Source organism: Strix aluco, chromosome 14 (genome assembly GCF_031877795.1).
Source record: "Strix aluco isolate bStrAlu1 chromosome 14, bStrAlu1.hap1, whole genome shotgun sequence".
NCBI lineage: Eukaryota > Metazoa > Chordata > Aves > Strigiformes > Strigidae > Strix > Strix aluco.
The window spans coordinates 23,758,582-23,827,141 of NC_133944.1; the positions used below are offsets into that span (position 1 = coordinate 23,758,582).

At 56.1% G+C, this 68,560-nt stretch overlaps 3 protein-coding genes and 1 long non-coding RNA gene across 11 annotated transcripts in view; all 4 read left to right on the forward strand.

The window, feature by feature from the left end:
* The window catches only part of GINS3 (GINS complex subunit 3), a 6,636-nt gene extending 5,167 nt beyond the window's left edge, over positions 1-1,469 (forward strand). The window contains exons 3-4 of one of the 2 annotated variants that reach the window (XR_012625085.1): positions 1-422; positions 1,174-1,469. The exon at positions 1-422 is cut by the window's left edge and continues 1,622 nt beyond it. The gene's annotated coding sequence lies outside the window, so the exon portion shown is untranslated. The other variant, XM_074839479.1, reaches the window with a different exon arrangement.
* Positions 1,470-10,988: 9,519 nt separating this feature from the next.
* Positions 10,989-13,932, forward strand: LOC141929691 (uncharacterized). Its single transcript, XR_012625086.1, has 2 exons — positions 10,989-11,184; positions 13,816-13,932. It is a non-coding gene; the product is annotated as an uncharacterized LOC141929691 (long non-coding RNA).
* A 5,681-nt stretch (positions 13,933-19,613) lies between these two features.
* On the forward strand, positions 19,614-39,841 carry NDRG4 (NDRG family member 4). Of its 7 annotated transcripts, none has more exons than XM_074840262.1 (17): positions 19,620-19,819; positions 23,628-23,719; positions 24,160-24,204; positions 30,860-30,965; positions 32,195-32,315; positions 32,585-32,647; positions 32,838-32,898; positions 33,214-33,300; positions 33,397-33,453; positions 33,827-33,930; positions 34,749-34,805; positions 34,894-34,945; positions 35,652-35,699; positions 35,914-35,949; positions 36,144-36,195; positions 36,800-36,838; positions 37,492-39,841. In XM_074840262.1, the coding sequence occupies exons 1-17, from the start codon at positions 19,783-19,785 to the stop codon at positions 37,644-37,646; spliced, it is 1,212 nt and encodes a 403-aa protein (XP_074696363.1). In that variant the 5' UTR covers positions 19,620-19,782; the 3' UTR covers positions 37,647-39,841. The 7 variants fall into 7 exon arrangements, with proteins under 7 accessions (XP_074696368.1, XP_074696363.1, XP_074696364.1 ...); XM_074840266.1 differs by lacking the exon at positions 19,620-19,819 and adding an exon at positions 19,965-20,004; XM_074840265.1 differs by lacking the exon at positions 19,620-19,819 and adding an exon at positions 21,845-21,934.
* A 19,640-nt stretch (positions 39,842-59,481) lies between these two features.
* LOC141929627 (uncharacterized) lies at positions 59,482-63,690 on the forward strand. The gene is made up of 9 exons (XM_074839360.1): positions 59,482-59,599; positions 59,875-59,984; positions 60,419-60,568; positions 60,985-61,161; positions 61,370-61,525; positions 62,424-62,525; positions 62,919-63,017; positions 63,276-63,335; positions 63,625-63,690. The coding sequence occupies exons 1-8, from the start codon at positions 59,482-59,484 to the stop codon at positions 63,294-63,296; spliced, it is 933 nt and encodes a 310-aa protein (XP_074695461.1). The 3' UTR covers positions 63,297-63,335; positions 63,625-63,690.
* The last annotated feature ends 4,870 nt before the right edge of the window (positions 63,691-68,560 follow it).

The following is a 68,560-nucleotide window of genomic DNA, read 5'->3' on the forward strand; positions in this document are numbered from 1 at the left end:
TGCCTCTGGAGGTGGTGAGAGGGGGCAGCGTGCTGGCTTCGCAAGCACCTTGGCATCTTCGCCTCAACTGCACAGGGCACAGGAGACCAATTGGAAGCTGTGCCTGGCAAAGTATTTCAAGTACATGCAAGATCAAATGCTGCTGCACTTCATGAGTTAATGGCACACAATAGCCTATGCATTTTGGTGGAGCTTTTGTCTATTGTCTGTTTCTGGATTTTTATATTGAATAAATATTTTGTAAGGGGACGCTTGTAATGTAAAATGTGTGTTGTGAATTGCTCTGCAGCAGTAAAATTAGTCACAGATTGGAAAGTGCAGGTCTCTACAAAACTGTGGCTGTGATAGATAATTCATTCCTGCTTATATCATTCCTCTTCTCTTACAGGTAATGTGGTCAGGAGCTACATTCGAGCAGTCATGTGAGTGTAGAAGTAGTTCCTGTCTGACTTACCCACGTGGGTAATAGCTGGTTGCTCAAGTTGTGGGAGAGACACTACCAACCAATCAATAAGCTATTGATTTTATAAATTGCATTTTTATGAAACACAAGATGGATGGAGGTGATTCCATGTTACCTCAGCTTTGTTGTAGAGGGGTGGGTAGTGGGTGGAAGCTGGCTGTCTCTACTCGTACCCTCCTGCTCCAAGTGCTGTAGCATAGACTCATGTAGCGTGTCAGAGCTGCAAGGGATGCAGGTCTAAGTCATCTCTGATAAGAACCATTTTTGAGTTGGAAGGATTATTTTGATGAGATGGTGGCTTTCAGATCCAGTTGGGTTATAACCAAAATCACTAGTTCCATCAATTTCTGGACTGATTTTGGTGACTATCTCAACTCATTTTCCTACATTTGTAAGACCGTTTTTCTTCTCTACTGCTGGGTGCAAAGTCCAAGCAGACGGCTGCTCATTTGCCAACATTTTGTGCAGCTACTTTCAGAGTGGGGAGAAAAAAAATCCCTGAAGTAGTCCTCAATGTCACTGGCTTTTTGTAAGTAGGCAACGTCACTTTTAGTAACCCTGAGTATTTAGGAATAAACACCAGTAAGACCCTTAAAAAATCTAATCCTGTGATTTTAATTTACAGTGTTTGGTTAGTAGATTTGATATTCTGTTGATATTTTTTTGTTTGTTTTTTCTTTGCTGGCTGGAATGCCTTTTTTTCTGTCCAGAAATACAACAAAAGAGTGCTCTGTACTTTTTATGAAGACAAACTATGATTGCACCACAGAAAGCTGTAAGTTAGAAGAGTTTGAACTTGTGTATTTTCAGCATGGCACAATAAATCTTCATTACAGAACTACAAAAGAGGTCTGAAAAGGACTTTGAAGTGTAATTTCTCCCCATGTCCCTCAGCTTTTAAACTGGAGGACTACTGATATTTATGAGAAATCAGTCCATCGACACATTTTACAGTATTGCCACAGTGGTTTTCATTGCAATCAAATAAAAAATATGCGAAACTTCAGATGCTGATTAGTTATGTGTTTACATCAGAATATTTGTTTGGGTTTTAATGGCCTGGTTTTGAATAGAGGTATGTGCTGACCTAGCCCAGTCCTTCCCCTAGAGCAAGGAGTTGGACTTGATCCTTATGGGTCCCTTTCCACTTGAGATATTCCGTGATTCGCCCTGTCTAACCCATCTCAGGATGGTGTTTGGCAGCCAGGCCTTTAGAAGCTGCCTCTGCAGCAGGACCCACAGCCTCCCTAGGCAGTCTGTTCGCCTGCCCAATGACGAACCTGCATGTTAACTGATACAGCAGAAAACATGGTCAGTCAGGGTTCCTGGTGGTGAATTCCTGTTGGAATGGATAGTGAAACTGAAGAATCTCCTCACCTGAATTTTACATTAACTTTTTGTAAAACTCAGTTCCTCTTGTTTATCTCTTCTATGTATTTTTTTTCAAGCAGGTGAGGCAGCTGTGGAGGTTTGACCCCCAGTTAAATACAAAGAGCACACACACACTTTCTCACCTACCTAAATTACCTGTTCACAAAACATTAATGTTTCTTCCTTGGTCTCCTTTGCTCTAAACAATGTCTTAGTTTGTCCTCTGGCATTGATTTATTTTTGGTCAGCAGAATGAAGTAGTTGATTGCTTCTGCAAGCCTGGAAGCAATAGGTGGTGTCATTCAGACCAACGGCAACCAGGAGCAGGAGCAGCAAGAAATTTTTCAGAACTGACGTACTGTAACACCACATATTATTTTTATGAGAGAAACACTGGCACCTAACTGAGTTAGGAGCACAAGCCTTTCTGATCAGTGATTTTCTAGCCATTTTTTGGTGACCAGCTATTACAAGAGCTTCATTCAAGATTTTAATTGAACCAGTTTCTTAACAGAGATGTGATGTAATTCAGTAAAGGCACAGTGTGAATGCTTTCTTCACACAGAGCTGCTTCTGTCCCCAGATGTGCTTTTTATAAAGCATATTGTCTGGTAGCACAGCATATGGCTCTGGAGTTCATGTTTTTTTTAAAAGAAATAAGCTATTCATCTGGCACTGCCTCTGCTTGGCGGGAGGCAACTCAAAGCTGTTCCTTGCCTCAGTTTCCTTTTCTGACAAACGAAGGTAATGCTCTCTTATTAAGAGTGTCTTTTGTCCTCTGGGCTGTAGGCAGTGTCTCTGTCACAGCAGATGCACCAGCCAGGTTTTCCCAGCTCTACTGCATCTGCCAGAGCACAGATACTTACTTGGTAAGTGCTTGTCAGAGCTAAAAGATTCCCCTTTTTGGAAGTCACTGTGGTTTCCTTGATAAGTTCCATTAAAACCTTACTGCTAAGCTTCTTCAAGACTGCCACATATGTGATAACTTATAAAGATAAAAGAAGTGCTTTTCCCACTCTCTGACCTTCTCTCCTACCTGAACAGCCACTTGACCCTGCAGAGAGTAGCCAAGCGTGCAGTGCTAAGCCCATGTTTCTCCTGTTTCCCTGATCTTACCTGCTCAGAAGTGCTTTTGCTAGAGTTGACAGCAGCCTGAGCACTAAATGCTGAGCAGAACTGTCAGTGGGACTTTGTGCAAAAACTGGTGGAAGGGTGACTGATTGCCCTGGTTTCATCATCTCACACAAGTGAGTAACGGGGGAAGACCATGCACACTTTCAACTTAGGTCTGATGGTTCTGCTTTGCGAGACTGGCTTTGGGAGCTGAACTCTAGCGGGTGTAACATGCTTTTCTGTGCTTTGTGCTGGTGGGGCAATGTGATTCAAGTCTGGGCCAGGCAGATGCTGCTTTGAAAGAAGCTATTCCAGTTTGGGCTTCCCTTGAATGTGTCTCCTGGGTGAAGACCATCTGAGTACTTGCCTTGAGTTCTATCTTCTACTGTAGTGTTGCTGACTCAGAGTTGCTTCTTACATCTAGACCCAGGAGGCTTTTGGGTGTGGGAACATCCTGATGGACTTTGTTTTGGAACTAAACCTGACATGGTGTCAGCAGGACAATGGGGATGTCATGTGCATGTCGCTGTGGAGAGGATGCCAACCTACTGCCTCTGGGCTGGAGCTGAACATACATGTTACTAGTGTATTGAGTTTTTATCTAGTTTATCGTGCACAAACCCAATGTGCACAAACCAATGTGATCTCTTCAGCACTAAGATACTTCTGCAATGAATTGGGGTCAGTGAAGCTGGAAGCTTCATGTTCCACTCTCTGCTCAAACAGTATCGTCGTCTCAGCCTACCTTAGATACAGAGTCACGTTGCAGCTTTATACCCTGCTGGTGTTATGCAGTTTTAGAGACACTGTCTTGCTCCTTTTCTGCCCAAGTCTGCAGTAACCTCTGCTGTGGGCTGAAGTGCACGTTCGGTTTTCCCAGTAGTTCCTAGGAGGGTTTGAAACGATGTCCACAGGAAGGCCGTGGCCTGGGAGGGCCTGTGTGTGCACTGCTTGTCAGCAGCCAGGAGAGGGGGCACTGAGCTCAAGACATTGTTTTTGTGCAGGTCCTACAGTAACTGCTTTAAGGTTGTAGATAGCCAGAATCCTATTTGGCCTGTGAGATCAAACGAGGTGTCTCAGTGACTTTCTGTTGTATCTGCCAGGCGAAAACACAAGTCAAGTGAGATTCAAGGCAGAGTTTAGGTTGCGCTGCCTTGTCCTAGATCTGAGCAGACAAGAAGAGTGGATATGGTTGGCAGAGGCAATGAAAACGAAGTATTGCTGATTGCTGTGTAAGGAGGGAAGTGGTGAGAAAGCTGCCAAGAAAGAGTAGCAGAGGAGGAGATGGACTGACACTTGGCTGTGCCACTTCAGTCGATGTGAGATGTGCTGGGTACGCCCCGAGCGGGTGCGGACGCGCCTGGTGCTGCAGCGGTCAGTGCCCTGCGGGGTCCTGGGGCACTGCGGGGGGCTGCGGGAGTCAGCGCCCTGGGTCCTGCTGCCTTCTCCTTCACAAAGTGTTACTTGCTTATTCCTCAGCTGAAACGCCAGAGAAATGGAGTTAGGATGGAGTGTGTATGTGTTTAAAGGCTGTGATGCACAGAGATCAGAGAGACAGGAGACCAGCAGGTCGTCCGCAGCTCTGTTCTCTGTCTGCCAGCCTGAGTTCAGTGCTCAACATGTACCATCTAGAAATTCAGAGCCCTTCTGCAAGGGACAAATTTGCCATCCTGGCTGTGGTGGATGGAGCTGTGGCTGGTCCCATTTCTACAATACATCCTCATGAATTTGTTGGGCCAATGAGAGACAGGGAGAAGTAAAGTTGCATCTCTCCTCCCCACCACTTGTCCGAGGGAGCTCTGTCGGAAGGAGCTGCCAAGGAGCAAGAAAAACAGCCATGGAGAAGTTGCCACCCACAGTAGCCCTGGAAGCATCTGGCCATGGGAACAGTGTGCCAGGGAAGGCAGCCAGCTGCAGGGAGCAAGGCAGGGGGTGGCAGCCGCTGTGGTCCCTTTGGGTCTGCTCGGGCAGGAGACAAGAGGTGGGAAGAGACGATGGGAAACAGAGCAGGAAGGGAGAGGGGGCATATCTGGAGGCTCTCAGGAAGCAGGTCAGCATTCAATATGGTTCTCCCTCATTTGAAGGGGTCCTGAAGTGCCTCCACTTACCGTTGTAAACAGTGTAACATCTCAGGAAATAAACTGCAGGACCACTTCCAGGCTGCGCATCATGGCATGGTTTGAGACCAAAGGTTGGGGTGAAGAGAGCTGGAGGTGTGTGGGGAGGTAAAGGAGAGGAGGAGGAGGAGACGGGAGCTAGAGAGGGACCTCAGGGAGTGAGAAAGAACCCAGACAGGGCTTGAGACAAGGCTTGATGACAAGAGGGAAGAGGAAGACCATGAGCTTCCACCTTCCCTGGACACTGTTTCCATTGAGTATGCTTAACGGGTTTTGTTTCACAGCAGAAATTGCTCGTGGGAACCTCTTCTTCCTTGGGTGCTGAGGGCTGGCCAGGCTTTCCTGTGCAGGTGCCAGGCTTGCTGGGAGCCCAGCAGAGCTGACCCCGCGACACTGCTCTTGGGGGGGCTGAGTGGCACAAACTGCAGCACACTGCTGCTGCCGGACCACTCCTCGGCTGTTGCGGAAAATTACAAGGGGCGGCACAGCCCCAAAAAGCCGAGGCATTTGTTCTGGTTTTCAAAACACTTCATTAATGTCATTGACAATATCAGCAGGTTCCTGAGATTAGCATGCTTCTATTTTTGAAGAGTTATTTCTCATGGCAGGCTGCCGAGCAGTGCCAGCAGCCTTAGTATCCTTTCTATCTGGATTGGCAGGACACACTGTGGTCTTTTGCCTTTCGTTACCCTTTGTGAAGCCACATAGCTGCAGCTTTTCACAATGCTCCCCCACACCCTGGGGGAAACGTACCTTCTTCACATTTTCCAGCTAGCCCTGTGGCAAGGCAGAAATCCCTTGTGTTTTAGGACAGAAGCCACTTTTGCTCCAGGTGCTGGGTTGCAGGCAAGGCACGGGCAGCATCTGGGCTGAGCAGGGTTTGGGGTGCGAGGAGCACGTGGGGACATGGGAGAATCTTGTGGAGTGCAGCGTGTGCTGCCTCAGGGTGCTCCCTGTCTGGGCGTAGGTCTAGATGTGGAGTTTCAGGCACTGCTTCTCAGGGGAACAGTGCATCGTACTGATGGAACAGGTGAGGGATGTGGCTGTCTCAGTGCTTGTTCCTGGGCAGGGCTGCAGCTGCAGCATTGCATCCCGCTGTCAGGATGTGGCATGGCTGGAGTCATGGAGAAAGCAGCCGGCATTCGCTGGGGGAAGGTGAGATTCCCCTGCTCATCAGCTCAGCCCCCTTGGAAACACAAACCATGGGGCCTGCTTCTCCCCAGCTCCAGCTGGAAGGTGTGGGAGCACAGCAGCACCCCAGGACCAAACCCCCATCATAATGATATTCTCTCCTAAGTGTGTCTTTAATGCCTGGTGTTGTGATATCAGGGCTGTGCTTGAGTCATGGCACTCAAATGCATTATGAACTGCTCTTGCCCCTGTTTCAGGCTCAGGTTCTCGTTGACAACTCTGCATTAAAAGCATTTTACTTTCAATTAGCCTGTGAAATGGAGGGGGGACCGCAAGGGTGAAGATTGCTTTAAAGCTTGGAAGCCATCTTCTGTTTATGGTGGGATACTGTAAGATCAGAGAAAAATAGCTCTCCGTAAGAAATCGCAGTTTGCCTGCAGGTGAGCTTAAGAAACTGCAACACTAAAGACAGTCCCAGCCTTACCCCCCTCCAGATTTCTCTGTGCTTAGAAACAGGCAGTGGTAAGGAGATGCCTCCTGAGGGTCGTGATGGTACTGTTCCATCTCCGTTGTGATGCTGCAATACAAAGAAAACGTGGCAAAAAGCAAATGGAGATTGCAAAAGCCCAACCTATGCTCTCAGCTTGGGTGGCTTATTAAAGCTGGGCCTGTCTCTAGCTGTCCTGTTGGTCCCTTGAGGGCTCTGGGTTCTCCCCAGATAAAGCAGAAGCATGAGGAGGATTATGACAAATCCTCACAAACAGAAGGTTTTTGCTGGGCATAAAAGGAAAAATTTTTCCCGGACTTCAGACCAAGAAGCTGCCAAATGCTTAGGATGCAGTGTGACTTTTTTTCTCAGGCATTAGAGCAAAAGGGGGGTGAGGAGATGACCACATGACAACATAGTCCTGTAGCTGGGGGCTTGGCAGTGATGCACTTGAGAGGAAGCAGTAAAATGGATACAGAAGTCAAGGCATCATCAAAAAATCCTCAAATGTGCCTGTTTCTCTTGCTGTGGGACTGTCTGCAGGGCGGGTGTATCTTGGCAAGCAGGCTCCCATCACAGCAATGAATTAAGATGAGTTTCATGCCTTCGCCTCGCTTACAAATACAAGATTTGTGTTTGGGTGTTTAATTGACCCCTGGGGGAGTGGGAGCTGATAGATCCTGCAGCCCCTTTCCTAAGTGCTTTTTGTGCCCATGAGTGGCTGAACGGCCACTGTCACTGCTGGCGAGCAGCTCTGTGGCTGGGGTTAGGGAGCGGGGGCCTCGTGGGCTTGTGGGGGGAGCCATGCGCAGGCCCTGGTCGTTGGACTCACACCCTTTGCAAAAGCTTTCAGAGTCCCTCCTCAGCTGTGCTGATGGAGACCTGAGGGGCGCTGGGGGAGCGGAGCTGAGCCGAGCCAGGAGCAGCCGTTTCCCTGGGCCGGACTGTGCTCTTGTACAGCCCCTGGGAACTGGGCGGGCTCCAGTGAAACCAGCAGGATTACTCCCAAGTTTGCACCAAATCAGCAGGGTTTATTGCAGTCGTGGTGGATTTACCAGGCTCTGCCTGGAGGCTGAGCTGTGATTTTTCCTTTCAGTTTGGGCTCTCAGGTGCACAAATGCAGCTCTAGCTGCCTGGGTGTGAGTCCGTCCCGTGCTGACGCAGGCAGAACGGGCTGGACAGATTATTGCCTCCCTGGGTGGCCAGGCCTTGTTGCAGCCATGCTGCTCCCCTGATGAACACTGCTCTGGATTTACACCAGCCTCCTCCAGGTGCGGCCCTCCCTGTGCATGCAGTGGCATTTAACCCCTGAGCATCTCTGCGCAGCGATCCCACCCTCACCCCCGGAGACACCCTGAGTCCCAGCTGACCAGGCTGTGCCCAGCACCCTGGGGCTTCAGCTGAGTCAGCAGGTCAGGATGGCCCAGGGAGAGGAAAATCACTGCGAATCAGGCCTTGGGAACAGCATCTGCTTTGTGGCAGTGACCGATTTAATCTCCTTAGCAATTGCCTCAATTGTAGAATCAGCAGGATGCTAATTAATTGAGAGGCACTCAACGGCAGACACTGCGATCCCTCCTGGCTTTAAGTGGAACCCTTTTGGGTTTGGCAGTTGTAGCTGGCTGCTCTCCTAATGAGTGGGCCTGCCTTGGGGCAAAAGCCCTGCATGGGGTGTCTGGACACCAGTTACCCTGTGGCTGCTCCTGCCTCCCTGCTGGCTCTGGCTGGGTCTGGTGTGTCCACACACCAGTGAGATGGTGCCACATCTGTGCACCGCTGGAGAACCACCCACATTGGCCTCCTGCTCCTGGCTCTTGGCTAAGGGAGCCAGCACAGGGGTGGCTGTGACCCACCAGACCCCTCACCCTGCCTCTCCCCAGCCCCTCTGGCCTGGGGCCAGCCCCTCACCTCCACCCCGAAAGCCCACAAGCTGATTAAGCCCAGCATGTTAATTGACTGTGACAGCTCACTTTGTTATCTTGCGTTTAGTTATCGATGGGGTGCATGTGACTGGATTCACAGTGAAGGTCAGTGCCAGGCTGGGCCAGAGCCCCTTGTTTGGTCCACCCCAGGCTGTGGGATGGGGCTCCAGAAGGTCTGCCAGGGCCAGCTGTAAACTGGCAGTACAGTCACACAGCCAGCAGCACCACCACCCCAGGGCTGTGCAGCACCCTGCCGCAGGAGGACAGAGGCTGGGAGAAAAGTGGGTTTGAATGGGTATTTGGCACCCACTGGGGAAAACCACTCTTCCCAGGGCTGTTTGACTCAAGGGTTGGATTTAAGGCTGGGAGGATGCACAGGCCAGGACAGCACCTGGTATCTGGCCCTCCCCAAACCAATTTGGTGGCTTCATCTTAGTTTTGGCTCGCACTTCTGTAAAGGACAGGGCTATAAAGGGCAGGAGAGGGGGAGCAGGCAGGGAGGTGTGTGCTGCTCCCACCTGTGCACCCCAGCAGTGCTCCTGGTGCTGGGGGGGGTCCAGGCTGCTCTTAACCAGAAGCTGCTGAAATTCAGTGCCCCCAGCTTGGGCAGGCATGGCAGGGGCTGGAGGGCCAGCAGGCTGGCCACCTGGAGGGGCTGGACCTGCCGGTGGGTGGGTGACTGTGTGCAGGGCAGGGGGGCACATTCAACTCCCCACCATCACCCAAGTGCCTGCACTTTCATCCTGGCTGAAAGTTGGGTGCTTTGAGAAAAGAACTCTAGAAATGTTGGCTCCTGCTTCCCATCATTGGTGGGCCAGGGTGTCCTCGAGTCCCCCCATCTCCAGACAGGCACAGGGAGATGCTCTCTGGAGAGGAGCAGTTGCTGAGTGAAGAGGCAATGAGGGATCGTGAGGACACACAGGTGGCTTTTGGTTAAAAGCTCCAAAATCCTGGCTGAGGCACTCAAACATACTGAATGCGCTTTTCCAAGGAGCTGGAGAGCTGGAGGGGAAGGTTTATGGTGAAGTGAGCCATGAGCTGTGGGAGGAAGGGCTAAAGATCTGCCTCTGTGGTGGAAAGGGTTGTGTTGCAAAGGGGTGATGCTAAGAGTTAATCTGGGACGGCGTGTGATGGTGCCAGCTCGCTGCCTCTCTCGGCCCAAATGCAGTGTGAGAGTGCATTAGCGAGAAGCGGGATGAAATCATTAGGATCGATGGATCCCCCCAGAGCTAGAGGTAGTGATCAGCTATGGGCCAAGGAGAAGGTCAGGGGCAGAGCTGATGGGGTGCAGGCAAGCGGAGTTGGGTGTTTGGCTGCTCCTGTGAAGGCTTTTGGGATGAGCAAGGAGGAAGGGCAAGGTGGCTGCTTGGACCCCTCCAGATGACTTCTCCTGCCTGGGCCAGGACTGGCGGTGCTGTAGCCCTTCCTACATGTGCTGCTCTGCCCTGCTGCATCCCCCTCCTGTCCCAGGCACCCAGGCAGGGAAGCTGATGCCTGGAACACCCCAGATGCACTCCCTGTGCTCCAGGCTCCTCTCTTTTCATGACTGTGACCCTAAGGAGCCCCCAGCCCCGGGGGCAGAGCTGGCTTCACTCCTGCCAGCCCCTACCCCCTGCCCAAGCACAGGGAATTGACTCCCCAGCTGGTTTTGCCCAAGGCTTTGCTGTCCATCCTGTATGACAGCCCCTCCTTGGCTTTGCCACTCACACAGGAGCCTGGGCCAAGGCCCCAGTCTGGCTCCATCTCAGATGTGCTGATGAGGTTCTGGGAGTTTGGGCAGCACAAACGGAGCAGGCTTGGCTTGCCTGGATCAATCTCTGCCTGCACAAGCAAAGGAGCACCACGGTCACCCAGGGCTGCTGTGGCCATCTGCGAGACTCCCAGAGAGCCCCCGCTGGGGACATCTGTATCAGGCCAGGCTTAGGTTTGAGCTAGAGCAGCTTATTTTCATGGACAGCCTGCTGATGTGTCCACTGCAGGCGATGGGCGTCTGCCACCTTCCAGGGAGAGGTGGTGGGTGCCCGTCCCACCAGGGCTCCCTGCAGTTTGAGCACAGAGGGGAGAACCCAGGTCCAGCATTGTGCAAGGATCAGCAGCATCTTGCTGTCTCAGTGGGAGGGTTGCCAGGCTCACCTGAGCTTGCTTCTTACCTTTCCAACATTAGAAGCCAAATCTGCTTTAAAAAAAATCTGTCCTGCCAGCCCCAGGGACTCCATGCCCCTGGGAAAGTGGTCTGTGTTTTGAGACCCAAGAGCCCTCAGCTGCTGGCACATCTTGGTCTCACCACGAGGTGACCTTGGTATGTGCTCATGAGGCTCCCTGGTACCCAGGCAGGAGTGGAGCCCCCACCCCACCCCACCTTCTGGCTGAACTGCACATACCCGGCCAGCAGAGCGGTGCAGCCCACGCACGCCTGGCCCCTGTGTCCCCAAATGCAGTTGGTGGTGATTGGGGAACTGTGAAAACTCTGAGAACAATTGACTCTTCCCACTCTATCACCCTCCCCTTAAAGCATGGTGGCAGCTCGCAGCCAGAGAAGCCAGCCCTTGGAAATGGCATTATCCTGCTCTCCAGGGGAAGGTAAGAGTGGACAACTTTGCTCCATCGCGATGGGTGCTGCGTAATTGAAAATGCTGTTTAATGCTGCCTTTGAGAATGTGCCAGTGTCTGGCCTCCCAGGAGAGAGACCCTGCTGTCTCTGCTCTGTCTCACGCCTATCAGCTTGCTAAACGCATCTGCACACATGCAATCACTGAACAGCTTGGCTCTGCTCTGCTGACAGGTATTTATTTAAAGCCCGGCTTGGCTCTCAAAAGGGGCTGTCGCAGAAGCGGCGCGGCGAGGCCAGGCACTGCCGCTGCCAGGCACTGCTGCTGCCTGCTCGGGAGGGATGGGAGGGATGGAGGGGGCTGCTCAGGAGAGATGGGCAAGAGGTTGGCCTGTGGGCCCAAAGGTGTTGGCAGCCCAGCAAGTCACAGTGGGGCTGGAGGTGGGCTCTGCAGGTGAGGACCTGCAGAAGAGGTGTCTTCTGGTGGTGGGAGAACTCTTCATGTGCCAGGCCCGTATCTGCAGCCGTCTGTCTTTCCCAGTGCCTCTTTACTTGTTTCAAGGCACCTCTTGTCCAAAGCAACATGTTTGCTGGTGCTAAGACACCTTGACAGCACATTAACATCCTTCATTTTGCACCTTTTCTTTGAGTGCCTTTCTCGGTTTGTCCCTGGTGCAGCTCTGAGGGGTGTTGGAGGGGGCACACTGCAGTGGGGGTGGAGGTAGTACCTGCTTTGGTGCCTGCAAAACCCAAGGCAGATGGGTGAAGCCTTCTGTGGTTTTCACATATTTTGATCAAGGTTGTGGTGCTCCTGGAGGTGGTTTGAGACTTTGAGGTGGAGACTCTTGGATGCTCAGCTCCTCCCTGGCCGCAGTGGGCTCCCCAGAGCAGAGCACGGCAGAGGGATCCCCTCAGCATCCCTGCCTTCAGCCTCCTCTCCGCCCCTCCTGGGACAAGCCATTCCTGGGGCAGTCAGGGGGATGTTTGTACCCACACTCCATCCTAGATGCATGTGAGCTTCTCTGCTCTGGAAAGCCATGTGCTGACCCCTCTGCGTGGCAGCAGCGCTGGCTCCTGAGGGACCCCTGCGTCCTCTTCCTGGCTCTGGAGCCACGATGGCAGGTGCTGGAGTGATGCCTGGTCACGTCGGCCCTGCCGGGCTGGCGCGGGAGGAGGAGGAGGAGGAGGAGGAGGGCCTGCCTCTCCACCGTCAGCTCACCTCACGTAGGATCGGTGATATCTCCCTCTGGCACCCACAAAGTGCAATGCCTACGCTGAGATCAGAGTTGAGCAGCTTCACCGCAGGGAGAAGGGAGTTCAAGGCAGCCCAGTGCTGCACGCACGCTGAGCTCCAGGCCAGATACCTCCCTCCGTAAATCAACTTTGCTCTGCCATGCTTGGCTGCTCAACGCAGCTGATGGACCCAGACCTTCAATTCCAGGCAGAGGTGCCTGTGCAGAGGCAGCCTTGTAAACAGCTGACGGCAGAGTCCCCAGGGCCCAAGAGTACAGCTGAGCCATGGGAATTTTTCTTGGCGGGTTGCTGGGCTTTTTTTTTTTTTTTTCCCTGGCTTTTTGACAAAATCCTCCCATTTCCTCAAGGCACAGGGGCTGTGAGCGCAGGGAGGAGCAGGGCTCGCAGGAGCAGCCATCCTGCAGAACTGGTGGGCAGCTTGAGCTGAGGAAGGGGGGCACTCTGGTCTGAATGAGCAGAGAAACTTGAACGGGGCCCAGCCCTATTAGACAGACGTAGGAGAACATCTCGTTAGGGCAGAGCCTGCAGCCAGGGTGGAAAATTACTGGTAGCCCTGTGTTGGGAGGGCAGGAGGTAGCCAGGACGGGAAAGGGGGGGCCTGGCAGCTCGCCAGCCCCAGTACATGCTTTGTGCTGCGGTGGGGGGAGCAGGCAGGGCACAGCGCATCTCTGCTCTGCGCCAGGGCATGGAGGCAATGCTCCCTGTCCTGGGCTTGGGGCTGCACGGAGAGGAGGGTGAGCTCCCTGCAGGATTGCATCTTCCCAGGCAGCGTCAGTGAAACGTGTGGTGTTAGGCTGGAGAGCGCCGTGGCTGTCTCCTGCCTGTTGCTGCCTGGAGCCCAAGCCATGAGCTCATGCTCGGGCAGTGCCACGTCGCAGCCGCCCCTTGTTCTGCACGAAGCCCAACGGTTCTGGGGAGACCAACCCGCCCTGGGAGCAATCTGGGGACAGGGTTTGGGGAGTTCTTTTTTGGGGTGTCCAAGGTCTGATTGCCCTGCTGTCATTCTGGCCCTGATTATCGTGGAGACAGCAAGTTGTGGGCCTTTTGCTGCCCTGTGCATGCAAGGCTCGGGCAGATCATGCCTGCTCTAGGGTGGACAGGCAACGGGATGCAGGATGGAGCCCATCACCAACAACCAGCACCGCTGCCTCGAGCCCAGGCCAGCGTGGTAGCCCTTGATATGACCATGGCTCCACAGCATGCGGGTCCCATGCCTGTGGAGCAGCTTTTACTGGCAGACACCTCTGTCTCAGCACAAGTACATCCCCATGGCCACCAAGGTCAGCTTCTCACTGCTTTGTGTGCACTGCTGGTTTCTGAGAGATGGCTCCTGGGCATTTTTGGAAATAGGCCCTTGGGATGTGTCTCACCAACCACTAATTCTCCTTGTTTCTCCCCCTTTGGAACAGCTTGACTGAGACAACCCATCAAAGGTCCAGGGCTGAGCAAGGCAGAGCCAGCAACCACAAGCTCCAATGTCTTTATTTAAGGGCAGCAATAAAAACATCACACTTGCGCACAATGAAGGCTAAATTTAGCTCTGACTCCTCTGCACATCGTCACTGGACTGCATGTGCCTCGAGGTGGTATGTAATCCCTGTGAAACCCTTCAATACAGGTGCATTGACTGTGCCGATCCCCTGCCCAGCCAACACGGGCAGCCAGCACATCTGCCCCAAGCTGCTTCTCCTCCTGCCCCCCAATTACCCCCACGTGCCGCACAGGATGCGCCCTGGAGCTCTTGGCCATGCATCAAACCCTGCCCTGCCTCGGAGCTTGGATTCAGACCTCTGCTTCCCTTGCTGGTCCTCTCTGCGGCCGCGTGCTCCATCCGTCGCCAGCTGTCCCCCACCGGATGGGTCCTCGTGGCACCGCCAGTGCTGGGTGCCACACTGAGAAGGGTGACCAGGGCCTGTGGAGGTACCTGCAGTGGTGTTGGGGGTCCCAGCTCACTTCTGCCAGGTCGAGACAGCACTGGGGTCCTTGCAACAGGAGCTTTGGGGAGGCACAGGGCTGTGCTGGGGCATTTTTGTTAAGAGTTTTATGGCCTTTACCCTCTTTTTCATGAAATCTCTTCAGGTTTCTTCCAGAGATGGGGGAAATGAAAGGTCCCAGGGCCTCGTGTCCTGCCACCTCCCCTCTGCCACAGCAGCATCGCTGGGTTCAGCGGTTCTGGCCCCTCTGCCTCTCCACTTGCGGGTGTGACTGCTGAGGCAGCTCCAGTGCCAGGGATCCCCGCTAGAAGGACAGCCCATTGCTCACAAGCTGGTCTTGTGCAAGACAGGTGACTCCTGGAGAGGGAGGGGTCCCTACTAGGAGCTGAGCTTTTGCTGGAGTTTTGCTCTGAAGCCCCAGCACCATCCCCATCTCAGCTCCCCTTTCCCACCCACCTGCCCCGCTGTGCTGAGAGCGGAGCTGCCGTTGGGCTGCCGGTGGATAAGGCTTGTGGGCCTGGCAGCCCCTGCCCGGGCCCAGCTGCTCTGTGCCTCAGTTTTCCTACCAACAAATGCTACAAGAAGACATCCTACATGGAGATATGCGAGACCTTCACGTGGACGCTTCCGGCTTGCAGTGGTGCTCAGCACACGCACACAGTGTGAAACCCCTTCCCCACCCCTGCGCGTAACCCTGGGCTTCGGGGAGGACCTGCAGACCCTGTCACTGCACGGGGTCAGCCAGATCCGTCCCAGGGCCGGGGACCATGGGCTGTCTGCTGTGCTCTGGCTACCGGGCCGTGACTCAGAGTGGCCACCTTTGCATCGGTGATGACAGCTCCCCGTGCTGCTGCTGGCGTTGGCAGTGCGGTGGAAAATTACCCTGTGCTGCTGGTGGAGGAGGAAACCCATGCACAGGGGAAGGAGGGGGCTGCAGAATGATGCTGGCTGGGGTGTGTCCTAGGGAAACACAACAGACAGCCAGGGTGGAGGGGTCCGGCTCCCAGCCAGGAGGCTTTAAAATGGCATCTCCTGCTGCCTGCTGCCTGGCTTGGCCCTCTCTGCTCACCACGGGGGAGGACAGAGGCTGACTGGGGATGAGGGGGTGAATGGCTGTGGGGTGGCACATCCTGCTCCAGCCTGCAGCAGCAGGGCAGAGGCTCAGGTCTGGTGAGCGGCACCGTGCTTCTGGCAGCCTTTCCTACACCACTTACGCCTGACTCACCCCACAGCACCCAACTTTTTCCTCCAGCTTCTGGCTCCTGTCCGCTGGGGTGGATGCTTGGCACAGACAAGGTGGGTCCCGGAGAGGCCGGTGGCTGGCTGCCAGCACAGGTGGGGACCCCAGCCCTGAGCGGCAGCAGGGGATGGCTCACTGCAGGGTGTATTCAGAGCTCGCTTTGTCCCTCCAGAACCACTGGCCTTGGTGGACTGAGATTCGGGGAGTTGGCCTGATGGCCAGCCTGAGCCTGTGTCCATCCCCACCCCACTGCTCTGATATGTGGCAGCACAAGGAAGGTGGAAATCTGGCCCCAGCCTCAGGAGACCATAGCAAAGCCCAGTTGGGAGAGACCAGGGGGTTCAGCTGTGGCAGCACTTGGTGGATACCTCTCTCTGGGTGGGCCCTGGCACAGGGGAGCATCCCCTGTGCTTGACATACCCCCAACACAATCCCCCCTCTTTGGCAACAAGGGACAGGGCAGCCCTCAGACAGCTGTGGCCCAACTTCAACCTCATCACCGACATCTCTGGGCAGAGAGCTCCTCAGGTCCTCGGGAAGTGCTGGAAATGAGCACTGGGGGTGTGTGACTAAATGCCACAAGTCTGCAAGCAGCACCCCCAACCCCCCAGCAAGGTCCTGGGGAGTCCCTGTCTGGGGCTGCAACCTCCCTGATGCCATCTCTGGAGCCAGACCTCTGTCTGACTGGTTTCATGTCACGTGGCTGAGCTAAAAGCACAGGGAAAGCCATGTGGAAAATGCCACACTGACCTGCATCGAAAGCGCAATGACAAATAATGTGAAAATATCTGTACTGTAAAACTCCCTTGCTTTCCTTTAATCATTCAATTCAGGGTGTAGAAGGCTTCACGTGCAGGCAATTTCTGAACCCCCACATGGGGTGGCACCCCAGTCTCTCCAGTTTAGAGCACAGAGAGCTTGTGCTCTTCCCAAGCCCGATTAAATTGTGGGATTATTTCAACCACATGGCCCTGCTCTTTGACAGGGCAGCCATCTAAAAGCTGTTGTTTGATAAAGTTGGACTTCATGCAGAGAAGATAAATCCCCAGTGTGAAAAATCATTTATTCCCATAGAAATCCCTGGCAATTGGAGGAAAGGGAGTTTTAAATCTGACCGATGTCAGGAAGATCTGACTCTGACCCTGTCTCATCCCTGACCAGTTCAGAGGAAATCCTTTGGCTGCTGGACATGCAGAAGAGGGTGAGAGGCAGCCCTGAAGGCAGGGAAGATCTGACCCCATTGAAGTACTGGGTGGTGGGCTGGCTCCTAATTGAGGGATTAAAGGGTCCCTGTGCTCCCTGACATCCCGGATGTTTTCTCCCTTCGAGGTGAGAAGGCAAACACAGCCTGGAGCCAGAGCTCCTGGTGACTCAGTGGGAAAGGCTGGAAGCAGCTGAAAACTGGTTGCCGTCCAAAAAGCCTGGGACAAGCTGTTAAAATAGATGTACCAGGGATGGAGATGAATGTCTGTATCAACAGATACTGCTCCAGCCCCTCAGCAGGCGTTTGTAGCAGCCTGTGGCTGTGAAGCACAGGAGTGCGATGGCCACCACGGCTGGCTGAGGGGCGATGAGGTCTGGGATGGTCAGTGCAACCCAGGTGCTGAGGGCAGCCTGTGGGTACCTGCTGTCATCCTCGGCGTTTAGGGTTGGGGACAAACTTGGATCTCTGGATGAGGGTGGTACTAACAAGACTCTGGTTCAACCTCCTTGAGATGCCAGCGCTGCTCCCAAGGCTGGTGGTTACAGGGACCGCCAGGAAATCCCTTTCCAGGGCCAGCCTAGGTCTGTTGCCAGCTGGTCCCCAGGACCTCCAGGGCAGAGGTTGTCTCTGAGATCCCAGCACCCGAATCCCAGCCCTCTTGCAGCATCGTGCAGGGACCCCTCTTGGTGTAGGAGAACCGGAGCCTCACGCATCCTTACAAGAAACCTTGGCTTTCCCATGCTGACAAGTAAATAGCACTGGAAGGCAGGATGAAGCAGCATCAGGCCCTGACGCACGCACGCTGTCTTTGCAATGGTGATATGAAATGTTTTGCAGAAATGCCCAGCAGAGAGGAGGGGTGAGTGATAGCCTGGACACCAGGCCAGGCCACGGCCCTGAGTCCTCCCAGGTGAGCATCACAGGGGGCTGGGCTCCACAGGAGGGGAGGTGATGGCGTCCTCAGCACTTTCCCCATGGGGATGTTTTGGGAAGGGCCAGTTTTGAATGGCATGTCCTGTGCAGTTGCCTCAGGAAACTTGGGAGTGGGAGGCTGTTACATCCCTAACTGGAAAAACTGAATTAAAGCAATACCAAAGAAGCACAGCAGAAGGAACAGTGGCAGGATGGGCTTGTCCAGCTTGGAGGCCAGGGGGAATCAGCCCTTGCTCTAGGGACGGGCTGGGGCCCTCTGTCCTCACTGGACCAGCTGTCCCCATTCAGGACACAGCCTTGCTTCATACCCTGTCACCTCGGGAGCCCGTGGCTCCTTTAGAAACTTGGTCACTATTACAGGGGTGGTGGGCAAACCTCCACAGACTGGCTCCCCTGCAGAGCTGGTGGCCCCAGATGATGCCGGATCACAGCCAGGGCAGAGGGAGGCACCACCTGCACCCACTCCTCGTGCAGAAAACGAGGGTCCTGCATCTTCCCCACTGTGTGACTGGCCCTCTCCAGCCACCCCCACCCCCATGGCAGTGGTCACAGCCCCTGGTTTTGCCTGACTGAAACAGCCACCCCACAACCTCCTGCTCTACCCCAAACGGCTGCTGCCCTATACCCCCAGCATCAATATGTGGGGAGACATCACCACCCCAGCCATGGCCTCCACTCCAGGGTGGTTCTTCAGACACCATGGCTATCACCATCCTCACTCCCTCGCACCCCCAGACCATTATGGCCCTGCTATGGGGACCCTCATTGCACAGATCACCCTTATCCTGGGACTACCTGGGCCCCTTGACCATGACCATCCTATGCTCAGGGGATCCTGCACCCCCGTGTTCCAGAGGACCCCCAGGTCCCTTGTCATCGTTATTCTTGTTCCTGCATACTCCCAGGCCCTTTGGCCTTTATGGCCCCACTCCCCAGGACTCCCTAGACCCCTTGGCCATAATGGCTCTGCTCCAGGTATCCCTCTTGCATAGGTCACCCCTTGTCCCAGGATCCTCTCCAGGGAACCTCGATCATTGCCATCCCCTGCTCTTGGGGACCCCCAGACCCCTTGGGCATGGCCCCATACTTGGGGCTCCCTGTCTCCCATGTACCCCCACTGGCAGCGCCCCATCTCCCGTGTAACCCCCCCGCATCGCTCCATCTCCCATGTAACCCCGCATCGCTCCATCTCCTGTGTAACCCCCCCGGCAGTGCTCCATCTCCCTTGTACACCCCCCCCCCGCATCGCTCCATCTCCCGTGTAACCCCCCCGCATCGCTCCATCTCCCGTTTAATCCCCCCTCCCTCGCTCCATCTCCCGTGTAACCCCCCCGCATCGCTCCATCTCCCATGTAACCCCCTCATCACCCCATCTCCCTTGTAACCCCCCCTGGCATTGCTTCATCTCCCTTGTGAACCCCCTGCCATTGCTCCAGCTCCCGTGTAACCCCCCCGGCAGTGCTCCATCTCCCTTGTACCCCCCCCCCCCGCATCGCTCCATCTCCCGTTTAATCCCCCCTCCCTCGCTCCATCTCCCGTGTAACCCCCCCCGCATCGCTCCATCTCCCATGTAACCCCCTCAACACCCCATCTCCCTTGTAATCCCCCCCGGTATTGCTTCATCTCCCTTGTGAACCCCCTGCCATCGCTCCAGCTCCCGTGTAACCCCCCCGGCAGTGCTCCATCTCCCGTGTACCCCTCCCCGCATCGCCCCATCTCCCGTGTAACCCCCCCGCATCGCTCCAGCTCCCGTGTAATCGCCCCCTCCCCCAGCCCCGGCCCGGGCCCATTGTCCTCCGGGCACCCCCCGGCGCCGGCCCCGTTCCCGGCCCCATCCCCTCCCCTCCGGCCCCGGCGAGGGGAGGAACCGGCCCGGCGGGGGCCGTGCCCAGCCTCGCCCCTGCGCCGCCCTGCGCGCCTCGCACCGGCACCGGCTCCGGTACCGGCTCCGGTTCCCGCTCCGGCTGCGGCTCCGGCTCCGCTCGCTCCCCGCGCCGGGGCCCGCCGCCGCCCCCTCCGTCCGCCCCGCCCCGCCCGCGGCGGCGCCGGGACCCGCCGCCCCGGCATGAAGGTGCTTCGGCACAAGATCGAGCTGCTCACAGGTACGGCCCGGCCCGCAGCACCCGCTCCCCGCCCGGGCTGCCGGGGGGGGGCGAGGCGGGGGGGAGCCGGCCGCTGGGGTGCTGGGGTCGGCGGGGCGGGGGGGGGGGGACGAGCCTCCAGCCCCCGCCGAGGAGATGGGGCTGCCGGCCCCGGCCGCCCCCGCCGCCTGCCTCTTCTCCCCCAGGTACGGGCTGTGGGGGGAGCGATGGTTTTGGGGTGAAGGAGGCGATCCCTGCCGGGGTGCCAGGGCTGCAGCGGGCGAAGGCCAGCCTGGTGCTGCTGGGGGGGGGCACTGAGCCGGCAGCCTCCTGGCACGGGGGTCCGCCAAGCAGACAGCCGGGGTGGGGGGGTGCCTGTGGGACTGCTGGGGAATCCCTGCGGCGTCCCCAACTGGCCCAGCCTCCCATGGGAGTCTCCCCGCTGCCTGGGTGCTGCGAGGACGGGGCTGGGGCAAGGGGAGGAGGTTGCTCTTAGCAACAGCCGCTGCGAAACAGCGCGCACCCCCGCAGAGCCCCCCGCTGGCACTGCCCCCCCCCCCCCCCCCAGCCCGGGATGCTCAGCCCCTGCATCCCTGGCACCGCGTCCCCCAGCCTGGTGGGTCTCGCACACTGCCCTGCCCGCTCCTGCACTCCCCGGTTGGACCACACCGCTAGGCTGGTTTGTGGGGGCTGCTGGGGTGCAGACCTGCCCCCTCCCCCCTCCATGGGGGCAGAGCAAGCTGTGGGTGTTTGTCCTGCACTGGCGGGGCAGGAGGTGGCTCGGCCTGGATCACACTGGGGTTTTCCTCTACCCCATCGTGGCTCCTCAGCAGTCCTGCTCGGGGGGGGGGGGATGCTGTGGGCACCCGTCTGTGTCTCGGATTGGGCTGCAGGTTCCCCTCCTCCCTCTCCCCGCCTTGCTGGAGGTCGCCTTGGCTTTGCCGCCTGGCAGGGGCCAGCCCTCACTCCTCCGGATTTGCCTCCCCATCTGCTGTGCACTGCTGTTAGCTCAGAGGATCTGTGCCAGCATCCCGTGGGCGCCACGTCCACGCTAGGGCAGGAGCAGGTGGTCCATGGGGAGACTCCCGTGAAGTTGGTGCATTGTCTGAGGGACCCCTGCCTTCCAACCGGACATGCTGCCCAGCATCAGACCCTCCGCACCACCTCATCATGATAAAATAATAATAATAATGATGATGATGATGATGATGATGATGATAGTGTATTTCCTTACCACAAGGTGTTTCTCCTCCAAGAAGCCAGCACTGGGCTGCAGATCCCCGGGGAAGCAGAGCCAACGTGGCTGTTTCCATCCCCGTCTATACATGCAGTGCCAGGGCGCTGGCGGGGCAGAGCACGAGTCCCAGAACAGAGCACTGCTGTCCCGCTGGGTTTGGGACCGATGCAGGATTAGGGACGAGGCGTGTCCCAGCTGTGCCCAGGAAATGGTGGCACTGCACTGGGGAGGCAGACTGGGAGCTGAGATGGGCGCGCTTGGGGCAGCACCCCGGGGATAGGCGCCGTTGGGGAGCATTGGGGTGAGCTGCAGGGAAAAGGACTCGTTGCCAGCCACGTTGCCACAGAGTGCAATAGGAGCCAAGCTGCTTTGGCTAGGAGACCTGGAGACATGGCTTCCTCAGCAGCCCTCCGCAGTGGTGGTGGCCTGGCTGGGCTGGGTGATGCTGCCCACAGCCCCACTGCTGTGCTGGCAGGAGCAGGGACGAGGGTACCTGTGGGGTGACATGGGCTGCTGAGCACCCCTGGGAAGCTGGCAGCGTGGCTGTGATCCTGCTCGCAGGCTGTTGCACCCATGGGACTCCCTGATGTACTGATCCCTCCTCCATTCCCGTGCTCAGCACCACTTTAGGTGACTGTCCACCCTCACTGGAGACGCTGGTTGGTGTAGGGCTCTGCCATGTCCCTTGTGAGCCAGCTTTCCCCACACCATGCAAGCAAGGTCACGGGGCCTTTCCTCATTGCTCAGCCACCCGCCCTCCCATATTAGCTGGAGGCTTTAATTAATAAAGGCATTCACCATACACTGAGTGCTGTTCCCAGCTGCCGGGGGTGCAGCCACACAGTGGGTTGGCGCGGTCAGCGTGGGACACTCCTGCTCTCTTCCAGACCCAGCTACTGGTGAGGCTGATTTTCCTCCCATCTTTTAACCTCAGGATTGTGCCCCAGGGGATCGCGGGGTTGCTTGGTCAGTGGCTCTGTGGGCTGCAGAGTCTTGGCTGCGCTGGTGGGCTGCAGGCGAGGGCTGTCCCCTTGCACAAAGCCATTTCCCCAGCAGCAGCCCAGCCTGGAGCAACATGCCCCAGCGGTGTGTCTCTCCATGGGGCTCTCAGCACCGGTCCCCACTGGGGTTTTGTGCAGCCCCCAGCCCCTTTGTGCAGGGGGTGATGTGGATACCCCCGGCGCTGGGTGTCCTGGGATTCCTGGGAGGCTTCGTGGTGCTGTTTCTCCCTCCAAACAGTTCTGGTTCGTTGGATGGCTCCCAAGGAGCAAAGCAAAGTGTGGTGTCTGCAGAAAGCAGCCAGGTGGCACAGCCTGCTTGGGTTTTGAATGGAAAACCTGGTCGGATGAGCAAAAGCTGTCTTTGGAGGGGAGTTTATGACCAGCTCCCATATTCCCAGTGGCCTTGCAATGCTCGTAGCATTGCTTGGCCTTTCCACATCATCAGCCTGGGCTGACCCAGGTTTGAAGGTGGACAGATGTGGAGCAGGCTTGGCTGAGGCTGTGGATGAAGCAGGGTCTGTGTCTGCTGTGGCGCTAGCACAGCCCGATATCATCCCCGATATTGCCAGGGAGATTGCAGAGGGTGGGTAGGCAGTGGAAGGGGTGTGGGACTGGTGCTGGACTGTTCAGAGCAGCAACAACTTGTCCAAAGGCTTGGCCTTGGGGAAGGGGTGGAGACAGAGGCAGCGAAGGCAAATGCCTGAGGTCCAGATCCTGAGCACTGGGACTTGCCAGTTACCCACCCAATCTATACACAGGGGAGCCTGGATTGTCCTGTGTCCCCGATGTCTGTCACCCTCCGTGTGCAGCCAGCTGCTGGGGGTGCAGGCACCCCCTTGCTCCCATTTGCTTTTGAAGCTGGCCTGGGGGTGTTTTTGGAGATGCTGGTGTTGTGGGGTACAAAGTCCCAGTGCCCTGGTCAGCAGCATCCAGTCCCATACCTCTGCTCCACAGCGAAGTCTGTCCCTGCAAGCCCCGGGGCTGAGCTGCTGGCTGGCCAGCACCTGCTTCACAGGCAGGGAGAGTTTGGGCGTAAAGGCTTCACATTTGGTTTTATCCCATCATTGCAATACAAACTTCAGGCTGTCTCTCTGCTCCCCTGCTGCTCGGAGCATCCCGCTGCCTCCCAGCATGGCTGAGAAACATCACCCCTTGTTCTGGCTCTGCACCCATAGCTGTCTGCAGCTTAAAAACCAGCCAAAACCTCGGATTTTCTCTCTCTGATGCTGGAAGTTGGGGTGGGAATTGGGATATTCTAGCGCTGGGTTGAGTGCTTACAGGGACAACCAGCATGGACCGACCAGGTTGGTCTCCCAGTTTGCCATGCACTGGAAATGGGTATGTCCTTAACTGGGAGAACTGGACCTGAGTGGGAGCTGGAAGCTGAGCTCCTCCAGCCCCGTGCCTGCTTTCAGCTCCCAGCGAAGGGGCTCGCTGTGGCCCCCAGACAAGCTGAAGCACCAGGTCCCCGTGGTAGATGAGTGGAGTGAAGCTGATTTAGGTCCCGTCCGACACCCAGGAGGCTCCGGGGGGGCTGGGACAAAGGGGACCAAGTCAGGACCTGCCCTGACAGCTCCCTCACGCCGGGCAGGGCTGCTGCTGCAGGAGATGACCATGGCGGGGCTGCACGAGCTGCGCTTCACCGAGGAGAAGCCGCTGCTGCGGGGCCAGGACGCCGAGCTGGTGAGTCTGGTGGCCACGCTGGCTCTGGCTCCTGCATGTGAGGTGCCAGGATGTGGGTGTGTAAGTGGGAGCTTGGGGCAGGGGGTGTGCTGGTATTGGGTGTTCATGGGCGCCCGCGGGTGGTGTCCGGTGCACACGTGTGTGCAGACGTGTGCTGTATGGCCGCGCACGCACCGGTGAGCGCGGGTTCTGGCTTGGTGTGCTGATGTGTGTGTGTGATGGTGCACGTACAGGCTAATTCACACGCGTGCAGATAGTGCATGCACATGTGTGCGGGTACTGTAGCTGTGTGTGCGTGTGTACACACGTGTGGGCATTGTGTCCCCCTGCAGCCAGTGCTGCCCCGGGGAGTGGGTGCCTGTGGTGTCGGGGGGCTTTGTCACGGGAGTGAGCTGCGGCGGGGGGATGTCTCTGTCCCTAACGGCTCCTTCACTCCCCAGGAGAACTCAGATGTCTTCCTCTCCGCTGTGGACACGGACTGGAAGGTAGGAGCAGCCACGGGGGGTGCCCCCCCGACTGGGTCCTGCGTGGGACAGCAGCCTGTGGCTGGGGAAGGCTGCGGGGTGCTGAGCGGGAGCAGGGGTGTTGCTGTCCCCCACCTTCCGTGGGGACGCAGTGCCTGGTGGGTGTCTGTGCGTGGGACTGCACGTCCATTGTGGTCACTGGCAGGAGGGGACAGGGGGGTGCTGCCAGACATGCTCTGTGCTGGCACTTGGATGTGGCTGGCGGGCACTTGGTGACAAGCCCGGGACAAAACCTCTTTAAAACAGGCGATTTCTTCTCAGGAGGGCTGAGCTGCTTTTCCAGCCACTCCACCATTGCCATGGCAATGGTTTCCTGGGCGATGCCAGCTCCCTGCTTACATAAGGATGTTTGAAAGCCTCTTTCTTTTTTGGAGAGCTGGGGCATTGCCCCTTGTACCACCCACCTCTCCCAGAGAGCAGGGTTCCCGCTCCCCTGGCTGGCACCTGCCCACCTTGTACCTCTGTTTTGCTGCTTTGGTGGAGCCCCATGACGTGGCCTCGGGGCTTGCAGGGTCTCCACATGTGCCTGGCTCCCATGTTGGTCTTCGCTGCTCTCACACCTCTGCCCCAGCTCATTCTGCACCAGGATCCCTGCAGAGACTGGGGTGCTGGTAGATGGGGAGGGAGGGTAGCGGGGCTGCCAACCCCAGCTCACTGCCTGTCCCTCTCCCAAAGCATCCCCCCTCTCAGGGGACACCAGTGACCTAGTGTCAACCATACAACCTGCATTCAGGTTTTATGTTGCTGCTTTGCCAGCTGCTGGGACCACCAGGAGGGTGGGCTTGGTTGGTGCTGGCTGAACCAGGGTCTGGCACTGAAACAGCAGCACCTGCAAGGATAAAATAAATCTGGATTTCATTCTTCCTGGGGGAGGGGCAGGGGAGCCCAGGTCCCTGTTTTGGCAGACCCGAAGTGGTGCCCAGGCTTTTGGGGCTGGCCCACTCAGCCTCCATCACCTGTGCGCGTGGCAGGGTGCAGCCAGACGGGGAGCAAGGACTTTTGTCAGGATGCTGAGTGGTGGCTGCGGTGGTTCACAGAGTAGGAGATTTCTGGTGGCCCTCTTAGAGGCCTCTTGGTAGTGGTAGAAAAGAAATGCCGCCCTTCCCAGCAGCTCCAAAGCTGGCGGGATGCTGGGGCTGGGAGTGACAGTGTGTGGGCTGCTCCTTGCTCTGCTTGCTCAGGGTCCCTGTTGACCACTGGAGGGGAAGCCACACGCCCTGATGTCACCAAAGTGAGGGTGAGGAAGGAGAGGGAGGTGAGGAGGGAGAGGGAGGTGGCAGTGCCGGGCTGCCTGGAGCTGCTGGTAGCGCCACGGGCACCAGTATGGCTCTCGCTCAGCTGTGCTAGGGCAGGGCTTGGTTGACATGCAGGGGATGTTAAAGAGCAGTGACTCTCCTAGGACAATCACAGTGGCGCTGAACTGTGTCCCCCATGGTGCCCAAGTGGAGCGGGTCTGGACAGCACATGCCACAGTGATGTGCCTGCATGGCCTCGGTACCTAAATAATGAACTGGGCAAGGATCAAGGTGGCTTTTCCCAAGCCAGCCAGGCCCTGTGCCCTCTTGGTTCCCCTCCAGGAGTATCAGGATGGGGATGGGATGAGCTTCCCAGGCTGTGCCGGGGCAACTCCCTCTTTTCCCCAACTTGCAGGTCAGTTCCCCGCAAAGGCTGTGGGCTGCCTGCCCTTCCTCGAGATCTTACCCCATTTTCTAGGCTCAGCTCCTTGGGGTAATTCAGTCCTTCCCCCCAGCTTAACTCTTCACCTGACCCTCTGCTCCTCCCCAGAGCTAGTCACTGCTTTCTTGCCAAGGTGCTCTGGCCTGGCTGGGGCAGCTGGGGGGAGCGGGGATCCCCACTGCTGCTGCCAGCTGAAGTAAAGCCCTTGGGGCTGCTGGTGTAAGCCAAGGTGCAGGAGTGCAGGGGCCAGGTGCCTCTGCCCTGGGACCTGGGTGCCCTGGCACTGCTGGAGGTCTGGGCCACCTGCCAGGAGGATGGGCTAGTAGCCAACGGGGTGGTGATGCCATTTGACGGGAGCCCTCCCATCTCCCTGCCACCCTTCTGCATTCATGCCTTAACTTCATCTCAGCTTTTCCACCCCTTTTCCCTTCTATTTTGCCACCTTCTGTCTTTTTTGGCCTGCTTATCCCCCTCTGCATCTCTTGCTTTTTTCCCAGAGGCTTGTGCTCTTTGGCTCCACAGGCAGCAGGGCTGAGGAAAGCAAAAATGGCTCTTGGACCCACAAACGGCGTTGTACTTGTGCCAGGAACCACCCGGGAGCTGGGCTTCCCCCTCACACACGGTCCTTCGGTCCTTCGTTAGCAGAGATGCATCTCTCCGGGTTTGGGTGTGAACTCCCTGCGGGACAGCCGCTTTGGTGGAGGCAAGGTGGATGCCTTCCCTCCACCTGTCTGTCCTTTCTCCCACGTCCAGACCCCCTGGCTGCCCAGCCCTGACTTGATTGCAGGACACTGCTTTCAGTGGCTCCCCACCAGCTTTGGTGATCATTTGTCCAGGTCAGGGAAGGGGCTTTTCCCAGGGAAAAGTGGCTCAGCCCTGTTATTAGACATCAGAGACTCCCCAGGAACAAGCCTCGAAGAGGCCACAGGGCTTTGTCATGCGGGTAAGCCTGTACATGTGCTGGTGCTGGCGGCTGGACCCCCTCTGCCCATGGCTGCGGTGCATGCCAGGGCATGGTGGAAGCAAGCCGTGGCAAGCTGCCCAAGTGGGGACAATGCAGAGGTGATGTCAGGCTCCAGCTGGCATGGAGCACACCTGTGGTGGGCAGGAGGCTGGAGGGTCCCCGCTGGATGCGGCCCTGGGCTGACACTGGCACGTGGCTCTCCAGCCCCTTTAGGCAGGCGCTGGAGGGACCACGGGACTCTTTCTCCATCCACAATTGCCCCGATTTGTGCTGCAGTGGTGCTGAGCCGGGCAGGGGCAGACAGAGTGCAGGGGGGTGGCACCCAGAGCCTGCCAGGGGGTTCTGGGGCTGTGGCAGCATGAGGCCATCTGTGCGTGCGAGCTGCCTGCTCGCCCTCTCACGAAGCCTCGTTGGAATCAGGGCAGAAACCATCTGCCTGCGCACATGTGCACACGGGCATGCACACACATGTGCGTGTGCACTCAGTGTGTGTCAGCCCAGGGGCAGGGTCTGACCCCTTGGCGCCGCTGGGTTTCCTGCCTTAGTTACCTGCCCCTGGCTACATCCAGTTGGGGCTAAATCCTGCCCATCCCCTGCATGCCAGTGTCCTGCAGCGGACGGGATGACTGTGCTGCGGGGTCAGGTAACACGGGTATCTGGGCAGTGTTCATGTGCACACGCGTGTGTGCCCCTCCGTGCACATGTGCACAAGGTTCTGCATGTGTGTGGGTCGTTGTGCATCCGCGGGCACGACTGATGGCCGTGGCATCCACGCGAAGCACATGGGAGAAGGATGCAGCAGGCGTGCTTCTTATACACGTGTGGCCATGCACATACATGTACAGGAGCATGTCCCACGCAGACACACGGAGGCCAGCCCTGTGGGGGTATGCACAAGCATTTTGTGGGGTTCATGTGCTTCAGCATGGGTCATTGTATTTACTTTTGCAAAGTTTGCATGCACAGACGTGTGGGGGGACATGGTTTTGCCTGTCGGCTGTGTGTCGGTGTGTTCCTGTGCATGTATGTGCGTGATCACACGCATACGCAGAGCACACCTGCTGTGTCCTTCTGCTGTGTGTTTAGCGTTTACCTGTCTCCATTTGGGGGGGGGGGGTTTGTGCTTCCTGGTTTATGTGCATTGCTGCAGGGCCTTGGTCTGAGCAGCTGCAGGCTCGAGCATGATTCTGCATGTTTGCGTGGGGCTGGACCCGCGTGTCTGCGTGTGATGGGTGTGGGTGAACACTGCTGGGATCTGCTGTGGCGATGCTCTGTGTGCTGCGAGGCTGCGACCCTGTCCAGGCATCCCTGCCTGTCTGAGTCTGCTGAAGGAGGGAAGATGGAGCAGGTACCGCACGGTACCAGGCATTTTTTCTTCATAAACAAGGGTATTTGGGGCCAATTGGAGCATGAATAATTCCCTCAGCAGCCAATGGCTGAGTGCTGGCTCCATCTCAGTGCTCGCCCGCAATGGAGGCCAAACCTGCCGGGGCTGCGCGTTGCGTCGAGGGGGAAGGGAGAGGGAGGGCTTAGCGCAGGGCTGGGGCTCCGCTATAAATCGAGGCGAGGGGCTGAGCCAGCGCAGAGCTCTGCTTCACCCCAGCCCGCCACACCGCTGTGCCCCACACCAGGACCCCGTCCTCGGCCCACCCAGCCCATCCGCGCATCCTCGTCCACCCGGTTCCTCACCATGCCTGAGTGCTGGGATGGGGTAGGTACCACCGTTCCCGTGCTTGCTGCCCTCCCTTCTCAGGGAGTTTTGCCCCAAGTACCTCCTCTGCTCGCCGAGGCTGGACCTCTGCACCCAGCAGGGCTCGGTGTGGGCCAGGCAGGCGTTGGTGCAAGGGGGGGACCTGCTGCTGGGGAGCCCTTCCTTCCCTCAGCCCCACTGCTGCATCCCTGACGTGCCGCAGGTTTCAGGGACGCATTGTCCTTGAGCATGTCCTCCCCGAGCCCGGCGGAGATGCTGCGCTGAGGCTGTGGGTGAGCGAGTGCAGCTGCTGGCTGTGCTGGGGCTGAGTGCTGCTGGGGGGGGGGGGCACACTGCCCCTTCCCCACCCCCAGAGTTGCAGAGGGTGAGGGTCTCTTGCCATTTTGAAGCAATCCCTTGGATGGTTTCTGGCCTCTGCGGTGATGGCAACACTCGATGGCAACAGGCTCGTGTGGAGGGGGGCGAGTGAGGCGGGAGCACTGCAGCGGCAAGCGGGTAACCTGGAGAGGACTGGGCTCTCTCAGACACCTCTGGGTGCTGTGACCCCTGCGCCTCTCCTCGCCAGGGCCATGGGTTGTCAGTGCCCCCCCTCGCTGCCTGCATCCCCTGCATCCCTAGCCTCTCCCCGCAGCAAGCATCCCTGCAACAAAGGGCAGGGTTGTGGTACCCAGTGATGCTGCAGAGGCTGCACCATAGGCAGGGATGTGCCTGGCTTGGCGGGGGGAGGCTGGGGGTAGCAGTGCTGGGGAAAGAGCCGCCACCTTGGGCGTGTGATTTTGGGGCGGGATTGCAGGCTGAGCTGTTGGGGCTGTGATGGGGACTGTGGGCATGGTGATGGGCAAGGAGCCAGCGCTGTGCCCAGCATCAGACCACATGGACGTCTCCTGCTCTGACCTTGGGCCAGGCCCTTCCTCTGCCTCAGTTTCCCCATCTGGCATTGCGGGGGGATGTTCATTGCCTGCTGCTTGATACAGCCCGGGGGGGTGGAGGGACAGCTGTGGATGAGGGCTGGGGTCGGGGTGCCCTTGGGTAGCCGAGTGTTGTCTCGTGCACAGAGCCCTTGAGCTGCCCTCGGGCACCGCATCCCCTCAGGAACAGCAGATCTCGGTGAGAGGAGGCACCACAGTGAGGAGACCCTGTCCTTAGGTGGTTCCTCCCACCTGAGGCCTGTGTCCTTCAGAGTCCTTGTCGGCATGTGACCCATGGGAGCATTCACGTGCCCGCTCCCCTCCCACCAGCCCATCCATGGGGCTGCCAGTACTGGCAGTGAGGTCCGTGCCAGTTGGGCACCCTGCCAGCATCCTCTGCCCAGCCCTGCTTAGCTTGTGATGCTCCTGCACCCACCAGATCCCAGCTCTGAGGTCACTGCCAGGGGCCTGGCTGGCAGGCATGGGCATCTGGAGGGGATCCCTGGGCCCTTATCCCTGGGCAGCACCTGGGCTTGCAGCCCCAGTTTTCCTTGCTGGATGGGAATGATGGCCGTGGAGACAAGGCTGGAGCCCTCCCAGCCAGGGAAACTGAGGCACGGGGCAGTCCTTGTCTCTGTATGAGGGCACAGCCATTTCAGAGCAACGGATTTTAAAGCTACTTGAGCTGTCATTTTGGGATCAGGCTGCAGTGTTTCCTGGGGTGCTGTCTGGGGTCTGACCTCTGCCTGTTTGTCCCAGGCACAGTGAATCCAGGCCAACTGGGCCATGCTGTGATCCCCACCCTGTTGCCAAAACTCCCTCAGTCTTAGGTCCTCGAAGATTTCCTGTCTCATCCTGTGCTCCACCTGTCCTGTCCCATGATCTTCCTCTTCCAAGCCCTCTCAGATCATCCTATCCTATCCTATCCTATCCTATCCTATCCTATCCTATCCTATCCTATCCTATCCTACTTATATCCCTTGACCCGATCCTGTGATACACCTGTCCAATCCTAAATCCTATTACCCTATCCCAAGTCTTCCCTTCCCTTCCCTTCCCTTCCCTTCCCTTCCCTTCCCTTCCCTTCCCTTCCCTTCCCTTCCCTTCCCTTCCCTTCCCTTCCCTTCCCTTCCCTTCCCTTCCCTTCCCTTCCCTTCCCTTCCCTTCCCTTCCCTTCCCTTCCCTTCCCTTCCCTTCCCTTCCCTTCCCTTGTTTTTCCCAGATGGCTGCTTCTCTTTCCCTTGTGTTCCCATGGGACCCAGCCCCCCGGGGAAGCAGCGGTGAGGGGTGGGATGACGGGGCAGGAGATGTCGTCTTAGGGCAGGCAGGCATCACCCCGTCTCTCCTCTTCCCCAGGAACATGACATTGAGACCCCCTACGGTCTGCTGCACGTGGTCATCCGGGGCTCACCCAAGGGGAATCGCCCGGCCATCCTGACGTACCATGATGTGGGGCTGAACCGTGAGTGCTGGTCCCTTGGCCGCGGGGCGCAGGGGCAGGCGGGAGCAAGCCTGGGGCTGCACCGTGTGCCGGGGCCTTGGCCAAAGACTCTGGCTCAGCTTCTTTGCCTCCTGCCACGGAGGGTCCCCAGGCTGCTTTGGGTCTCCTCAGGCATCTGAAAGCACCAGGAGGGTTGGCTGCTCAGCTGAACCCAAAGCCCAGGCCAGGCACAGCCAGGAGGGCTTGGCCACCCCGGCGCTGGCTGTCTGCCTGCCCACACCAGGCAAGGGCGGGCATGGGGGATGCCGGGTTGGGCCCCGCCGCTGCCGCCCCGTTGGTATTCAGAGCACGGGCAGGGCTGGCGGCAGGGTGCAGTGGGGGCCGAAGGAGGCGTGGAATAGCTGGGAAGGAGAGACCCTGAGCCGGGGCTCTGGATGTGGAGATGCTGCACTCTGTTAGCCTGCAGCCTTGGACCTGCACCCCAGACCCCTGCCCCGGGCTGTGTCCCCTGGCTGAGCTGTGATGCCCTGTGAGCCTGGAGAAGCATCTCGCCCTCCACTGGCAGCCGGGGCTGAGTCACCGTCATGCCGGGTGAACTGCCTCACCACCACAGCAGCACTCTCGTCTCCAGGGATGTGTCGTGTTGGCTGTGATGGACCTTACAGCCTGCCTCGCCCCCATGTTTTGGGAGGGATGTCCTGGCACCGATGCCATGGGGCAGGACCCCTCCAAGCCCCAGCAATGGCTGTATCCCTCTGCAATGGTGGTGGCCTGTCCACAGCAGCACTGGGGCTATTTCTTTGACTGTTTCCAAGCAGGGAGATTTGCAGTCATTTCTCAAATCCCATGTTTGCTTGAGCCCTTTCTGGGGATTTTGGATGGGGCTGATAATACCCCAGGCTGCTAATCCCACTGCCCACTGGGTGGTCCTACAACTCTGGGCTTTGCTTCCCCCAGTCCCATCCCTCCAAGCAGACGAGTCTCACCCCAAACCCCTCATCCTCCTGGCTACGTCCGCCCATCCCCATGCCTCCCAACACCAGTAGGGATGCAGCCCTTGCTAATAGTGGCTGTGGTCTTTGCTGTGGGGTGAGTTGCCTGGAGGGAAGGGGATGGGAGGGCTTTGGTGGCATGTCACCTCCCAGTTGAAGGGCAGTGGGAGGGCAGGCGACCTCTCTCCATGCTCCCCTGGCCTGCCAGGCCCCTGTGCTGGGGCGTGTGGTCTCTGATCCCTGCCTGCCCTTTGACAGACAAGCTTTGCTTCAACACCTTCTTCAACTACGAGGACATGCAGGAGATCACGAAGCACTTTGTGGTGTGCCATGTGGACGCGCCGGGCCAGCAGGCAGGAGCCTCGCAGTTCCCTCAGGGGTAGGTGCCAGCTTCAGGGGCTCGCTATGCCTGCGGGATGTCACCTCTCTGCCCACTGCGTTGTTGCTGCCTGGGCAGGTGTGCCCTGCCTGCAGGTCTCTCTGAACTGTGTCAAAGCCCGTGGCCCGACTGGTCTAGGGTGGGCAATGGGGTGATTTGTGAGTGGGTGGCATTTCCCTGATCCCTTTGGGCAGCCCAGCTGCCCTGTCCCAGCCTTCCTGCTGTGTGCAGGTCCCATAACTGCCATCCTGTGCCTCCCTGTGCTGCAGGTACCAGTACCCATCCATGGACCAGCTGGCTGCCATGTTACCCAGCGTGGTGCAGCATTTCGGGTGAGTCAGCCTCTTCATGGCTGCCAGCTGAGGGTGCTGGGCAGGAGGCAAGAGGTTGGGGCTGGGGAATTGTCCCAGTAAGCTGGCACCCTGCATGTCTTTTTGTGCCCGATGCTACGGGTGGAGGGGCACCCCCGGGAACTCACGCTGGAGCCTGCTGTGACCCCATACGCACCTCTCCACTTTCCAGGTTCAAGTACGTGATTGGGATCGGTGTTGGGGCAGGAGCCTACGTGCTGGCCAAGTTTGCGGTGAGCCTGGGGCTGGGATGGGCTGGCCCTGAGTTGCCTGTACCTGCTGTCAACCTGGGGCATGGGGAAGAGCAGGAGCTGACACAGCTGGGCAGGCTGTGCCACTGTGAAAGCTCCTGGAGGGATGGGAGGGTGGGGATGGCAGAGCCATGGCCGTGGTGGCTGGGCGGTCTTGCCACAGGTGTCCCATCGCTCCCAGGACGGGGCCACGTCAGCCCTGTGCAATGCCTGTGCCGCGAGCAGTGGTGCTGGTGGGGGCCTACCCTGGGCACATCTCCCCTTTCCACTGAGCGTTGCCCCTCTTGCTCACTGCAGCTCATCTTCCCCGACCTGGTCGAAGGACTGGTCCTCATGAACATCGACCCCAATGGCAAAGGCTGGATTGACTGGGCAGCTGCCAAGGTGGGCTGGGCCCCGACACCCCCTCCCTGCCCCAGCTGCTCCCTGGGGCTGGAGCTGGCCGTGGCGGTGCCATAACTCCCTGTACTCCCTCCACAGCTCTCTGGCCTCACCAGCACGCTGCCGGACACTGTCCTGTCCCATCTGTTCAGCCAGGTAAGGGCTGCCTGTCCTGCCAGCCCCCTGACACCAGCCCCCTCCCCAGCGTCGCAGCCGGCTCAGCCAGGCTGCACCCTGCCCTGCCTGCTGGGTGCCGCAGTGCTGCTGGACCTGCCCCTCGCCCGTGGATGGGGTTAGTCAGGCCCTGCTGGAATCCCTCCTGCCTGATCCTGGGCTTAGCCTTGACGAGCGTGCAACTTGTGCCCGCATCCTGCCTGGGTGTGCTGCCTGTGCCATGCCCAGCCTCACTGCCTGGCAGCCTCCTGCTCTGCTCCGCTGGCTGGCACGGCAGGAACAGGTCTGGGGGAGCGGGGGTGTCTCCGTGGCACCCAGCAGCACCGGCCCTGATCTCTGTCCCCTGTCGGCACAGGAAGAGCTGGTGAACAACACGGAGCTGGTGCAGAGTTACCGGCAGCAGATTGGCAGCGTGGTGAACCAGTTCAACCTCCAGCTCTTCCTCAACATGTACAACAGGTGAGCACCCCGGGTGGCCTTGCCAGCAGGCTGCCCCCCTATCTGTGCCAAGGCGAGGGGCTGCAGTGCTGTTGGGTGGCCCTGAGGGCACCATAGGAATCCTAACCACTGTTGGGTGCTGCCGTCACCCTCTGGTGCAGGCAGGCAGTGGTGCAAAGCTGGCTGCTGGTGCTGGCTAGGGATGCGGGAGTGGTGGTACCTGTGCCAGAGTCTTACCATGTCCCAGAGCCCATGGCCGTGGATGCACACGCCCTGGTAGTCCTCCTGCTCTGGGTGCTGGCACAGGCCTGGGGAAGGGGACCACGAGCATCTGGCCCTGGGCATCCTTGGCCAGCTCTGCTGGCTTTCCCTGCGAGCCAGGCGTCTCTCCGGGTACCAGGCTTTGGGGTCCCCACCCCTGCATCCCACCAAGCCCTCAGCACCCCTGGGAGAGAGGGAAAACACAGCTGCCCTGGGAAATAAATCTGTTGTCGGAAATGCATCTGCCATGGGAAGAGCATCTAGTGTGGGAAATGCATCTGCCGTGGGAAATGCATCTGCACTGGCCTCTGGAGCCGCCTTGGTGGGGGCGGGGAGCAGCAAATCCCACCACACTTTCCTCCTGCCTCGTGCAGGGGGTGGGGAGGCTCGCTGCTCCGCTGGGTGCCGCATCCCGGGGTCATGGCAGAGATGGCCGTGGGGTCCTCCATCCGCAGGGTGCTGCGACAGCGAAGCTGGGTGCTGCTGCCCGGAGCTGGCTGTGCCCCAGCTCTTGTGCTGTGGCCTTGGTGGCAGCACCTGCCCATGGGCTCACGCTGGCCCTCTTTCTCCTCCATCAGCCGTAGGGATCTGGACATCAACCGGCCTGGGACTGTGCCCAACGCCAAGACGCTGCGGTAAGAGTTGTGTCGGCATGGCATGGGGAGTCCCAGGGCAGCAGAGCCCACCCAGGCCCAGCCCTGACTGTGCTCCTTCCTCCTCCAGCTGCCCTGTGATGCTGGTGGTCGGAGACAACGCGCCTGCTGAAGAGGGGGTGGTGAGTGATGGGGTAGTGCCTGCGGGGTGGCACAGACAGTGCTCACGTGTGGGCACGCTCATGTCTGCTGCCTGCTCAGACACGTGTGAGCTCCCGTCTGCGGGGACATGCTCATGTGCAAACCTACCTGCTTGTGTAGGCGCGTGTGCACGTGCATCTGTGCATGGTCGCAACACCTGGAAAACCTCCCCTTCCTCATATGCCCAGATGTGCTCACAGCGTGCTCACTCGGGTGGGGTGGCACACAGGCACACTCCCCGCTTGGCCACATGAACACAAACAGTGGCTAGCATGTGTGTTTGCTTGCACACAGCCACGTGATTGTCCACACTTGCACAATCAGTCACAGATACTGTGCAGGTGGCCACATCTGTACATAATGTGTAGCTGCACGCACACACACCCTCCTCCAGCACGTGTACCTCTATGCATATGCACATGAGCACACCTGTGTGCTCGTACACGTGTGTGACACACGGGACGCCTCACCAGCCCTGCTCCCCTCCCTTTCCAGCCCCCACCCTTGCTCAGACGCTGCCTGGGAGGGGAGAGGCCCTCCTGTTCCATCCAAGGGATGGTGGTTCTGTGGGCTCAGGGCTGGGGTGGGAGGTGCCAGCTGAGGTGCCATGGGCCAGCGGTGGTACCTGTGGGCAACTTCTGCCAGGCTCAGGGCACTCTAGGGTGCTAATATCATCCTTGCCTGCAGGTGGAGTGTAACTCCAAGCTGGATCCCACCAACACCACCTTCCTGAAGGTAGGCGGGTGGCAGGGGGCAGCTGGGAGGTCTCTGCTACCCATGAAGTGCCCCAGTCCCCATCTCACCATTCCAGGTCTGTCCTGGCCATGGGGCTGGGGGCAGGTAGGGAGAGCAGGGTGGCCCCAGCAGTGGCATCCTGCCACCAGGTACCGGGGGACAGGGTGGGCAGCAAAGGCACCCTCCCAAACTAAGCAGGACTTTCTCTCTACAGATGGCTGACTCCGGTGGGCTGCCCCAGGTCACACAGGTGAGCCCCCACAATTTCCACAGTTAACTGGGTATACTGGGCCCTGGGACATGCACTGGTGCTGTCCCTGGCTAGCAGGGGATGAGCTGAGGTGGGCACAGGGATCTTGCGCAGGGGCTGCTGGAGGCAGCTCGGGGCTGAGTGGATATCTTGGCCCCGGTGCTGCCTCAGCTCAGCCTGCTGTCTCCCCACAGCCCGGCAAGCTGACCGAAGCCTTCAAGTACTTCCTGCAAGGCATGGGTTACAGTGAGTGCCAGGGCTGGGAACGGGGCTGGCGTGTGCCTGCGTGTGCACTTGTGTGTGTGCCTGTGTGCGCGTGTGCTGACCCTGCCACAGGAGAGGAGCCTGGCGCCCCCTGCGTGTCTGTGGCGTTCTATATGCAGGTGTACAAGGTGTCTGTCCAAGCGTTTGTAGGGGCGTGGGGTGTACAGGCTCTGTGTGCACACAGACATGTGTACAAGGGCTCTGTGTGTACGTATGTGTGCGGACAGGGTCTCTGTGCATGCATGCACATGTGTGTGTGTGTGTGTGCATGTGCAAGCAGGGGCTGTGTGTGCACACAGACGTGCAGAGTCCACGTGCACAAGTCTGTGTGCATGTGTGTGTATAGGTCCACAAGCATGTGTGTGTGTGTGTGCATACCTGTGTGTGCGCATGTGCGCGAAGGTCCATGTACACGTGTGTGTGTGTTTGCAGGTCCCTGTGCACATGCACGCGTGTCTGTGTGCGTGCAGGTCCGTGTGCATGCACACATGGGGCTGGGTGGGGGCTCCTGGCCCCACGGAGCAGCCAGCACGGCTGACCCTCTCTCTCTGCCCTCCCTGCCCTACTCCCCCCCCACCCCTGCCAGTCGCCCACCTGAAGGATCGGAGGCTGAGTGGAGGCACAGGTACTGCTCAGTGCTGCTCGGCCCGTGCCCGCTGCTGCATGGTGCCCGCCTGGCCTGTGTCCTTGAGCTGCCTGGGCACCTCTGGGAGCAGCCTGGGTGAGGGGCTGGCGCTTCCTAGCCAGGTGCCCTCTGCCTCACTCTGCTTTGCCTGAGATGCCACCCTGAGCCAGGAGCGGGGGCTGAGAAATGGCATTCGGAGAAGTCCTCCCGGTGTGGGCACAGTCTCGGCAGTGTGCTTGCTGTGCCCTCCTCCAGCCGGCCAGGAGCTGTGCCCGCTGGGCATCCTGGCCGGAGTTAAGGTGTCACCTTCCCTGCACACCTTGGGGAGCCAGGAGAGCTCCCGTCCCAGCTCACTCCTTCCCCGGAGCGTGGTGGCCAGGGGTCCCTGCTGCCTCATGCCTAGTGGTTGCATGCCCGGGAGATGTGCCCGGTGTGCAGCCTGCTGCAGCGTGCCCTGTCCCTGCCCCAGTGTCCCTTGCCAGCCTGGAGCTGCTCATGTTGTCACAGCACCGCATGCTGCAAGCTTGCGCCTGGGGTTGTTTGCATCGGGGAGTAGGACCGGTGGCTTTGCTTGTGTGAGGCAATGTCGGCTCAGGTCCTGATGGCTCTCGAAGGGCACTGAGCACCCTGGCTGTCTCTCTGTGCCCGTGCAGTGCCATCTGCCAGCATGACCCGCCTGGCACGCTCCCGCACGGCCTCCCTCACCAGCGCCAGCTCGGTGGATGGCACCCGCCCACGTGCCTGCACCCACTCGGAGAGCACTGAGGCCATGGGGCAGATCAACCACACCATGGAGGTATCATGCTGAGGTCCACACCTGCCGCCGACGTCTCCTCCAGAGCCATCTCCCATCCATCAGCATCCCGCCAGCACCCACCCGCCCCGTGGACATCCTCCACCAGGGCCCTTGCTCCTTCGGGGTCGATTTGTCGTCTTTGCCATTGGCCTCATCCCCTTGTCTGGTACCGAAGGAGAGGAGCTTCGCTTCACTGCCTCCTGGCTCCAGTTCCTGGCTTCGTCTGGCAGTCACACATGGTTCTGCATCGGTCTTCACCCTCCCCAGCATTGGCTTGGCCCTGGCCAGGGAGGGTGGATCGCAGGGGCATGGGGCCTGGATGGGGGAGCAGGGGCAGGGTGGTGAGATGGGGACAGGATGGTGGGGTGGGGCAGGACAGCAGGACGTGAAGAGGACACAGGAGGTAGGCTGGTCCCCCAAGGTCAACCAATGGCTGGTCAAACCAGAAGGAAGACAAGACAGGGAGCAGTGCTCACTGGGAGGTCACTGGGTCCTTCTTGGGGATGCATCTCCCATTTCTCCCTGCCGACCCTCCCTGGGGAGAGCTAGAACACCCAGGACCTCCTGCCCCAGAACTTGCTGAGCATTGTGAGAAATCGCACCCCAAACTGTCCCCTCGCCCTGGTCATGTGCTTTGTGTGCTGACCCAGAGCAGGGGGAGAGGGCTCAGCTCTGCTCCAGAAGCCATCAAGGCAGGAGATTGGCGTGGGGGTCCCCCTGCCTCTGCCCACGCCCTCACCCATGGTGACACTTCCTTGGTCCCTTGTTGCAAGAAGGACAATCACCACCTGCCACCAAAAACCGGGGGGACAGGGGGACTCTGTGCCCTGTCTTGCTCTGTCCCTGCCACACTGGCAGTTCTAATCCCAGCTCTTGGGCTGAGGCTGCCCAGGCTCAGAGGCCACCGGGTTTGGAGATGTCACATGGCAAACCCCCCCTCCAGTTTTGCCACAGTCTGTGGGTGTCACCGCAGTGGAGCCATTAGCAATAAGATGAGACACTCCCCCCCTGCAATGCTGGGGAGCCCTCAGCACCCTCTGCCCCACAGGGTGCATCACTGCAAAGTGCTGACAGTGTGGGGAGCACCCCAGTGTCTGGCTTTGCCCATGATCTGGCTTTGCCTGCAGAGCTGGCCAGACCCACCACGGCTCCCCAAATCCACCCCACCTCTCACCGGCACACTGAGTGGGGCATCTCTCAAGGGCTTGCCCCCCCCCCCCACCCCGAGCTACGGGGCCCCATCTGGCCACTGGCTCTGGGTGGATCCAGCCTCTTGCGCTCGGCATGGAGAGCCGTGTCATCGCGTAACCTGCCGTCGGCCACCCAGCCTCTGCTGGCGCCTGTGGCCCACCCCGCAGGCAGCAGAGCCCAGCTCCTCCTGCACTGGGGTAAGGGAGCCGCTGGTTCTGGCAGTAAGTGCTCAGGTCTTTGTGGGTGGTCCATGGGGGACCCGAGCAGGGACCTGTAGGGGACCCACCAGGTGCCACCACTGGGCAAGCAGAACCAGCCCACTGGGAGCAGGTCCCACCCAGCCACCCAAAAGCACTCGCCCCCCCCCAGATCCTGTCCCTGTTCCCCAGCGAGAGGCATGGGGGGTCCTGGGGCTCCCAGTGGGTGTATAAGGGCTTTTGGCCCTGAGACCCATGCCCTGCCCAGCCCCTCCCATATTGAATGGCAACCCTGAAACACCAGTGTCCCTATTTGTCCCCCACTTTGTTCTGCCGTGTGCTTCCTTCTCAGTGTGACTCTGAAAGCTACGTAGCTCCTTTTTACTGTAGATACCGCTGCGATCTCTCGTTTTCTCAGTGTGTCCTTCCAGATGATATATATATAAATACCTATACATAAGATATATAAGGGTTTGTCTAGTCCCTGACCTTTTTGGGTTCATTCCCCCTTGCATCCTCATCCAAGCGGTGCTGTGTGGTTCCCCTGGAGGTGGTCTGGCCATGCTCACCTTCGATTCCTCACCTTGGTTGGTTTGGTTTTCCTTGGTAGTTTGTTCTTCTGATTTTTGTTAGTTTTCCTTTTTTCCTGGTCACAGCGGAATTTAACGCATTTTCCTGTCTGAGCGTAACCTGGTTTTGTCATGGCGGCATCAAGGCCGCAGCACTCACAAGATGGCAATATGTAAACCAGATTTAACTAACCTGTTGCTGTAGAGAGGATTTACTGTGTTGGAAAAAAAACCCCAACAAACTAACAAAGATGTGAAGAATCTGCTGTGCTCTTTTTAACGTGCTGGAGGGAAGCGGGTCTGAGCCCATCCTGGGTCTGCCTGTAGAGATCTGGTGGGCAGGGAGGACAAGAGGGACACCTTGGCCACCAACTCCACCAGGAGCTGCACTGCTGGGAGAGGGGGACCAGAGTGCCCATGGAGGAGAGCCCAGGACCCCAGAGTGCATGTGGAGGGGAACTGTGGGGTGCTTTGGCTTCAGAGCAGCCGTAGGCAGAGTGCCCTATACATTGGGAGTGGATGGAGACTGGAAAGCTGCCAGCTGTGGCCCAAAGAGGTTGGATCCAAGGGATGCCCACTGGGGAAGGAAAGATGCATGGCTGCACAAATCTGGGGATGAGCAGGGTCTCTGGGAGATCCAGCCTCCCTGTCCTCTTCCAGGACTGCAGGCTCCCTGTTTGTCTCCATATCAAGGGCTGCATGTCCCAGGCTACAGCCCTTTCCAAGTGCATGAAGCCTTCCCTGGGAAGGATCCCCTCTCTGCATCCTGACCTTCATCCCTGCTCCAGTGTGTCAGTGTCTACCTGGTACTGGGGTGTTCCACACTGGAACATCCCAGAGCCAGGGCATGAAGGGAGAGTGACTGTGGAGTCCACATGGATGGTTGGCTGGAGCGGGTGAAGAAGAGCCCAGAGATGTGGGGAGAGAATGCAGACTGCCAGGGCTGAGCCCACTGAGATGTGAGCCAGCAGCTTGGGAGCCTCTCCTGGCTGGTTTGGCTGGAGGGGTCTGCTGGTCTCCCTGCCTTTGGTTCTTCATCTGTCCTGCTCCAGCCTTCAGGCTTCTCTCTTGCTGGCTCCTCTCTCCTTCTGCTTTGGTTTTGGGGGCCTCCCTCCTGCCCCTCTCTCTCTTTCCCTCTTTCCGGCATTAGGCTCTCCCTCCTCTGGTCTTGGGATCTTCTCTGGCAGGTATGTCTATTTGGGGCCCGCTCTGTGCTGCCCACCCCTCTTCCTGGCCTGGGTGAGCCTCATCTGGTTGTGTGTGAGGGGGACTGGAATAGTCCTGGTGGGGCTGGGATCGTGTGTCTCCTGCCTGGCTCTAGGACTGGAGACCATTGTTGTGGTGTCAGGGAGCTGCAGCTGGGATAGCTGAGCTGCTGGGAGGGGAGCGGCCACGTGAGGACCCAAAGACCATAGAGGAGCAAGAACCTGCTGCTGCAGGATATGGGGAGGCCACAGCTGTGCTTGGAATGCTGGAGGGACAGCGATGCCTCCCTCTGAGGTGGGGGGGGCTAGGATGTTATTAATGAGGGTTTTGTGTTAATTAGCACCTTCGCACTTAGATGCTGGCAGGATGGAGGGTTCTGAGGGTGCATGGCAGTGGGGGTTGGATCCAGGGGTGGTGCCCTGAGCCTCCTGTCACCTTCAGTAACAGTGCTGACACCTGAGCTGCCATGTGCCACCGGGCCTGAAAAGGGAGGGGGCTCAGGTGGGACATCCTCCCTCTTTTTCCTACTGGTGTGAAGCTGGGTCATGCCAGGGCAGGACTGCAGCATCCCTGAGGCTGATGGAGGGGAACTCCTGCTGCGCGGATCTCCCAGCCCTCTGCCAGGCTGCCATGCAGACAGACTTCTGACAGTTCCCAGCCATGGGTACACATGACCATCAGTTGTGCTGGATGGGTCACCCTTTCCCCAGCTGTCCCAGGGACCCTGATAACACACATCTCCCTGCTTGACCATCAGCTACCCAAGGACACGGCCCTAGCTCCCACACGCTTGGGGACAGGAGGAATCAGGAGCCCATCAGTCCCAGCCAGCCCTGATCCCCTCCCCGCCTTTCCTATCCCTCTCCTCAGGAAAGTGGAACATTGAATTTCCCTTCTGCCCCTGGCCCCTTCCCTTGATGCTCCTCCACAATGGGGCCACCCCACGTCCCCACCCAGCTCCCTCATGGGTGCTGTATGCCCAGGGTATCCCTATTCCCTGCTTTCCCCTGACCCCTGGGAGTTCTGTTCCCCTGGTACCACCCTAGAGCCCCCCCATGTAAGCCTGTTGCCTGCCTCCCCCCGCCCTCCCTGTCCTGCTGCTGGGACAAGTCCCGTGGCTGGGCTCCATGTGATGGGCACAGGGTCCAGCCATCATCATCGTCAGCAGCTCTGCCAGGGTCCCCAGAGACGTGCTGGGGGTGATTGCTGATGGAGGGTATGTCAACCACACAGGTTGCACCTCATCTTATATTCCCTTGGGATGGTTTTTCAACTGACTGCTCATGGTAGGTTTGAATTGTTCTGAATCATCTTTTTCAGGAACAAGTACGATGCAGAATAGATCATCTATAGACACCTTCTCCATCATTTATAAAGTGCTGGTTCTAGCAGGATTTCTGCAAAGATCCATACTTCCAAGTCAAGTGTTAGTTGTTCTGTCTCTTACCTTTTCCTTCACTCTCATCGCTCCTTCTTCTAGACTCTCCCTTTCCTTCTGCAGGAGCCCCCTGAGGCTGTAGACTGACTGCATGGGTGGAATCTTTGCTGACCAGGATGCTGGGGCTCTGGGACACAGGAGGCTGCACTGCCAAGGGGAGCTCCTGTTCATTGCCGTTGGTGGGGGGGAGCACAGGTGACAAGCTGAGGCTGGACACCTCATGTGAAGGCAGCTGCAATGAAGGGCAGCTCATTCAGCCTCCGGGTGGCTTCGCTGTCTGCTTCTAGCTGCCCCTGAAATAACTTGACTGTGGCTGTAAGCAAGGAAGTGCCTACAAGGAACCTACAAGGTGGTGAAATCCTCCAAACCCTCTCCAGGAACTCAACGTGCTGAGGTGCTTCTCTAAAGTGCCCTGGAGAGGGCTGAACATCTTTGTACTGATGGCAAGTAGTGAATAAATTCCTTATTTTGCTTTGTAAAAACGTGGTTAAACCACAACAGCCACCAAGCAATTACAGGTGCCACTTCTTGGAAGACCAACCAGGGCTTGACAACTGATCAAAGACCTGGGACACCAGTCTGGGAGGGATGAGGGAGTTAATGGAACCACAGCAATCAGTGAAGGGCCACACAGGGGAAGGGGAGCTGAGGGGGAGGGTAGACAGAAGAGGGGTGTACAGGGCCTGTTGTGTGTAAAACACAGTCAGTTCACTTGTCTGGCTGAGCCCTGCACCTGATAACAGCAGTCTGTCTTATCACCTTATATCTTCTTATTACATCTTTTCTTAACTATCTCTGCATATTGTCAGTCTCCATCCTCTGTGTGCGTGTGTGCTACTGGTGGGACCTGTGTGTGAGTCAGTGAAAACTGGTGCCAGCTACTGGAGTTAGACTTGGGGTGTGGGTGCCCCTGGCCTGTGGTGTCAGCTACTGGAGCCAGGGGATCTCAGCCTCAGCTGCTGGAGCGAGTGGGGGTCTTTGTCTTCCAGCCACTGGGGCAGGAATGGTGTGTGTCCCCAAACCAGCTACTGGGGGGGACCGACGTGAATGAGGCAAGGGAGGGGCTCAGTGCTAGCAGGGGGAGTGGGACCATGGGTCACAGCTCCTGTGCCTAGTGCCACTGGCTGAGTGGGATGAGTGCCTGCATCTTCCTTGGTCCTGATGGGCACTGGGTATGCGTGTGCATTCACCAGCAAACTTTAAGCTGGGCCAGCTGGTGAGCAGGGGAGCACTGGGACCAGGCTGAAGTATCAGGCAGGTGGGGGGATCCGTGGTGGTATGCCCAGAAGCACTGGGGAGGGGCGTGTGTATTTGCAGCAAGCATCAAGCTGGACCAGCCTGTGAGTAGGGGACCTGTGGGGCAGGTAAGGGGGCCAGAATTCAGGGAGAGGTGCCAGGTGGACGTGCCGGTACTCGAGGGTCCATGAATGTGTGTGTACGTGCTTGTGAATGTGGTGAGTGTGTGCCTGCACTAGTGACCTCCTGTCTCTACCATCCAAAGAGTAGGAAGGGGACTTGGCTGTCTATGTTTATGTTTTATCATAAATTGTTTGGTTTGGAAGGGATGTTTAAAGATCATCTAGTTCATACCCTGCCCCCTGCCCTGTACAGGAACATCTCTCATTACATCAGGTTGCTCAAAGCCCCCGTCCAACCTGACTTGGAACATTTCCAGTGATGGGGCACCCACAACTTCTCTGAGAAATCTGTTCTAGTGTCTCACCACCATCATAGTGAAAAATGTCTTTCTTATGTCCAATCTAAATCATCTAAACCATCTAGAAGGCAACATCATCCTGGGATAGTGATGGCTGCGTACCTTGTATGTAAATGTTCAGCTGATTTCAATACCTTGGAAGTGTTATTAATGCCTACTCCAGAATGAAGGTTACCTTGGAACAGGTGAGACTGGAAACCTCCATTTATGGACTGAGTTATCATTCTATCCCAATTATATAAATTTATGTGTTTGCCCTTTCAACCCCTAATTGAGTAATCAGTTTTTCCCCTTACACAAAGTTTCTTTGTACCAGTCCTGCACGTCCCCACCCACAGCGGGTATGGTAGATAAGGTTCCTTTGGTGGAGGAGGGTTTTTTGTGTTTCAGAGGTCTTGTGTAGTCATAGTGGTAGGGTTTAGGGTAGAGTGCGGTGTGGTTTCCAGGACCAGAGGTAGTGGTACATAGTAAGGTCCAACTTCTCCCCGCACACAGTCTTGAGGGAAAATTCCATAGACCCTCCTGCTGGTATTTAGAGCACGAGTACCCCTTGCCACCAACATGTACTTACTTTTCCAAATAATCCATGTCTTTACTTTTTCAATGCTTACGATTGCTGATATGGTCAATGCCTTCACTTCACTGGGGCTGTTCTTAAATAATCCCGTGTAAATCCATGCCACTGAACTGCATTGGTGGTACAGCAATTAGGATGACCTTACAGAGAAGACTAAACAAGCAGATCTGTTTACACATATAGAGTTGATCTGGTCAAGTAACAATATAAAAAAATGTAAGTTTATAAAGCATTAGGTGTTATGATCAGCTTTGGGTCCAAGATATGGTTTGACCTGTGACACTAATGACATCTACTGCCCTTTAGCCTCCCTTCCACTCTCTTGGTGGTGCCCAGCCAGACAAGCCCAGAGCAGATATCTGAGCCACAGAATTTCAGCCATCAGGTAGGATGAGATGTGCTGGGAAGGCAGCACTGGTACAGCACCTTCACTGCAACTGGGAACCTTGGAGGCCTGTACTGGTCCTCACCTTCTATTCCCTCTTGTCTGTGTGGGAGTCTCCACAGCTTGAAAATGTGAGGGCCAGAACTCCTGGGCAGAGGATGAAGGCCCCCCTGGATCCCTCCAAGGCACAGCATTGTGCTCCAACAGCACAGGAGCAGATTTTTAAAGGCCAATAAAGATCTATTCCTAAACAAAGCAGCACATTCCCACTCTAGGAAGAGAGGCTGAGGTTGTGAGCTCTTCAATGCAGCTGGCTCTGGGCACAAATTAACTCATGACATGCCTTTAAGAGGAGCCTCCTGGGTCTCTTTGCTACCCTGTGCCAGTGTGGGGAGCAGTGAGAGAGGGAAGATTTCCATGTGCCCTCCCTCCACCAGCACTGGCCATTGGCAAGGCGCTGAAGCAATGCATGAGCACACTGCAAATCTCACTTTCCACAACAGTTCCTGATGAAACGCAGAGTTATAAAATCCCGCTACACATCTGAGAGTGTCCGCCTGTGCTGCCTGCGCTGGGTGCCACCCGCCAGCAAGCCCACCCACCACTCTGCTGACCTAGGGCAGAGGCTGGTGGCACTCAAAACAAAACACTGTGACTTTGGCACCTAAGGCTGGCAGAGACGCTCCTCTCAGGTCAAATCAGTCCAAATTCACCTGTGGGGGTCTTGTAAAGTTTTTGGGGAAGGCTGAGCAACAGCAGCAGTCCATTGGCATCCATTACAGCCTGTGCTTCCTATTTTCCTCTATACTTATCCATCTGCTTCTGAGAAGCCCAAGTGGAGGGTCTAGGTGGCTGTGAAGGGTCTCTGAGGATGAGGCAAGGCAGGGACCCATTGAGGACTTCAGTCTGAACTCAGCCCAAGCCAGACAATGGGAATAGAAGAGAGAAGAAGGATGCTGGGATATTGCCTCACCTCTGTGCTTAATTTGCTTCTCTCCAGCTTTAGAGTACTCAAGGACTTCTAAATATCCTTTATACTTTAGCTGATTTGAGAAGTTAGATCTTCTCTCCATGCATCCACCACTGCCTGCAATAGGAAGAGACTTCAGGAAAAGGCTAGTAGGAAGTTATGGAGGTGCTGTGCAGATGATTTAAGGTGACACCGCTTATGGCAGAGCTCAACAGATGTGTTCCTGGTGTGGGTAGGAAAAGCAGTGCTGAGTTTAATCTGGTATCACACGCAGGGCTCTCTGGGTAGCGGCCAAATGGGACTCTAGCCTTCTGGGGATATTAAAGAGTTACTACTAATCACATGGGAAGTGGTCTGGGAGAGAACAGGCACCATCCTTCGAGGGGAAGCTCTAACAGCCGCAGAAGTTACCCATTCCCACATGCCTGTTGCCAGGGCTTAGCATCCTTTGGTGTGAGAACCTGGGCACACAATAAACACATGGGCCTCTGCATCTGAAGCTGAATGCAGGACTGCTCAGTCAGAGGTACTTGTTGACTCTGCCTCATGTGAAACCCTGAGCTGTCCCGTAAGTTGCTCCCCCGTGCTTTTGGATTCAGAGGTGCAGAAGCTGCAGGTTTTTGCTCCATTTCCAAATGCTGTTGAATCACTCAGATCCTGGGAGAAAGCCTCCCCTCTGCTTGGAGAAGGAAGAAAGAAGGGAGTGAACACTGACTTCTTCACACCCCCCGCCCCCCCCAGTCTAACTCCATGCAGGAATGGGAGGGTTTGTGTGTTTTAACTGTTTCCATCTGCCCCCACCTCTTAAAGGAGCTCTGACTTCTTAAGGTTTCAAGCACCCCAACGCTGTAGTGCCTGGGCCTCACCCAGAGCAGCAGGCAGGAGTTGACAGGACCACTAACTGAGAACACACTGCTCCCTCTCCCTTCCTCCTCAAGTTAAAGGCAGAAGCCATGAGCACATGGTTTTTTCTGGCAAGTCCTACAGGAGTAGATATCCAGGGAAGAAGCCAAACAGCACCCAGGAGAAACCCAGAGCAGACTGGTGCTCCTTTCAAACTCAGAGGCTCAGACAGTCCATGGTCTCAGAAGGGAATGGGAAGAAAATCTTCCCAACTGGGGAGATTTTCCCCTTTTCTCTCTTTTTCCTTTTATTCCCCCTACCTGGCCTGCCAAAGAGAACTTTCTCACTGCTATAGTTGATGCCTGCCATTAGTAACAGACCCTGAGAATAAATCTGTGTGCATGTTAGCCTGCCTTATCACCTTTTGTGCGACACCAGGCAAAGCAAATGCAGAGAGACTGCAAGGAGCATAAAGCGGGCGTGAGACATCGGACAAGGAACAAACCAGTGAAAAATGCAATTTTTCAGTTAGAGGTAGATGCTGATGTGATCTGTCTTTGACTAGAGCAGAAGTCACTTACTATAACACCAAACTACTCACACTCTGCCAGATCATTGTACACAGCCTGCATTTCTGCAAGCTTTGCGTGTGGCTGTGGCAGCAGCTCGATCAGGTTCTACAGGAGAAATGCACGTCAGTGGAACAGAGCTGCCTGGACCAGCACCCAGCACATGCCACCCAGGGAGAAGTCCAAGTGACACAAACAGCTCCCTGACTGCATTCCTCTCCTGTACAAGAAAGGAAGGGCACGGAAACACGGAGCTCTGCCGTACATGAGTTTACTCACGGTCCCAAATTGCAATGCAGCAAAGTCAGGAAGCAACTTCCTGCAACAGCCTTTCTCCTGCCCAGTGCAACGCTCACCTGCGCCACACTGTCACTCAGCACAGTGTCACCCAGCTCCAGCACTGCAGTCTTGAGCTGTTCACAAGGCATGTAGAGAGCGCCTAGGAAAATGGGTGCTGGGACCCAGAGAGAAGCACAGGTCCAACCCCTGCCAAGTGCCAAAGGAAAGAAGTTTCTGACTTGTCATGCTCACATAGGGTCTGTCCAAACTTAAAACTCAGCACATGCACTTCCTTGCCTTTTTTCTTTGGAGGTTCCTTCTCTCCACCCTCCTGGTCTTTCTCTGCTGTTAGTACAGGAAACCTGGGTAAGCTGTGAGCTGTTCAATGAGTATATCCCCTGGGTAACAGCACAGCTTCTCCCCACGCAATGGCTGAGCAGAACTGCCCTACTATGGAGTAACAAAGCTCCGTCTGCTCCATAGAGCAAACAAGGGGTAAGGAGAGGTCAGAGTGCTGCTTTCCACAGTGCACCCACAGATATGGACACAGTCTTGGCTCTCCCACAAAGAACAAAACAACCTTGCTAAAGACAGACATCTATTGCCTTAAATTAAAGCAGAGACTTCACGCCAAGGTGACAATATCCACCTATACATCTGTACTGGGTCTGGCTGAGCCGGAATTGGTTTTCCCCTGTAGCAGCCCTCATGGTGCTGTGTTTTATGCTGGGAGCTGGCAGGGTGTTGATAGCACACTGGTGGTGTGGCTACTGCTGAGTGGTGCTTACACAGCACCAAGGCTCTTTCCGACATTTCCCCCCCACAGTGGGACGGGGTGGGCAAGATCTTGAGAGGGGACACAACCAGGACAGCTGACCCCAACTGACCAAAGGGATATTCCAGACCATCTGACGTCTGCTTGAGGATAAAGCTGGGAAAAAGGAGGAAGGGTGTGTGTGTGTGTGTGTGTGTGTCACCCTTGGTCCTCCGGGGCAACCACTACGTGTATTGGAGCCCTGCCTCCTGAGAAGGCCCGACATCGCCTGTTCATGGGAAGTAGAGAATAAATCTGTTTTCTTTTCTTTTGCTTCCACGCGCGGACCTTTGCTTCGCTTTGCTTATATTAAAACGGCTTTTGTTTTACCCACAAGGGTCGGGGTTTTTTTACTATCTTATTTTCTTTCCCCTCTTTGCCCTGTTGAGAAAAAAAAGGGGAAGGGGGGGGAAGTGATAGAGCGACTTGGTGGGTACCTGGCATTTAGCCAAGGTCAAACCACCACAGCATCAAAGCTCAGTGTGAGACACTGAATGACACAGTATTTGTAGAGTAGTGTCCCAAGAGATGTGTTTGACATCTTGGTGCTGGAAGATGTCCAGTATCCCACAGTCCCTGGACCTTCTTGCAGCTTGCTAATGTCCTCTGTGCTGCACCAGGCTCAGACTGTCACAGACACCCCCTTCTCTGGGAGCACGAACAGTCCAACCAACACTCCTTGAATGAGCCATCCTGGGACTTGCATGTCGAGGAACATGTAAAGGGTTTGCACCCTGTCCTGCCACTGCAATGTCCTCTGCCAATTCCACACCACGAGAGGGATGCCTGAGGCATCCTGCTGCTCAGATGCCTAAAAATCACTGCTTCACCGGCTGCCAGTGACACCGCAGGCTGAAATGAGCAGGCAGGTCTGCCTGTGTCACAGGGTGACCATGAAAGCCGGGACACCCCTTCCTGCTGTTCCCTAATTCTGGAGAGGAGCAGCATGGAAACCCAACCCTGACCAGCTCTGCAGGGTGCTCGTCCTTTGAAACCTTGGGGAGGGGGCAGCTTGCAGCACCCCAAGCATGTCCCCCACCCCGCTTGCCAGTTCCTGAGGGAGCATGGTGCCCAGTAGCAAGGCTGAGGAGGACAGATGTCTCTCCCTAGAAGCTAAGTCATGGCTGTACTGCTCCTTGATGCCTCATCCGCAGACATGTGCTGACACCCCAGGCTAGCGAGCAGACAGCACCAACTTATGTTCATAGGTGAGGGCATGCACACAACCACGAGCAAAGGGCACTTTAGCTCAGGATATTTTAAGAAAAAGATACTTATATAACTACCCCCAGAGCCCTGAAAATGGGTGGCTGCTGGAGAGCAGACCACATATTCCAAGATGTGCAAGTCCATCTCTGAGCCTGCAGCATCCTTGTTTTGTTGGGTCTGTGAAGTTCACTGTTGGAGGAGCCTCCAACAGTTGGGTTTGCTGGCTTGCTGTGGTTCAGGACTTGCCTGCTCACCTCTGGACACTGCACTGTGCAGCAGATGGGATGCAGTGAAGAATAAGGTAAGAATCATTACTACAGACAGAGACATTAACAACAACTACTCAAACATCACATGCTGGCAGCTCTGCTGGGGCTCTCCACACAGCTGAGAAAGGTGCCACTGCCAGGATTTATTGGTAACAAACCTGGGGCAACAACCCACCCCCCATACGCACAGGGAGGAAGGAAAAAAGGGAGTAACAGAGCTCAGTATTCTTAACAATGAAAAGTCCCACTTACCCAGGGAGCCTGTGCTAGAGCAGCTCAGCAGTGAAGCCTCCTACAGCGAGACGGTAAAAAAGTCACAGTGCAGCTAAAACACCCTGCGACAGCAGGGGAGGGAGGGCACTGCCCAGCCCCTGGGGTGCCAGGGGCGGAGGGAGGGAGGAGACACAACTCCGAGAAACAGCTCATCTGAAATGCCAGCTCTCTCTGCAGACCCCCAGTTCTGTCATCTCCCCATGGAGACCCCCCCAGATACAGGTTGGGGCTTTCTGTCTGAACCCCCCAGCCCTGCATACTGCCTCAGTGCTGCAAAGCTTTGCCTAGGCATGTCTCACTCCCCCTCCTCCTTTGTCAACATTTTCATTTTCTGTGTCACAAACATAAAATGGAGACTGCAGGGAAGGAAAGCACTTTGTGACTGTTCACTCAAGTCCTGCTCAGATTTTGTCTAACACAGCTGATGTATGCTGGGAGCAGCGCTGTTGGCTCAAAGTGAGAGCACCACGTAGACAGGACAGGTGGCCAGAAGGTCCTTCTACAGCTGTTATCACCTGCAGCTTGCGGTCTCCTGCAGCCATCATCCTTGTATATCATGTCTGGCAGTTTCATCAGAATCTGCTAACTCTTGCAAATGGTATAGACCAAATTTCGAAGCTGGGAGGTATAAAAATGTCAGCTTACCCCAAAAGCTTTTGAAGTGGATCCAACAGCAGCTGGACTGCTGAGGTTTTTGTGCTTCCTGGTATGATACAGGGGATGGATGAGGAAGGATGAGCACTCTGTCAGCTAGACAACTATTTTTGCTCCTAGGGTCATGGGTTATAAGTTGTGTGTTTAAAGTTATCAGTTGTAACTAATGAATTAGAGAACTTGTGAGATGAGAAACCCCATGATTTGGCTCATTTGCATCTCCCAGAACTGCAAAAGTTAGGAGGGGATTTGGACATTTTACTCCCATGGACACATGTGCATGGATTGGTCTCTGAACTGCAGCTGAAACCACCCTGTCACCCCAACAAATCCAAAGATCAGAACAAGGGCAGAAGGGACAGCCGGGGTGGGGGGAAAGGAAGAAATGCCACAGTGCTGCTGCTGATGGAGGCAAGACAGGGACCAAGAGTCAGGTGTTTGGTAATTTCTCCTATTCAGGGGTGAGACTACTGAGAAGGTGACTGAACGTCCATGTCCTTAAGGGCAGACGCTCTCCTGGGTGGGGGAGGAGACTGGGGGTTTCTCCAGGGAAGGCATCTCTACTGCAGGGGATGGCAGGGAGGTGCCTGAATCCCCACTCCCACGGCATTTCTGGAAGCAGTTTGCTCCCCCTCCCTGCCCATGTCTCTGCTGCCTGGAGCTGCCCCTGCCAGGAGCTGTTTCTCTGTCCCCAGGTGTGCTGTCTGCCTGTGCTCACAGCCCCCATCCTACCCGCTGTGTGCTCAGCTCTGCCCTGCAGACCCGTCCTGACAGTAGGGCACTGCGCAGGGGCACCTGTGTGTGCAGGGGCTCAGGAGCATCTCAGACAAGTCCTAGTGAGAACTGGGGTCTCTGTGCCTTCTCCAGAGCAGAGAAATAAATCTCCCACTGATCACCCAGCCAGCCAAGAGGAGAAAAATCAAGGCACAGGCTCCTTCCGCTTCAGGTAAATGCTGCCCTCGTGTCCTTCTTCAAAAGTCCCCATGGAATGTGCTGGGGGTGATCTGGGGTTGTGAGCAGCCCTGACCCACACAGCACCCTCTCGACAGCAGAAGGACCCTGCCCTGCCAGGGGTCTCTCCTTCCCCCCACAGCTTCTGCCCCCAGTGCCGTGGGGAGCTCCCCGGGCAGGCTGAGTGCTGACCCTGGCAGGCAGCGGAGTCCCTGCCCCAGCACACAGCCCCGGGGGTGCAGGGACCCTGCTCTGAAGGACAGCCCTGGGCACCCCTGGCTGCACCCCCGGCTGCACCCCCTGCAGCTGTCCCCGGGAGAAGGCAGCTGTGATGCTCTGTCCCTCTGAAGGTGCAGCAGAGAATCCCTGCTCTGGAATATGTTGACTTCCTCCTCTACACCAGGGAAACTGTGAGGGTCCTCCTGAAAAATCCAGTGTCCTCAGCACTTTGCAGAGGAGCTGCTCCTGGGCAGAGCTGTCTCTCTGCAGCGCTGCCCACTTGCCATGAGCTTCCTCTGTCCCAGGAGCCCGGCCCAGCTCCACAGCAGAGGACCAGCCCAAGGCATTTGCTGAGTCCAAGAACCCCAAATACTGAGAGGAAGTTGAAGAAACCTCTCAAGAAGTCAAAGTCAGATGTGAACTCTGAAGTTTCAGAGAACGTTCATGGGTCCCACTGAGGGCCATCACTGACAAAGCCTCCACAGGGGTTGGTTAGAGCAGAAAACTGGAGGCAGTGATGACAGGTAGGCAAAGACAATGTAAAAGTGGCTCTGATGATGAGTAAACCTGCGTCACAGAACTGTAGAATCACAGAATATCTCCAGCTAGAAGAGACCCACAAGTATCACCAAGTCCAACTCCCTGCTCCTCGCAGTACTACCTAAAACTAAACCATATGACTAAGAGCGTTGTCCAGACACTCCTTGAACTCTGACAGGCCTGGTGCTGTGACCACTTCTCTGGGGAGCCTGTTCCAATGACTGACCATCCTCTCAGTGAAGAACCTTTTCCTAATGTCCAGGCTGAACTTCCCCTGACACAGCTTCATCCCATTTCCTTGTGTCCTACAGCTGGTCACCAGAGAGAGGAGGTCAGCACCTCCCCCTCTGCTGCCCCCCTAGAGGAAGCTGTAGACTGTGATGAGGCCACCCCTCAGTGATAATGTCACCCCTCAGCAATGAGGTCACCCCTCAGCCTTCTCCAAGCTGAACAAGTCAAGTGACCTCAGCTGCTCCTCCTAAGTCTTGCCCTTGAGACCTTTTACTGTATTGGTCACCCTCCTCTGGACACACTCTGATAGTCTGATGTCCTTCTTATATTGGGGCACCCAGAACTGCACACAGGATGATCCCTTCCCTGGGAGAGAAGATCCTGTCCCTCACTCATTCCTCAGGGCTCTTCTTGGGGCAGCATGAGGTGGAGACATGCTATGCCAAGGGCAGGACTATGGGACGACACGCCCAGGCCCCTGGATATGGACAAGGAAACCATGAAGCCCTGTAACATCCACCCTGAAACCCCACCTTGCTCTCATCTGAGCATTTTCCTTCTCTTACTGAGCTGTCCATGAAGGATAAAGGATATCCTTGGACAACCATCACCATCATCCTAGCCCCTCTAACACATGTTTGAAGCCCTCCAAGCATCTGGCATCACAGATAAGTAACTATAGCAGAACCAGCTCCAGGGACATCTGGATCAATAGTTAAGCAGCAAGACTGCTGATGGATAATGATGATGATGGAGAAATACAGTTGCTTTGCAAAGTTTTACTATGATTAGTAATTGGTGGTGTGTGTGTTAACTAGTGATTAGTCAAGCTGTGTTGTACCTGAATGCCTGAAGGATATAAGAAGTATAAATATCTATGTGTGTAAAACATTTGATGTGCCCCAATTTGTCTGGGACACCTCATGCATATGACTAAATACTTACCCTTGTAATTTTATACTGCACGTCCTTGCCTTTCTCCTCAGTTGACACGGGACAGTTGTGAGTTTTTGTAACAGTTTGGTGACCCAGCTGGGACACAGACAACTCAGTGTCTCACCACCACCCGGACCCTGATGATCTGCACTGCTGGCTTGTGGGAGAGTTCACTTCGAGATACTTGGGTACAGGGTAGTGAAGTGTGGATCTTGTCTGGTGGTAAGGAGGTGATTTTTCTAATAACGGGAGGGGGACAAAGCATAGTGAAGAGGTCACTGGTAGATGAATTGTTGCAACACTGGAAACCCATTGATGGGACGGCTGCATCATCAAAAGCCCGAGACCCATGTCAGGAAACGCAGCCAGAAGTGACCGCCTTTGGTGACATGTACCAAACGTGGCCACATCCTGGTTCTTTTGATGATCTTAAGCTGAGCTATTTATGCCAGCAATTGGAGGATTAATTCCCAACACAAAGAAGGACTATTGGTATATCTGGAATAATGACAGATATCAAAGAACATTTTCCCCTCTGGAGAAGATAGTAAGTAAAGATCTTCAAAAAAGTGACATTTCAGTATTTATAAATATCAGACAGGAGTGTCCCCTTCAGTATGAACATTGAGTAAAAATCTCCAGGTGAAAATCAAGGATGTTCCCCATTCAGGTCCACCTGCCCATCCTACTGTGGTGTGTTTTTGTGGTGGGTTTTTTTTTTTTTTTTTTCTGCATTTACTCTGGTTTCTGCTCCAGTTATTGCTACTGCTTCTGGTTTGCAAGTACCTCTCCAACAAGGAACTATACAGCCAGGACTATAACCTGTCCAGCTTTCTGTGGGAACAGACCACAGGCCATTTGCACCCACTGATTTGGTTTTGGGGCAACAACAAGTGGGATGATCCAGAGAAGGTGATACAAACTATATGCAGGTTCTTTCGCATTTATAACCCTATGGGCTGATGTGCAGCAGCTATCTGAGGCAGTCTTTACTCTGCATGAAAAAATTAAAATCTGGGAAACAAATGGCAGATGGGCCACAGAACCACACGGCAGAACTCCATGGGCAGCCAATGACCCGTATTGGTGCCCCAAATTTACCAGCCAATAGAGATACCTGCAAAGAGTGAGAGGAGATTGTTAGAGTCATTCAGAAAGACTGTAAACTGGGCTAAGGTCTGAGGATGTTGGCAAGTAAAAACACCCCTGTGAATATTATGCCAGATTGGTTGAACAAGTGAACATGTTTGGAGGGGTTGACCTGAGAAGTAGGAAAATCGATCTTCTCTTTCTTTGTAGATGAATCAGCCCCAGCTATCAAGAAATATTTTTCTAAACATGTGCCAGGATGATTGGGTAAAGGATTGGATGAAATAGTCAGCATTGCTATCTTCATGTTTAATGGAAGAAAGACAGCTGAAGCAAAAAAAAGAAGGAAAGCTAGTCTACTGGTTGTGGCATTAAATAGTAATCCCAGACTGAGGGGACGGGGACGTGGAGGTTTTCAAGGCAGAGGCAGAGGAAGCAATTTTAGGTGCAGAGGACCTCGAGGAAGAGGTTCTGTTGTAATTATCATGGAAAACATGGCTGTTGGAAATAGGAGTGCCCTGTATGACAAAACAAACCAAAGCAAACCAAAGCAAACCAAAGCAAAACAAGCCTCCCCAGAAGACCTCTCTATCCTGTGGCTCGATCTTTCCCTGCTCTGTGCAACAGGGGCAGCTTGATTTCACCCAGGACTGACAGCCAGCAGGGACCTGTGGTGCAGTCACTACAGGAACCTCTGCATACGAAATATTTTCCCCTTCTTCTTGTGAGAATCCCATCTTAAACCTTTTGATTGATGAACATAATTACTGCTGGTTAATAGATATTGGGGCAACTTTTTATACCTTAAATCATACCTAGTTATCCAGCCTCTCAATATCTGTTTGCATTTACTTGGGGAAAGATACAGTGAACATGGACAAGGCTCCCTCAGGGTTTTTCTGGGTCCTCCATTATTTTTTCTAAAAAATTTAGTAAAAGATTTGGAGGATGCTGTGTTTAAGAATGGATACGTTTTGATACAATGTGTTGATGATTTATTGGTAGCCAAGGAATTTTGTGTAGCTGACAGCAGTACCTCACTGTTTTCCTTCCCTGAGAAGGCTTCTTCATGTAAGTTACAATTTTTGTAATAGAAGTGTAAAATATCTGGGTTGCGTTCTCCAACAAGGGGAGTGTCATTTACCTGAGGACCTTATTAAAGCCATTCAAAATCTTATGAGCCTTTTCAAGAGCTGCCCCTGGACAGCTGCTTCTGGGGAAATAACAAACCCCCGAGACTACTGCTCAAGATGCTGGAGAAGCCATCCCCTGGACAACATACACGGTAAAGGCATTTGAGCTTTCGAAGCAAACATCAGTGACTGCACCTGCTCTGGGATTGCCAGACAAGAGTAAGACATTTACCTTGTTTGTACAGGAAGGAATTTAAACTATCTCAGCCAAAACCCATCTGGTCTGGTAGCTCAAGGATCATTTGCTTCTGTCCCTGGGACAGCTGCTGCAGCACTCCTGGTTGAACAGAGTGAAAACGTGGTCCTTGGATCCCCTCTGGTGGTACAAGTGCCACATAGATTTGAAATGCCACTGTCACAGCACCTTACCCAGGCACTGTCACCACACTGAACACATCGCTGTGTGCTGATTCTCTTATCAGCAGAAAACATGAGTTAAACGATGGAATACAGTGAACGTTGCAACTCTAATCCCTCCACCTGGGGAAGAAACTCCACGTCACGATTGCGTGGTAACAACCTGTGAAGCCAAAAAGAATCAAAAATATTTAACAGATGTGCCATTGCCAGTTCCTGATCTTGAACTATGTGGAGACAACTCCTCATATTATCTGAAGAGTGACCAGGTTACAGGTTATTCAGTAACTGCTGAAAATAAAGTAGTGGAGGCTTCACCATTTGGTCTGAAGCTGAGTGCACAAGCAGCAGAATTGATTGTATTAACAAACACTTGTCAGCTGTCCAAAGAAAAGACTCTAAATATTTATATTGATTCTTAATATGCATTTGAAGCGTGCCATGTCATTGGGCAGTTACAGAAGCAGCATGGGTTTATAACTTCTAGTGGAAGTAAGGATGGACCTGTTAAAAACTCTACAATTGCCAAAGAAACTAGCCATCATTCATTAGCCAGCTGCTACTGGAGAAAGGACAAAAGAAGAAATAGGAAATGATGTAGTGGATGTTGCCGCTAAAGCTGCAGCATGACAGATATACAAACCACAAGGCTTACAAGCAATCCAACAGTCCAGCCTGGTGTTGTCCACTCCTGAAAAGATGTATTTGACTGTTCCTGCTGAAGAAATTGAGTCTTGGAAAAGGTATGAAGCAACCAAAGACTCCCAGGGAATGTGGACATGAGGTGCAGAAAACCTTCCTATTTTACCTAAGCAGTACCTGATTCCCATAGCAAAAATGCATCACCATCTGCACTAGCCCAAACAGTGCTGAAAACTGCTTCGTGCCAGGAGTTGATGCTGCAGCCAGATAGCTAACTGCATCTTGCATACACTACCTTCAGCCTTAACAAAACTGTCTCCCTATGAATTATTATTCGGAAGACTGAGGCAGCTCCCCAGAACTGATGTACCCGCTCACTAAGTTTAGTAGCAGGAAATTAAACTGTGACCCAGTATATTTTACAGGTACAGAAATGATTAAAATACAGTCAGGCCTGGGCACAGCTACGGCAACCAGTATCTCTAGAAGGGGCTCTGCACGTCTTCAATCTAGGGAGTTATGTTTGGGTAAAAGTACACAAAAGAAAGGGTAACTTATCTCCTTGGTGGGAGGCACCGTTTTGGGTACTGCTTTCTCAGCAGTAAAGGTGGAAGAAAAATCTAAACGGATCCATCACTCCCTCCTGAAAGATGTGACCAGTCTAGAAATGGAAGCAGGAAATCTGCCTGCCACCAAGGGAACATCCCCCACTGCAGGGACAAAACTACCCACAGCCGGGAACCTACACAGAGCTAGTGGACTGGCTGTGAACGTGCTAACCCTCTGTAAAAATTCAACAACAGGAAAGTGGAAAATGATTTGTTACGTATGGATTGCACACGGACTGAACTATATCCTTACTTAAAACTCAAGAGGGAATTGTCTTCGTTACAATATGCTTACTAATCTTACACTTTTCTTACTAATAAGAGTTTAAAAACCCTTCCATGAAAGCTATTACCATGAGACATCCCATTTTAATTTGTTCTGGGACAGGCTTTATTGAGCTCTGCAAACTCCAAAGCAATGTGGATGTTCACAGGTAAATGAACTTGGTACTCTGTAGGAAGCCCTAATCAAAGGAAAGAGAACTGTAAAATTTTGGTTTCCTGTGGGATCCTGATTGATCCGAGTCATCTAATCTGGGTCCAAGCCTTACTGGCTTACCTAAACAATCCGATCCAGCACATGCTAATCCTTTTACAGGAAACGGTTTGCATGGTTAAGATTTATTTGAAGATTCTACTACTCTATTGACACAACTACCGGGGCAATATTGTATCTGTGGAGAAAGGGTGTTCATGTGTTTACCCTCACCCTGGGATGGGAAGGGTATTCTAGGTGCATTCATAGCATCCGCACAGGTTAGAACCATTCTCTCTTCTGCCTCTGTAGCTCATAACTACATATATACATGAGAAAAAGCGTTACAGCCCTCTGATAGAGTGTGGTGCTAAGTCCCACCTGCTTGTACGAGCTTTTATCCCATGGTTAGGGGTTGCTGAACTACAAAGGGCAACTGCAAGTACGTCAACTGAGTTAGAAAAGAGACATTGATGGAACAGCAGATAGTATTAGAGTGCTATGTGAAAAAAAGCAATGAGATGGCAGACACCATCCTAAAATGTCTATCCTCTTCACTGCCCACCTTAGAAATGTGGAGAAATCTCTAAAGGCACAAATAAGGAGCAGCTCAGAAGCTGTTCAGAACAATCAGGCGTGATTTGGATCCCAGTGAAATCCATGTGTTTAGAGAAGACTTTTCTGACTGACCCATCAAGTTCTGTGTCTCTTAGGCTGTAGGTGAGGGCCCCGATTCGACATGTTAGGGCAGTGTAGAAAAGAGAGAGGATATTTCTTTTGGGTCTCCTATTCTGACAGCATCTGGTAAGCGATAGACACTGTAAGAGTCCCTTCGACAACTGTATCCCCGGAGAGCAGTTGGAGGAGAGGAGCAGGCGTAACCATCTTTGGCTTCCTGGTGCTGAGAGAGATTTTCAGAGTGTGGGGGGGAAGGACTTAACTGTGAGATGACAGAAACTGTAGATCTGCAAAGAGAGCACTACATGGAAGGGGAGAAGCCAGGGCCATGCCAGGGCGTGTGAACACCAGGCTCAGGGATGATGAGCCAGAGGGTACGGGAAAGTCCTGAGGGGACATAAGGGCAGGTGGAGGCCTGGGGGCACCCTGGGAGGACCCGTGGGCCAGTGGCAAGCTGTCTCCCTACTACCTGCAGTGGACGCCCCGCCCCTCGCAGCCCTGGTGGCGGGTCACAGTGGGGCCCTTTGTGACGCGCCCAGCTGGCCCTGGTGGCAGGTCACAGTGGGGCCCTTTGTGACGCACCTCTGTGACACCCTACAAAAGCCGCCAGCGTGGCTGCGGCCCTGCAGTGTCTGACAAGACAGTGACGGGACAAGACAGGAGCACGGAGCTGGCGAGGGCACCTCCAGCGCAGCCCACGTCTTTCCCTGCCACGCCCGGCAGTCCCACAGCACTGAGGCATTTCCCTACTTTTCTGCATTTTGCAGCATGTCAGAGAGAGCTGCCAGCCACCCCAGGGTGGCCTTGGAGGAGGTGGAGGCTGCCCAGGAGAGCAGCTCTCTGCCGGAGCTCTGCGATGTGTCCATGGTGCAGCTGCTACAGGCTGGTGAGTGAGGGCCTCCCGGGGCTGGCAGGGCCGGAGCCAGAGTGGGCGACCGGTTCGGTGCCGGGATCCCATTTCCTCGGCACACTGGAATCAGACGACCCGTGGGCAGGGGTGCCAGCGGTGCTTGAATGGCAGGGCTGCTCAGGGCTGGGAGCCACCTCCAGCACAGCCTCCCTTCCCAGCCGTGCTGAGTTTAAAGCTCTTTTCACTGTTTGGGAGGCTTGTGGGCAAGGATGGTGTGTCCTTACTGACTTCTGTGTTTCCACTCCATGTAGCCGAGACACTGCCAGAGCAGGAGAATCCGGAGCATCCAGACCTGCAAGCGGGACGGGATGCTGACAGCACCCGCTTGCCTCCTCCGCTCGACAGCAGCGACGTGATGCTGGTAATGAGCTCCCCCCTTGCTGGGACTCTGGTCTGTGGGATCAGCAGAGGGCTTGTGTGAGCAAAGAGACCCAGAATCAGTGAGGTTGGCACGGCCTCGCTGTCCCGGGTGAGATGGTTGCTGCTGTTCCTGAGCAGGGCCTACCACAAGGGTGGCCCCCGCAGCAGCTCCAGCCCTCCTGGCCACCAGCGAGCCCCTAGTTCTGCAGAGGACCAACACATGTTGCCCATGACCCCAACCCTCCTCCCTCACCCTGGGGGCCCTCTGCTCTCATCCTCCACCCTGCAGAGACTGCAGCCCCTGCTGCCAGCTTTTCTACAGGCACTGCTGCCAGCACTGTTGGGCACCAGAGCTGTTTGTGCTGCTCAGCCAAGCAGCACCACCAGGGTGCTGCTCAGTGTGACATGCCTTCCCTCCCTTCCTTCTTCGGATAGGTATTTGAAGAATCCCTCCAGCCTTCTCAGGCGACAGACACTGTCCTTGTGGCCACTGAGGCCCTGACAGCAGACGACTTCTATGCCAGGCAGATGGGCAGCAATGTCCTGGACATGGCCGTTAGAGACCCTGAGTCCTGGCTGATGGATGTAAGTACCCCATGGCTGGATTGCCCTGCCCGTGAGCCCTGTCAGGCCTTGTTCTTCCCTCCTTCCCGAAGCCAGCTCTCTCGGGCACCTGAAGCCATTTCAAGGCAGCTGAGAGGGATGGGAGGGGCAGCAGCTCCAGTGGCAGCTTGGGGCTGGTGGGTGCCTGGGGAGCCCTCAGGCTGGTTGGAAAAGGGGGTACCCGGCTGAGCAGGGGACACTGCTCTCCTGCACTCCCTTCCTCGTGCTCTCCTTGCATCCCTATCAGTGGCCACGGCCTGCCAAGAGGCTGCTGCGCTGACCGGCTCCTGTGGCACCTGCTGGGGAGCTGGATGGGAGGCTGGTGCTCAGCGACCAGCACAATTTTGCCAGGGTGGTCTTCACTGCTGCACAATAAGGAAACTGTGTGTTCTCTACAGGCCAGAAAAATGCAGGTCCTGCTGCCAGACATCATGGAGACCCTGCGGCATGCCAACACTGATGTCAAGATGAAGTCCCTGGAATTCTTCAGGAACATGATGGGTCACATGAAGAGGAAGGAGGCCAGCCTCATCGCTCTGCAGCTGGCAGAGAAGCTCCTGCCCCTCTTTGATGATGTAAGGCTGCTGTGGGAGCCTCAGCCCTACAGATGGGTGCTCTGCAAGGAGGGCTGCCCTCCAGCCCAGTTGCAGATCTGGTCCACAGTTCCTGTGTTCAGGATCTGACCGCAGAGCGCCTCCCCTCCCATCAGCCACGCTAATGCCCTTGCTCACTGTGGGCAGGGAGCGGCTGTTGCTGAAGTCCTTCTGTCCTCCTCCCTACCAGGAGTCCAGCCAGCTGCGGGAGATCTCCATCAGACTCTTCAAAGACGTGGTGAAGACTGTGGTGGGGAGACAGAAGAAAAAGATGGCAAAGAAAGTGCAGAGTGTCCTTCTCCCACTGTTCCTGCATAGGAATGACCAGATCAAGAGCGTGGCCAAGGTGCAGTGACCAGCAAGTATTGTCATGGAGAAGGGAGTGCTGACACCATGGGGGTGGTCTGGGCAGAAGAGGCAAGGGCCGCTGGATGTCAGAGTCTGGGAATGCGTGTCACCTCAGGGTCCCACTGCTCCGGTCCTTCCCTGCACTGATCCCACTGCTGCCTTCCTCCTTCCCCGCTGCTGCCCGCTTCAGAGGTGGATGGGGAGGTGGGGTCCCCTGCGGGCCCACTCTCCCCATTCAGCTCTACTTCAGCACAGCCCAGAGGAAGGCTTCCTGCAGCCCCGGCACGAGCAGGGCCGGAGAACCTGGCACAGACATTTCCCAGACCTGCTCTGCCTGGTCCAGCAGGGCTCAGCAGCAGCCCACAGTCACAGAGCCAGCTTGTTCCCCGTTCCCCAGACTGGGGCAGGGAAAGCTGTGGGAAGGGAGATGCAGCCCGAAGGGGACTGGCCCTGATGCCCAGGATCAAAGCTCTGCCCGTCTGGAGCCTGGGCACGGAGGAGCTGGGGCAGCCCCAGCTGGGGAGCCAAGCGTCCTGCTGGGGGTGTCCATGGGACATGCTGCTGGCTCCGTCCTGCCCCGGTGTCTCTGGGACTCCAGCCCTCGCTGCCTACAGCCGTGGGCCCACACCACCTTTGCCCTTCACTCTGCCCCCATCCCTGGTGGCAGCTCAGCAGCTCTTGAGGATCCCTGTTCTGCAGGCCGGCAGTGTGAGATGCCTGAGGTGGTGGCTGCCCTGTGTCCCTGCCCTGGGCACTGAACCCGGTTCAGACTCTGTCCCCTGCTGCCTCTTCCCAAAAGGGACTGGGAATGACACAGAGCGTGGCCAAGAGGAGGAGGATGCCAGGTCTCCTTCCCTGGGCTCTGATGCCATCTCCCATCTTGTGCTTCTCTGCAGGCCTCTAGGGACACCTTCGTTGCCTGTACAGAGTTCCTGGGGTGGAGGATGCCCAACTACATGCCTGAGCCGTATCACACACGGCTGGTTGGAGAGTTTTTGGTGAGGACAGTCCCCAGACCCCAGGCTGGCTGGACAAGGGCTGCCCCCCGTGCCCGTGGGGAGGGCTGTGCAGCTGTGCCTTGCTTGCCCTGCTCCAGCCTGGAGCCCAGAGCCTGGAGCTGCACCCTCCTTCCCTGCCTCCAAGCACAGATGTCCCCAAGAGCTCTCCTCCAGGAGACCTGGCACCCGTGGGCCCTGGCAGTGGGACAGAGAGGTCTTGCCACCCCCAGGCGCAATCTGCCTGTGGCGCTCTCTGAACCTCAGCCCCACCGGACTCTGGCTGGGAGATGGGAATTGCCGGGGGAGAAGGGGGTGCTGGGAGCAGGGACTGGTGCGGATGGCTGGCTGGGGAGGGTCCGTACCAGCCCCGTGCTCTTGTGCTTTCTCAGTTAGCGCACGACAGGAGCAGGGTGGAAGAATACCTGTGTCAGAGCCTGCCATACCTGGAGGACACTCAGGCCACCATACGAGAGGCGGCCGTCGGGTTCATTGGTAAGCTACTGTCCCCGGGGTCCCTCTTCTGGCAGCCCTGCCCCAGACCACCCCCCCCACCCCCGCAGGGCCCACCATGCAGGTGGGCTTGGGCTTGCTGGGGGCCTTGGTCAGTGCCACCGCCCTTGGGCACAGTCCTGCCCTGGGGTCAGCCCTGCTGAGGGGGAGGAGGGCGTGCAGCCGAGCTGGCAGGGCTGGGGGCTGTGCTGCTGGGAGTGTGCTGGGGAGCAGAAGTCTCACGGGGAGTTCTGTGCCTAGGGCTTGGTGTGGAGCACCTGAGGAACGTAAGCAAGAAGAAGATGAGGGAGATCTGCAACGGTGAGCAGGGGCAGTGCTGTGCTGGCCAGGGCTGGTGGGGCAGGGGACAGAGCCTGGCCAGGGTGCTGCCAGGCTTGGCCTGGCTGCAGGAAAATGCTCCAGGGGCAGAGGAACATGTCAGGGGCACATGGGGAATTCCTGAGCAGCAGCTTCCAGCTGGTCTGTTTGTCCCACTTGCTCCTCCTGGCCAGGGAAGGAGATGGGTGGGGCTGGCATGGTCTGGAGGGGACTCCTGGGGGTCTCTGCAGGCAGTGGAGTTTCATGTCTGCTCTGCTTCCTTCTCTTGCAGCCCTGCAGCCCTTGGTGGAAGACACCGAACTCTCAGTCAGGTCCCTGGCTGCTGAGACCATCTTTGTCTTGTCAAGAAATATGCAGACATCAAGATGGAGCCTGAAGTCACTGTGCTGCTGGTGCTGCTGAGCCTTGGAGAAGTGGCATTTGACCTCTGGAAAAGGGCCATATTTCAATACAAAGCTTTTTAAAAAAGAATGCTGGAACAATAATCCCAGTGCCACGGTGTCCTTCCCACGGGGAACACGCTGAGCGTGCTGAGCAGACAGTGTCACTCCCGGCCTCTGCCGCTGCCTGCAGGACAGCACACCCGGACCCAGGGTGCCCTTGTGACAAAGCCCCAGCTGTCCCGCTAGAACACAAAGCCCAGAGGGGAGGAGGAGGAGAGAAGCTTTAGGCCAGCCTGCCCCTCCTGAGACACCTCAGGGCCTGAAAACCAGGCACCCGCACTCTGCCAAGCTGGCAAGTTGTCCCTCTTCTGGCAGCCCCACCCCAGCCCCCTCCATCACTGAGTGCCCAGGGCTGTCCTTCAGAGAAGGGTCCCTGCACCCCAGGGGCTGTGTGCTGGGGCAGGGACTCTGCCGCCGGCCAGGGTCAGCTCTCAGCCTGCCCGGGGTCCCGGCATCTGCAGACGCATGGGAGCTGCAGCTCTTGACCTTCTGGCTCTCCCTGGCCACCTCCCTGGCTGCCCTCCTGGGCAACGGCCTCGTCATCACTGCTGTAGCCTGTGACTGCCACCTCCACACCCCCATGTAATTATTCCTCCTCAACCTCTCCCTCCTCGACCTGGGCTCCATCTTTACCACTCTCCCCAAGTCCATGGCCTATATCCTGTGGGACATCAAGGCCATCTCTTATGCACGATGTGCTGCACAGGTCTTCTTTTCATCCTTCCTGTTTGGTGCAGAGCATTCTCTGCTCACCACAATGTCCTGTGACCGCTACGTTGCCATCTGCAAACCTCTGCACTGCAGGACCCTCCTGAAGAGCAGAGCAGGTGCCAGAATGGCAGCAGCTGCCTGGGGCAGTGGGTTTCTCAATGCCGTGCAGCACACTGCCAACACATCTTCCATACCCCTGTGCCAGAAGTGTGATCCTACTGTGCCAAATAACAGAGAGGCTTTGCTAAATGTGTTATCAGTTTCAGAGCTGACTTGCCAAGGAGCATCTCTGTAACAAAAAAGCAGCTCTCCAAAGGGCAGGTCCTGAAGGCTGGGATCTTTTTCCCACTGGAGTCAGAGCTAGGTTCCTGAAACCACACTTACCACGGCTGTTACTGAGTTTTCTTCTCAGTGGGCTCAGGGAGAGGGGCCCAGGGAGATGTTTTGGGGAGTGAGGGCTGGACTCAGCTCTCACTTGTGGGCGCCCAGTGCCCCTGGAGATGGTGAACAGGCTCTTCAGTGCCTCCTTAGTTCTCTCCCACATGCAGCAGAGCTGAATGGTAGCCACCCAGATTTCTGGAGGGGAAACCGGAGACCCCTGGAGAGCAGAGGACATCTCCAGGGACACCATATGCCTGAGGGTGGGCCTCCCAAACCAACAGATCATCCAAGGTGGAGTCATCCAAAGGCAAAGCACTCTATTTAAGTATCCATCAAGGGCTCTGCCATCCCAGGGGAGACTGTGGGGACCCAGCAAGGTCACAAAAAGGCGACTGGACGGTGATTCAAGTCTCCTTCAGTAAAAGCCCATGGGTGGTTCAGTGTGCGCACTGGAAAACACCCCGAGTCACAAGAAATGCTGCGAGATCCTTCCGTAGCTTTAGACCCCCAGGAAGGAGTTCAGTGCCTGTGCTGCCCACCCAGTGGGACATGACCAGCACAGCCTGTGTGGAGTCACCCCATAGTCCCTGAGCCCACTTGCTCTGCAGAGCATCAGCGCCAGCTTGGAGCTCTGTGAGGAGAACAGGGAGGGGGCCAGGAGTACCAGGCCAGATCAGGAAGCAGAGCTGGAAGTCCTTGCTGTCTTCATGCTCGCTCCTCCAGGCCTCGAACGTGCCTGGAAAAGGACTGGTGTCCACTGCTTGCCAACTCTTAGTGCCATCATCCTTCCTGAAGGATGGAACGGAGGGAGACGCTGGGACCTGTGTCAAGGTTTGCACTGAAAGAAGTGTTGACCCAGAAGCCACATCATTCTTCTGCTGTCCTTCAGTCCCTGTGCCCCTTATTTCTGAAAGAGGAAAGTCTCATGAATGAAGTAATGACACCTTCAGAGGAAAAGAAAAAGCTATGCGTGCAAGCAGAGCAAAAAGAAGAATTCATGCACCGCTTCCCAGGGGCAGGCAGATGTTTAGGACAAGAAGCAGAAAGGGCAGAAGGGGAAATTTTCTATCGAGTTTAAAGGCAGAAAAACCCTCTCATCGTACTGGATCGGTGCTGGCTCAGAAGAAATCCCTGACCAACCTGATCTAACTGTCAGGTTCTCCCTGCTCAAAGCAGACCATGGTGCTAGAGACCTCCAGAGGTCCCTTCCAACCAAAACCCTGTAGGGGGAAGGGGCTCAACAGTGGAGGCAGGGGTAGTGGACACTGCTGTGTGTTGAGGCATTGCTGGCCTTTGTGATCTGTGGCTGGCCCTGTCCTCAGGAGTACACAGTGAAGGAGCTCATCCTTAGAAGGAGGCTCTGCTTTCGGGTACCAGGAGTCAAACTAGCAGAGCGATACCACAGAAAATTTCTCAGAAACACTGCTGGGCATTCTAAAAAACACAGAACAATGAGGGTTGGAAGAGGCCTCTTGGAGACTGTCTGCTCCAACTCCTTCCTACTCAAGCCCAGTCAGCTGGAGCAGGTTGTCCAGGACTGGCTCTAGATGGCCTCTGAATACCTCCCTAGAGTGAGATTCCACAGTCTCTGTGCAACCTCTTCCAGTGATCAGCCACCCACAGTAAAGGGGTGTTTTCTTAGGTTCAGAAGACATTTTCTGTGTTTCTGTTTGTGCCCGTTGCCTCTTGTCCTCTTGTTGGGCACCACTGAGAAGAGCCCAGCTCCCTCTTCTTCATGTCCTCCCATCAGGTGTTCGTAGACATTGACAAGAACCACCCGCCTCCCCCCAAGCCTCCTTTTCTCCAGGAAAACTGTCCCAGCTCTCTCAGCCTCTCTTGCTATGAAAGATGCTCCAGCCCACTGATCATCTTTGTGGCCCTTTGCCGGACTCACCCCACTAAGCTCACGTCCCTCTTGTACTGGGGCGCCTAGAACTGGACACAGTACCACAGAAGTGGTGTCACCAGCATTGAGTAGAGAGGAAGGGTCACTTCCCTCAACCTGACGACAACACTCTTCCTAATGCAGCACAGGAGGCTGATGGCCTGATTTGCTGCAGGGGCACACTGCTGGCTCTCAGTCAGCTTGTGGTCTACCAGAACCCCAAAGGTTCTTCTCTATCAAATTGTAGAGAAGCTCTCAGTCACTCGACCCCCAACCTGTACTGGTGCAGGGGATTATTTCTCCCTGTGTGCAGGACTTGCTTTTCCCTTTGTTGAACTTCATAAGGTTCCTCTCTGCCCAGTTCTGCAGCCTGTCGAGGTCTCTCTGGATGGCAGAACACCCATCTGGTGTCTCAGCCACTTCTCCCAGTTTTGTGCCATCAGCAGCTTGCTGAGGGTGCACCATGCCCCATGTTAATGAAGAGATTACACAGTATAGGACTTAGTACCAATCCCTAGGGTACACAATAAGGGACTGGCTTCCTAGTGGCTTCCTAGTTCCTCATGGCCCCCGTCATGAGGGGAGGGAGTGGGGTGGGCAAGCTGGGCTCATCTGCGGCTTGACGTGATGAGCTCACCGGGTGTCGAAGTGGCTGGTCCCCTCGGGGCTAGCGCCACTCGTCGGGAGGGGGCTATTGGGAGGCCGGCTGAGAGCCCCCGGGGACCCTGCGGTGCTTTGGGCAGCCGGCCATGGTGCTGCAGTGCCCCATCAGCCCCACAGGAGATGCATCCACCTCCATCGGCTCCTCCTCTTCTCAAGGTGGATCCACCTCCATGGGCTCACGGCCCCGCTGTTGCAGGTCAACCTCCATGGGCTTGACTGACCCGCCAGAGCTGCTGCTGCTCCCGTCAGCCCTCTTCATTCTAGGGCTGTGCAGCCATCTTCAGGGGTTTCAAGAACCTCTTTCCGCTCAATCTACTGGCTGTGGGCTCCTCTACTACTCATACCCGCTGCCACAAGCTCAACGTCTCAGCGAGCTGTGGGCCAGCCGCAGGGGTTGTGTAACGGGCGGCTGCTGACGTCACCAACGGATGCTGCTGGGATTGGGCCTGAGGCCCAGGTGGCCCCTGAGGCCCAGGCGGTCCCTGAGGCCCAGGTGGCCCCTGAGGCCCTGAAGGCCCCGTTCCGGGCACCATTTCCTTGCCAGAGAGCAGGGCTGCCCCTCAGGCACCGGGACGGCCTCCAGCTCCCCTGGTGTGCCCTGGGCTCCACTAAGCTCACGCCCCTCTTGTACTGGGGCGCCATTCAGCAAAACTGTCTCCCTGTGAAATATTATTCGAAAGACTGAGGCAGCTCCCCAGGTTTTATTAGGTTTTATTCTTTTCCTACAGCAATGTCTGAATCCACCTTTCTTCTCCTGCTCTGTCTAACCTGGATGTGATAGAAAAGTGTGTTTTTGGAACAGAACTGACACTTTCATAACATCTCTAAAATAAAATGTGTCCATCCCAGTGCACTGACGGATGTTTGGCCTCTTCTTCCAAAGCTGGTGTCAACAACAGGCCCAAGGAACTTCACACCATAATGGCCTATTTCTCCTTGGAATCGGAAGAGAACAGCTCATGGTCCTGTTGGTAGCTGTTAGAAACCAAGGGTTGGATTTTGGACTCTCCCATTGGTGTGTGGTGACTGTGGAGATGGTGAGCGGTCAGTGAGATACATGCCCAGGGCTTTCTCAGACATGACGGTGCAGATGAAATCCTCCAGGAAGGTAATCTGGAGCTTCC

Bases quoted from the DNA above. Each gene is read 5' to 3' on its own strand.
- NDRG4 (XM_074840267.1), top strand. From the start codon at position 19,783: ATGAAGGTGCTTCGGCACAAGATCGAGCTGCTCACAG. The intron at 23,720-24,159 runs GTGAGTCTGGTG...TTCACTCCCCAG, and splicing joins GGGGCCAGGACGCCGAGCTG to GAGAACTCAGATGTCTTCCT. The intron at 35,700-35,913 runs GTAGGCGGGTGG...TTCTCTCTACAG, and splicing joins CCAACACCACCTTCCTGAAG to ATGGCTGACTCCGGTGGGCT.
- LOC141929627 (XM_074839360.1), top strand. From the start codon at position 59,482: ATGTCAGAGAGAGCTGCCAGCCACCCCAGGGTGGCCTTGGAGGAGGTG. The intron at 61,526-62,423 runs GTGCAGTGACCA...GCTTCTCTGCAG, and splicing joins AGATCAAGAGCGTGGCCAAG to GCCTCTAGGGACACCTTCGT. The intron at 63,018-63,275 runs GTAAGCTACTGT...TTCTGTGCCTAG, and splicing joins GGCGGCCGTCGGGTTCATTG to GGCTTGGTGTGGAGCACCTG.